Source organism: Podarcis tiliguerta (assembly GCF_965153285.1).
Source record: "Podarcis tiliguerta genome assembly, chromosome: 12".
In the NCBI taxonomy this organism is placed as follows: Eukaryota; Metazoa; Chordata; class Lepidosauria; order Squamata; family Lacertidae; genus Podarcis; species Podarcis tiliguerta.
Window position 1 is genome coordinate 51,810,551 of NC_139545.1, and position 71,551 is coordinate 51,882,101.

The window sequence follows — 71,551 nt, forward strand, 5'->3', positions numbered from 1 at the left end:
GCTTCAGGATCTGTCCTTCCAGTGAGCACTCAGGGCTGATTTCCTTCAGAATGGAGAGGTTTGATCTTCTTGCAGTCCATGGGACTCTCAAGAGTCTCCTCCAGCACCATAATTCAAAAGCATCCATTCTTCGGCGATCAGCCTTCTTTATGGTCCAGCTCTCACTTCCATACATCACTACCGGGAGAACCATAGCTTTAACCATAGCTTTAACTAAAAGTGTCTACTTGGAAGTAAATCCCATTGAGTTACACTTATGGAATGGCCTACAGAGATAAACCATAGAAATAAATTTGGATTCACACACCTGTTCACAAAGGCTGCAGTAGGGCTGGGGGTCAAGCCATTGTCTCTCCCTACACATTTCTTATCTTTCCTGATAACTCGCAGGTGGTACTGAAATTGGTCACAGTCTTATTTTGAGAAAGCTAAGATATTATCTGTTATATGTATAGCCATAAAACAACTGACAGTTAGACCAAAACCATTTCAAAGGTGCCTGAGCCAAAAACCATTAATATGGGGTGGTGTTTTAAATTAGTTTTAATATGCTCTGCAAGACATTCACTGGGGGCGCGGAGAATAAAGAAAGGACCTTCAGCATTGCATCTTCGGATTTCCTGCATTAAAGAGAATTCAGATTTGAATTCATCGCCATGTGTGAGAACTTGGAGGCCAGCCAGCCCTTCTATTAGGCTGTGCACCCACATCGTCAAAAAGACACCAAGAATGAGTAAAAGATTTACAGAGCGGGGTGCTCCTTCGAGCTGAACCCTCGGAGGATTGCTGCTAGGCTACACACTTTATGGATTCCGGAGGTCCGACAAGACAAGGGCATCTTTTGGGGTTGGACTTCAGGCTCCCCAGAGTTAGTTAATTATAGACTCTGGACTTCATACTTTTGAGGGAACTGCCATAACTCAGTGGCAGAGCAGTTGCTTTGCATGCAGAAGGTTCAATCCCTGGCATCTCTAGGTAGGTATGCGAGACCACCCTGCCTAAATTCCCAGAGAGACACTGCCGGTCAGGCTATACTAAGCTATACTAAGCTAGATGGTTTGACTCAGTAGAAAGCAGCTTCTTGTGCAAAGGGTCTTTAGAGGGCGCTGTGCATTTCTACTTCACTTCAAAACATGGTGAGCCAGCCGGAGCTGCTGTACAGGATTTGGGGAGGGGGCTGCCATGAGGACTGGAGGTGCTGGTCAGAGCAGGATGACAAGTGGGAGGGGCTTGAGGAGGTGCCAGCGGATGATCCCAGGGTGGGTTCCAGCGGGTTGTCACTCTGCTCGTCTGCGCCGTCATCCCAGCAGTGAAGAGTCCTGTGCCAACCACATACACACCTCCAAGTCCAGAGTCTGCCCCCCATCATTCCGGGTCCCGGGCTCTAAGGAAGTCAGATTATCCTCCACCAGGGCCAGGGCCTTCTCAGCGATGGCTCCAACCTGGTGGAATGCTCTGTTCCATGAGACCAGGGTCCTGCAGGATTTAACTTCCTTCTGCAGGGCCTGTAAGACAGAGCTATCCCACCTAGCTTCCAATTTGAACTTAGCCTGATCTTTTATTCCCCTTCCTTCCCTCCCCCTCCCCTTTTTATGAAGATTACCTACTCTGGATCCCACAGCATAGCTGTCAACCGTCCCTTATTTGGTGGGAAACTCCCTTATCCCAGCGCTGTTTCCTCCCCCCCCCAATAATTTTTATTACGTTTCCATTTGCCAAATTAAACATATCATACCAATTAGTCCAAATTATATCAATACACATCATAAAGTCCAAATGTTTTCCATTATTTTTTTTTGTGGGGGGTGCCCATGCTCCTCGATCATCAGGAATCGAAAGATCCAAATTCGTGCTGCTTTCCTTACTGCAATGATGTTTCCAGTCCCATCTTCTCATATTTGTCATTTATTCATTTTCCTTTTCGGTCACCTCCGAGTTTTCTCCACAAGTGGATTAAAAGGAACAGTCTTATTTTGTCTCTGTGTGGGTTTTATAATGCTCTCTCATATGTCCACAAATCCAACCATCATGTTTTCGAGCAGACACTCCGTCCTGTCATTCCGGTGAAATACAGTCTAAATGTCCACTCGTTTACTTTCCAGACCCGCTGCCTCATAATTAGTCTTCCAGGAGGATAACAGCCCTTTTCTGATTTACGATTCCAGCCTGATATCCAAGCGGCTCTTCCTCCCTAGACCAGTGTTCCCCAACCTTGGGCCTCCAGCTGTTTTTGGATTACAACTCCCATCATCCCTCGCTAGCAAGACCAGTGGTTAAGGATGATGGGAATTGTAGTCCAAAAACAGCTGGAGGCCCAAGGTTGGGGAACACTGCCCTAGACCATCCATCTTGCAGCCGAGATCTGCCTACGCAACGGAGCATTTCTTACTGCGTCACTGAGAGAGACTCACTTGTTTCCAAATCTTTCACAGACATATAATTTTTTCCACACAGTTCATTTTCACTCCCACTTGTAAATTAGTCGTCGAGACGGTTTTTTGAGGGGGAGGGTTATCAGGTACTCACATAAAAATAAAATAAAAAAGTCTCCCCCCCGCCTCGTACCGTCCACATACCAAAATGTCGGCAGTTCTCTGGTGTTATCTCTGTTCCTTCCGTCCTTCGTCCTTCCGTCTCGATCTTCTTCACTCAGTGGTAAATTTATTAGCAGATAAAAGCATTCCTGATTTCTCTTGAAGCATGTGCGTTTATTGGTCCAATTCTTTTCTTCTTTTTAGACATCGCAGCCAGGCTCGCTCCTGAAAGAAGCTGGCAGGGAGCTCCAAGCTTGCCCGAGGGCTTTCCACCTAGTGCCTCTCACCCCCTCCTTCATCCGAACTCGGGGGTGATTTATGGCAACAGCAGGTGAGGCAGCGTCTTTTCCTTCCCTGAAAAGACAAAGGTAGGCTGATGTACTCCCCATATCAGCCTCTAATTACCTCTTGCAAGCTGGACAAGATGTTATTAGCAGCCATCTTTCAAGGCGCCCCTAGTGGCCCCCCCACTGTTTCCCAGCGCTGTTTCCTGCTGCTGTCCCAGATTGATGATGTCCCTTAAATTTCCCGGGTTTCAAAGGAAGCAACTCCTCTCCCTTCCTCCCTGCCGGCCAGGGAGGAGGGAGGTTCCAACTGTGTTGCTTGGCTGTGTTGCTCACCCAATAAGGAGTCTAAGAATGACTGGGGGTGGAGCTTGCATGCCTTGTGCCAATCAAATCGGCCGCGTTGCCTGGGGACTCGCCTTTGCTCAGCACTTCCCAGCGGAGAGGTGACGGTGGTTTTCCTTGCTGCATCCTCTTTGCCGGGTTGCTGCGCTGTGGGAACCACCGCTTGAGGCTTCATTTGGCTGCTGGTTGACTAAAACCCCTTATTTTTGGCTGCGGATCCCTTATTTTCGAGGCTGCTGGTCCCTTATTTTCAAATCTGTAAGTTGACAGCTATGTCCCACAGCTAATTCTCCCCTGGTCTCCTCGCTGGCCCAAATAGGACTAACTTAGCCAGCTAGCCCTGGTGATCATCTAATGTTTATTGGATGGATTTCCCCCCTAAATTGATTTTTGAATTCTGAATTTGCTGTTATTCACATTTATGCTGTTTTTTTGTTGCATCAATTAAGTGTTTTAAATTTGTTGTTAGCCCAGTTTTCTGAACCGGGAAGGGCGGGGTATAAATAAAATATTATTATTATTATTATTATTATTATTATTATTATTATTATTATTATTATCTCCAGCTGCCCACAAAGGACACACCAGATACCCAGTTGAATTCTGAGCTGGTGTTGTAATCTCCTCCTCCACCTAGGGCACAAAGATGCCAGCACTGGCTCAACCATAGAGTCATAGACTTGAAGAGTTGGAAGGGAGCCCAAGGCTCCAAACCCCTGCAATCTCAGCTAGATCATCCATAACAGATGGCCATCCAACCTCTACTTGAAAGCCTCCAATGAAGGAGAGTCCACCACCTCCTGAGGAGACCATTCCACAGCTGAACTGCTCTTATCATCAAGAAGTTCTTCCTGATGTTTAGTCAGAATTTCCCAAGCCATTGGTTTGCGACCTATCCTCTGGAGCAGGAGAAAAACTGCCCTTTAGATATTTGAACATGGCTACCACATCACCTCCCAGTCTCCTCTTCTCCAGACTAAACAAACCCAGCTCCCTCAGCTGTCCCTCCTAAGGCTTGGTTTCCAGGTCCTTGATCATTTGGGTTGACCTCCTCTGTGCATGTTCCAGCACAAAACCAGCCCACCAGGAGTTCCCATTTGTTTCCACACACTTTTGGCCTCTGGCTCCACCTAGCAGGGCATGTGACCCGCAGCCAGAAAGAAGAAGAAGAGTTTGGATTTGATATCCCACTTTATCACTACCTGAAGGAGTCTCAAAGCGGCTAACATTCTCCTTTCCCTTCCTCCCCCACAACAAACACTGTGTGAGGTGAGTGAGGCTGAGAGACTTCAGAGAAGTGTGACTAGCCCAAGGTCACCCAGCAGCTGCAGGCGGAGGAGCGGGGACGCGAACCCGGTTCACCAGATTACGAGTCTACCGCTCTTAACCACTACACCACATTCCCCAGCTCTGCTCTCAATGGACAACTAAAGTACAGAAGTGCAGTCATACCTCGGGTTACAGACACTTCAGGTTGCATTTTTTGGGGGGTTATGGATGCACCAAAACCTGGAAGTACTGGAATGGGTTACTTCCGGGTTTTCTGCGGTCGCGCATGCGCAGAAGTGCTAAATCACGCTTTGCGCATGTGCAGAAGCACCGAATCGCAACCCGTGTGTGCGCAGACACAGCACTGCGGGTTGCGAATGCCGTGGGTTGCGAACGTGCCTCCTGCATGGATCACGTTCACAACCCGAGCGCCCACTGTACCTTGGTTTAAGAACAGTCTGGTTTACGAATGATTTCATTTACAAACTCCGCAAAACTGGAAATAGTGTCTTGGTTTGAGAACTTTACCTCAGTCTAAGAGCGGAATCCAAGCGGTGGAAGGGCACTGGCAGCGGGAGGCCTCATTAGGGAAAGTGTGCCTCAGTTTAAGAATGGTTTTGGTTTAAGAACGGACTTCCGGAACAGATGAAGTCCGTAAACCGAGGTACCACTGTATAGGGGAATGGCCAAAGGGACTTTATTCTTGCCCTGAACACCACAGATTTCACAGAAGCTTTTTGGTGCTCCTATGCAAACATGGAAGTGGTTGGAGAATTGCTCACCATCATGCTTAAATGCACCTCAGGTGTATAGGAGCCCTGAGAGCCACCAACTGGAACTGTAGAGGTTGCAGCTGAGTTGGAGGAATGTGGGTTCAGATCCGCTGCTGGTGACATCATTTGGGGGGAAAGTCTAGCTCACAGCAGAAGCCGAATCTGGATTTCATTTGGAAAACAGATTTGAGTTTTGATCTTCAGCGGACCAAAGCATTAGAACATAAATTACCAAGTTTTCATCAGATGTCCAGAACTTCTCACCGGGAGCTCGTTCTTACCATTAAAAGCAGCTGGTCAAGAGTCAAAGCTTTAAGGTAGAGGCTGAACATTCCTCTGTTCCATAAGGCCTTGGCGAAAAGCCTGGGGAGTCTGTTTGTGAGCCAACCCCTCCATTCTTGGCAAAGGCCTTCATTTCAGCACAGGATAGTCCACTGCTGTGTGTAAACATAACAGTTCGATTATGATTCTGCAGCCTGCCCTATGGCTAGGCTTGATGGAAGTTGTAGTCTGATACATCTGGAGAGATGCAGTAGTCAAGACAGTGCAAGTATGATGACGGGCAACTGTCCAAAGTAAATCCAGGAGTGATGTCAGATCTGATTATCCAATAATCAGAACAGGGAGAGTCAGAAGCAGAAGAAGAGTGCCGACTGGATGAGGACAAAGGCCTATCCAGGCCAGAATCTTGTTCTGACAGTGGCCAACGATTGTCCCTGTTAAGTTGTGGGTGAACACATCAAACGACACAGCGATTCTTCAAACAGCTCTTGTTTATTCACAGGCCAGAACAGAACTGAACTGAAGGGTTCAGCCAGCCTGCTTATACGGAGCTCCACTAGAACGCAACAGTAACCATTTTCTGTAACTATCCAATAACTGAACGTCACTTTCAATCCCTTATTTGCATATGTGGACCTGAGTGAAAACTATCTACAGTATCCCCCTGCTGGCCCAGGGTGAGAACTTCAGTACATAACAGTCTCCAGTGTTCCAGCTCAAACAGGAAGCCAGTCTTAGTGGATGGAGGAAGGCTGAAGCCTAGGGACACTACTCAAGGATCTGCACCCAGCTACAGCCCTGGTGGAGTTAGAGGATCCCCACATCTCTGAGCCCAATGACTCCTGATGTATGCTATCAGATAGAGTCAACAAGATAACCCTCCTTCTCTTTCTTTAAATATATATTTTTATTAATTTTTGCATATCATTCCCAACAGCCATATAACATAATTTCTTATATTATACAATTGTTTTGGACTTCCATCAACCAGATCTGAAGATTTTTCAGTCTTTATCACTTAATCGACATTTCTTAATTTCCTTATTACTTTTAATTGTCTTTAACTAACAATTCTCTTCATAATCTTCTCTGCAATATTTCGCATAATCCTCCTTACAGAACTTCTTGGAGTCCTACTAGCGTAATCTGTTTATTACAATTGCTTTGCAAATAGTTCAGGTATTTACTCCAGTCCTCTGAGAATCTCTGGTCCCGCAGGTTTTGGATCCTTCCTGTCATCTTATCTAGTTCTGCATTAATTTCGTCTGCCATTCTTCTTTCGTCTGCCATTCTTCTTGTTTCCATTTCTGTGCCAATAATACTCTTGCTGCCGTTGTTGCATATAAAAACAATTGACTATCCTGTCTGTTAATATCCTCCCCTACAATGCCAAGTAAAAATGCTTCTGGTTTTTTTTATAAATGTATACTTCAACATCTTTTTCATCTCATTATATATCATTTCCCTGAAGCTTTTCACTTTCTTACATTCCCACCACATGTGGCAAAAAGATCCTTCTTTTTCTTTACATTTCCAACACTTATTACTTGTTTTATACATTTTGGCTAATTTCACTTGTCAGGGAACTGCCATCGGCAGCACAAGAGGTGCCAAGGCTCTCTGAAGTAGAGAGAGACGTAACACCTGAAGAGGGAACCAGTAGGGGGCGAACAGGAATGTCAAGGGAGGGAGAGTCGGAGGAATGGCTCAGAGACGTTTCTAGCGAAAATAGTGGGGATGTTTCAGGTCCTCCTATAGGGACACCCGTTCCTCGCCGGAAACTGTCACGCAGAGAGTCCAGAAGACGTGTTTCCGTTAAGGAGCTTTTATGTTGGAAACGTTTCCGAAAGCAACCACTTTCGGATTCTGCTAGCGACTGACGCAGCCATGCTGGAGGGGCTCCGTCACAGGCAGAGGTTTGAGAAACTGTTCAAACTCTGAGGGATTTGCAGTTTACACACAAGCAGCTCTTCATCCCATCACAGCAATCCGAAAGTCACCGACAGCTAGCTTGTGCCAGGGAGAGGCATCATGAGCGAACCAGCCGGAACTGGAGGGGCAGCTGGAGGAGGTCCAAGCCTGGAGGAAAGGTACAGGGCGTTGGAAATCCAGCTTGCCTTGCAGACGGCGAGGCTGGAAGAGAGGAGGGCTCAGGATGCAGAAAGGGGGAAGGAGAAAGCCACCCCACTCAACAGAAAGATGCCAGGATTGGTGCAGAAATTTGGGGGGGACCCCAGAAATTATCATGCCTTTAGGACAGAGATGCAATACGCTCTCAATCTGCAATTTGATGACTTCCCTGATGAGGAATCGCGAGTGGCTTTTGTAATTAGCCATCTCGAATCAGGGGCGAAGGACTGGGTTAGACCCTTGATGGCAGCAAATAATGAGATCCTAAAGGACACAAGGAAGTTTTTTCGTGCCATGGACCTGATGTTTTCCAGCGACATTGAGCAGGGAGAGGTGCGAAGGCAGTTAATGGCTTGCAGACAGGGAAACAGGACTGTCCGTGAGTACTGGACTGAGTTCACTATGCTGATTCATAGATTGGGGTGGGACTTGTCTGCTGACCCCATTCAGATGCTTTTCGAAGAAGGTCTGTCTTCGTCCTTGAAAGATGAACTTTCCCGGACCCCCAGAGCGGAGTCTATGGACCAGCTGACTAAAGCCGCGCTGGCCATAGGAGCGCGCCAGGAAGCGAGAGCTTTGGAGAAGCGGGAGGGGAAAGGAGAACGTTGGAGGGAGCTCCGCATTCCAGACATTCCAGAGCAGCCTTTCCCGCCGGCAGAGCCGATGGAAGTGGGAACAGCGCGTGCGCGCGCAGTTTCAAACATCGGTGAAGGGCGGAAGAAGGAGGGAAAGGGCGGGAAGAAATGTTATCTCTGCCAACAGCCAGGACACTTTGCCAGAGTCTGTCCACGGAGAAAGGAATGGCAAGGCATGGCAGGAGCTGTTGGGGGAGAGGAGGAGGAAAGCACGGAGCAAGTAAAAGCCAACGCCTGGCTGCCGTCGGGGCACAGCAGCCAGGCTCAAAAGCAGTGAGAGTGCCCGCACCAGAACCTCCCAGACCTGCTCTAGTGATAGAGGTGTTGCTAGAGCTGCCAAACGGACATCCTCTACAGATCAAGACCCTTCTGGATTCAGGCAGCTCCTGTAATTTCATGAGTAAGGAGTTCGCAGCTGAGCACCAGATACAAACCCTCCCCTTAAGTAAACCCCTGCAGGTAACCACGATTGACGGCAGAGAGTTGTTGGGAGGAGAAGTGAACCAACAGACAGTCCCCATGACAATGAGGGTGGCAAGGCACACCGAGCGGATAGCGTTTAATGTGGCCACCTTGGGAGGAGCTCCCATAATTTTGGGGATGAGCTGGCTGGCACTACACGATCCTCTAGTGGGCTGGCACCAGAGGGTGGTCTCCTTTGGGTCAGCGCATTGCCTAGAACACTGCAAGCAGGGAAAGGATCCAGGGGGAGCCAAGCTCACCCTAGCTGGGATGGAGGTAATGAAGCAAGGGGAGGTGCCTCCGCAATATGCAGATCTGAGCAACGTATTTAGCGAAAGGGAAGCGGACAAACTGCCGCCGCATAGACCCTTTGACTGTCAAATCAACCTACTCCCTGGGGCTCAACTCCCAGTGGGCAAGCTGTACGCCATGTCAGACAGGGAGATGCAGGAGCTGAGGGAGTTCATTGACAAAAACCTGAAGAGGGGTTTCATCAGAGAGTCCCGAGCGGTGGGGGGCAGCCCAGTGTTTTTTGTGGACAAAAAAAACACAGATAAGCCGAGGCTTGTAGTGGACTTCAGGGCCCTAAATGCCGTGTCGGAACCCCTGGCTTTTCCTATGCCCCGAATTGATGACATTCTGACCAGGGTAAGGAAGGGGAAGATTTTTACAAAACTGGACCTGCGGGGGGCGTACAATCTGATACGGATAAGGAAGGGGGATGAATGGAAGACCACCATGTTCACCCCTTTGGGAGCATTTGAATACCTCGTAATGCCCTTCGGTCTCCAAGCCGGCTCCGCATGTTTTCAAAGTTTTATCAACCACGTCTTGGGACCTTTGCTCTACAAGAATTGTGTGGCCTTTTTGGATGACGTGTTGGTGTATTCGGAAGATGAAGAGCAGCATGTGAGAGACGTGAGAGAAGTGTTGGGCCGGCTGCAAGCCAATCAGCTGTGGGTGAAACTGGAGAAGTGCCAGTTTCATGCCAAGGAGGTGGAATTCCTGGGGTACCGCTTGTCAGACAAAGGATTGGCCATGGATCCAGGCAAGGTCCAGGCGGTGCTGGAATGGAAGACACCGAAGACCAAGAAGGATGTGCAAAGGTTCCTGGGGTTTGGGAACTTTTATCGGAAGTTCATCAAGAATTTTGCACACTTGACAGCGCCCATCACCGACTGCCTCAGTAGCAAGAAGAAATTTGTTTGGACGGCGGAGGCGGAGAGAGCTTTTGAAGAACTGAAAAGGGCTTTCGCTTCGGAAGAACAACTTCTGCATGTGGACCTACAGAAGCCCATGAGAGTGGAGACAGACGCGTCAGACAGAGCGGTGGGGGCGGTGCTTCTTCAGCCGGGAAGAAATACGTCGGAGTGGAGACCGTGTGCCTTTTTCTCGAGGAAGCTGAATAAGTCCGAGCGGAACTACACGGTGTATGACAGGGAACTACTCGCCATTCACGAAGCGTTCCGGAGGTGGAGACATTTATTGATTGGGGCACAACACAAGGTGCAAGTGTGCACCGACCACAAGAATTTGGAGTATTGGAGGACAGCTCGAGTACTCAACCAACGACAAGTGAGATGGGCACAGGAATTTTCCAAATTCCACTTCGAGATTTGTTATGTACCAGGCCCAGAGAACGTCAGGGCGGACGCTCTCTCACGCAAACCAGAGTACTTGGAGGGGGAGGGGGCAATCGAAGAAAGACATGTCATTCCCGAGGACCGCTGGGTGTGTGGGGCGGCGCTGGTGGGGAGACGAGAACTGGTAGAAGAAACGGAAAATGACGAATATGCCCAAAATAAGCTCAGAGGTCTCAGGGGAGAGGGTGAGAGCCCGGAGGGTTTTGAAGAAAGAAATGGGGCATTGTATTACAAAGGGGCACTGTATATACCAGAAGGTGAATTGAGAGGGAGGGTACTCAAGCAGTTGCATGATAGTCCCACGGCGGGACATTTTGGACAACACAAGACCATGTGGATGGTCGCCAGGGAATTTTGGTGGCCCAAGGTGAGGGAAGATGTAAAGGAGTATGTAAGAGGGTGTGACCAATGCCAGAGGGCCAAGGGGGAAAGAAGGGCGCCGGCAGGGTTATTAGAACCACTACCCACGCCGGAACGGCCTTGGGAGGCGGTATCAATAGATTTTATGACGGATCTGCCCAAATCCAAAGGGAAAACGGCCATCATGGTAGTAGTGGACCTGTTGACTAAGATGTGCCACTTTGTAGCATGTTCACATGCAGTCACAGCGGAAGAAACAGCGAAGTTGTTTGTAGAACACATCTTCCGGCTGCATGGCGCCCCCTTGAGGGTTATCTCAGACCGCGGGAAACAATTTACTTCCAGGTTCTGGAGGAAGCTCATGAGCTTGCTGCACGTGGAAGTCAATTTCTCGACGGCCCGGCACCCTGAAACCAACGGGCAGGCGGAAAGAGCAAATAGCATCCTCCAACAATATCTGAGGTGTTATGTCAATGACAGAGAGAATGATTGGGTTGAAAAGCTGGCGCTGGCAGAATTTGCCTACAACAATGCGGAGCATGTGTCCACAGGGATGAGCCCCTTTTTGGCCAATTACGGGTGTCACCCCAGGGCATTCCCGGGGGAGGGAGGCGAGAGATGGAGCGTCCCAGCGGCCGAACATTTTGTAGAAGAGATGGAAGCGATCCATCGTCAGCTTCAGCTCAACTTAGAAAGGGCCAAGGCACAATATAAGAAGCAGGCAGACAAGAACAGGAGGGAAGGTGAAACAGTAAGGGTGGGGGATCAGGTGTGGTTGTCCACCCAAGGGTTGCCGTTCAAAGGGGGTTGTAAGAAATTAAGACCCAAGAGATTGGGACCCTTTGAGGTCATTCAGCAGGTCAACCCAGTGGCTTTCAAACTCCGGTTACCCAACCACATGAAATTGCACCCAGTGTTCCACAGGTCGTTACTGTCACCGTACAAGGGGGGAGGTGAAGGGGAGTACAACAGGGGACCAGTCTTGGAAGAGAGGGAGAGCAGTAACCATGTAGCGGAAATCCTCGATTCCAGGTGGAAGGGCAATCAGGTGGAGTATTTAGTGGCGTGGGAAGGGGAACCGGAGTCGGAAAACACTTGGGTGACAGCAGAGGAGGTCAATGACGAGGTTTTAACAGAAACGTTCCACCAAAGATTCCCGAGGAAACCACAGCCGGCAGCAAGGTTTAGGAGGGAGTATTTCGGCACCACAGACGAGGAAGAGGAACTGGAAGGATTCGCGGAGTCGGAGTTGGAAGAAGGAACGGACTCAGACGACGAGGAGTACCGAGAGACTAGGAATCGCAACAAGTGGAGAAAGGTGTTCGAAACTTCAGACGATGAGGAAGGTTCTTTCCGGGGTTTTGCCTCCTCCCAACCCGAAGGGGAGGAGACGGGAGGGGGTGAAGGGGGCCCTGGAGGGGAGGTGGATGTCAGGGAACTGCCATCGGCAGCACAAGAGGTGCCAAGGCTCTCTGAAGTAGAGAGAGACGTAACACCTGAAGAGGGAACCAGTAGGGGGCGAACAGGAATGTCAAGGGAGGGAGAGTCGGAGGAATGGCTCAGAGACGTTTCTAGCGAAAATAGTGGGGATGTTTCAGGTCCTCCTATAGGGACACCCGTTCCTCGCCGGAAACTGTCACGCAGAGAGTCCAGAAGACGTGTTTCCGTTAAGGAGCTTTTATGTTGGAAACGTTTCCGAAAGCAACCACTTTCGGATTCTGCTAGCGACTGACGCAGCCATGCTGGAGGGGCTCCGTCACAGGCAGAGGTTTGAGAAACTGTTCAAACTCTGAGGGATTTGCAGTTTACACACAAGCAGCTCTTCATCCCATCACAGCAATCCGAAAGTCACCGACAGCTAGCTTGTGCCAGGGAGAGGCATCATGAGCGAACCAGCCGGAACTGGAGGGGCAGCTGGAGGAGGTCCAAGCCTGGAGGAAAGGTACAGGGCGTTGGAAATCCAGCTTGCCTTGCAGACGGCGAGGCTGGAAGAGAGGAGGGCTCAGGATGCAGAAAGGGGGAAGGAGAAAGCCACCCCACTCAACAGAAAGATGCCAGGATTGGTGCAGAAATTTGGGGGGGACCCCAGAAATTATCATGCCTTTAGGACAGAGATGCAATACGCTCTCAATCTGCAATTTGATGACTTCCCTGATGAGGAATCGCGAGTGGCTTTTGTAATTAGCCATCTCGAATCAGGGGCGAAGGACTGGGTTAGACCCTTGATGGCAGCAAATAATGAGATCCTAAAGGACACAAGGAAGTTTTTTCGTGCCATGGACCTGATGTTTTCCAGCGACATTGAGCAGGGAGAGGTGCGAAGGCAGTTAATGGCTTGCAGACAGGGAAACAGGACTGTCCGTGAGTACTGGACTGAGTTCACTATGCTGATTCATAGATTGGGGTGGGACTTGTCTGCTGACCCCATTCAGATGCTTTTCGAAGAAGGTCTGTCTTCGTCCTTGAAAGATGAACTTTCCCGGACCCCCAGAGCGGAGTCTATGGACCAGCTGACTAAAGCCGCGCTGGCCATAGGAGCGCGCCAGGAAGCGAGAGCTTTGGAGAAGCGGGAGGGGAAAGGAGAACGTTGGAGGGAGCTCCGCATTCCAGACATTCCAGAGCAGCCTTTCCCGCCGGCAGAGCCGATGGAAGTGGGAACAGCGCGTGCGCGCGCAGTTTCAAACATCGGTGAAGGGCGGAAGAAGGAGGGAAAGGGCGGGAAGAAATGTTATCTCTGCCAACAGCCAGGACACTTTGCCAGAGTCTGTCCACGGAGAAAGGAATGGCAAGGCATGGCAGGAGCTGTTGGGGGAGAGGAGGAGGAAAGCACGGAGCAAGTAAAAGCCAACGCCTGGCTGCCGTCGGGGCACAGCAGCCAGGCTCAAAAGCAGTGAGAGTGCCCGCACCAGAACCTCCCAGACCTGCTCTAGTGATAGAGGTGTTGCTAGAGCTGCCAAACGGACATCCTCTACAGATCAAGACCCTTCTGGATTCAGGCAGCTCCTGTAATTTCATGAGTAAGGAGTTCGCAGCTGAGCACCAGATACAAACCCTCCCCTTAAGTAAACCCCTGCAGGTAACCACGATTGACGGCAGAGAGTTGTTGGGAGGAGAAGTGAACCAACAGACAGTCCCCATGACAATGAGGGTGGCAAGGCACACCGAGCGGATAGCGTTTAATGTGGCCACCTTGGGAGGAGCTCCCATAATTTTGGGGATGAGCTGGCTGGCACTACACGATCCTCTAGTGGGCTGGCACCAGAGGGTGGTCTCCTTTGGGTCAGCGCATTGCCTAGAACACTGCAAGCAGGGAAAGGATCCAGGGGGAGCCAAGCTCACCCTAGCTGGGATGGAGGTAATGAAGCAAGGGGAGGTGCCTCCGCAATATGCAGATCTGAGCAACGTATTTAGCGAAAGGGAAGCGGACAAACTGCCGCCGCATAGACCCTTTGACTGTCAAATCAACCTACTCCCTGGGGCTCAACTCCCAGTGGGCAAGCTGTACGCCATGTCAGACAGGGAGATGCAGGAGCTGAGGGAGTTCATTGACAAAAACCTGAAGAGGGGTTTCATCAGAGAGTCCCGAGCGGTGGGGGGCAGCCCAGTGTTTTTTGTGGACAAAAAAAACACAGATAAGCCGAGGCTTGTAGTGGACTTCAGGGCCCTAAATGCCGTGTCGGAACCCCTGGCTTTTCCTATGCCCCGAATTGATGACATTCTGACCAGGGTAAGGAAGGGGAAGATTTTTACAAAACTGGACCTGCGGGGGGCGTACAATCTGATACGGATAAGGAAGGGGGATGAATGGAAGACCACCATGTTCACCCCTTTGGGAGCATTTGAATACCTCGTAATGCCCTTCGGTCTCCAAGCCGGCTCCGCATGTTTTCAAAGTTTTATCAACCACGTCTTGGGACCTTTGCTCTACAAGAATTGTGTGGCCTTTTTGGATGACGTGTTGGTGTATTCGGAAGATGAAGAGCAGCATGTGAGAGACGTGAGAGAAGTGTTGGGCCGGCTGCAAGCCAATCAGCTGTGGGTGAAACTGGAGAAGTGCCAGTTTCATGCCAAGGAGGTGGAATTCCTGGGGTACCGCTTGTCAGACAAAGGATTGGCCATGGATCCAGGCAAGGTCCAGGCGGTGCTGGAATGGAAGACACCGAAGACCAAGAAGGATGTGCAAAGGTTCCTGGGGTTTGGGAACTTTTATCGGAAGTTCATCAAGAATTTTGCACACTTGACAGCGCCCATCACCGACTGCCTCAGTAGCAAGAAGAAATTTGTTTGGACGGCGGAGGCGGAGAGAGCTTTTGAAGAACTGAAAAGGGCTTTCGCTTCGGAAGAACAACTTCTGCATGTGGACCTACAGAAGCCCATGAGAGTGGAGACAGACGCGTCAGACAGAGCGGTGGGGGCGGTGCTTCTTCAGCCGGGAAGAAATACGTCGGAGTGGAGACCGTGTGCCTTTTTCTCGAGGAAGCTGAATAAGTCCGAGCGGAACTACACGGTGTATGACAGGGAACTACTCGCCATTCACGAAGCGTTCCGGAGGTGGAGACATTTATTGATTGGGGCACAACACAAGGTGCAAGTGTGCACCGACCACAAGAATTTGGAGTATTGGAGGACAGCTCGAGTACTCAACCAACGACAAGTGAGATGGGCACAGGAATTTTCCAAATTCCACTTCGAGATTTGTTATGTACCAGGCCCAGAGAACGTCAGGGCGGACGCTCTCTCACGCAAACCAGAGTACTTGGAGGGGGAGGGGGCAATCGAAGAAAGACATGTCATTCCCGAGGACCGCTGGGTGTGTGGGGCGGCGCTGGTGGGGAGACGAGAACTGGTAGAAGAAACGGAAAATGACGAATATGCCCAAAATAAGCTCAGAGGTCTCAGGGGAGAGGGTGAGAGCCCGGAGGGTTTTGAAGAAAGAAATGGGGCATTGTATTACAAAGGGGCACTGTATATACCAGAAGGTGAATTGAGAGGGAGGGTACTCAAGCAGTTGCATGATAGTCCCACGGCGGGACATTTTGGACAACACAAGACCATGTGGATGGTCGCCAGGGAATTTTGGTGGCCCAAGGTGAGGGAAGATGTAAAGGAGTATGTAAGAGGGTGTGACCAATGCCAGAGGGCCAAGGGGGAAAGAAGGGCGCCGGCAGGGTTATTAGAACCACTACCCACGCCGGAACGGCCTTGGGAGGCGGTATCAATAGATTTTATGACGGATCTGCCCAAATCCAAAGGGAAAACGGCCATCATGGTAGTAGTGGACCTGTTGACTAAGATGTGCCACTTTGTAGCATGTTCACATGCAGTCACAGCGGAAGAAACAGCGAAGTTGTTTGTAGAACACATCTTCCGGCTGCATGGCGCCCCCTTGAGGGTTATCTCAGACCGCGGGAAACAATTTACTTCCAGGTTCTGGAGGAAGCTCATGAGCTTGCTGCACGTGGAAGTCAATTTCTCGACGGCCCGGCACCCTGAAACCAACGGGCAGGCGGAAAGAGCAAATAGCATCCTCCAACAATATCTGAGGTGTTATGTCAATGACAGAGAGAATGATTGGGTTGAAAAGCTGGCGCTGGCAGAATTTGCCTACAACAATGCGGAGCATGTGTCCACAGGGATGAGCCCCTTTTTGGCCAATTACGGGTGTCACCCCAGGGCATTCCCGGGGGAGGGAGGCGAGAGATGGAGCGTCCCAGCGGCCGAACATTTTGTAGAAGAGATGGAAGCGATCCATCGTCAGCTTCAGCTCAACTTAGAAAGGGCCAAGGCACAATATAAGAAGCAGGCAGACAAGAACAGGAGGGAAGGTGAAACAGTAAGGGTGGGGGATCAGGTGTGGTTGTCCACCCAAGGGTTGCCGTTCAAAGGGGGTTGTAAGAAATTAAGACCCAAGAGATTGGGACCCTTTGAGGTCATTCAGCAGGTCAACCCAGTGGCTTTCAAACTCCGGTTACCCAACCACATGAAATTGCACCCAGTGTTCCACAGGTCGTTACTGTCACCGTACAAGGGGGGAGGTGAAGGGGAGTACAACAGGGGACCAGTCTTGGAAGAGAGGGAGAGCAGTAACCATGTAGCGGAAATCCTCGATTCCAGGTGGAAGGGCAATCAGGTGGAGTATTTAGTGGCGTGGGAAGGGGAACCGGAGTCGGAAAACACTTGGGTGACAGCAGAGGAGGTCAATGACGAGGTTTTAACAGAAACGTTCCACCAAAGATTCCCGAGGAAACCACAGCCGGCAGCAAGGTTTAGGAGGGAGTATTTCGGCACCACAGACGAGGAAGAGGAACTGGAAGGATTCGCGGAGTCGGAGTTGGAAGAAGGAACGGACTCAGACGACGAGGAGTACCGAGAGACTAGGAATCGCAACAAGTGGAGAAAGGTGTTCGAAACTTCAGACGATGAGGAAGGTTCTTTCCGGGGTTTTGCCTCCTCCCAACCCGAAGGGGAGGAGACGGGAGGGGGTGAAGGGGGCCCTGGAGGGGAGGTGGATGTCAGGGAACTGCCATCGGCAGCACAAGAGGTGCCAAGGCTCTCTGAAGTAGAGAGAGACGTAACACCTGAAGAGGGAACCAGTAGGGGGCGAACAGGAATGTCAAGGGAGGGAGAGTCGGAGGAATGGCTCAGAGACGTTTCTAGCGAAAATAGTGGGGATGTTTCAGGTCCTCCTATAGGGACACCCGTTCCTCGCCGGAAACTGTCACGCAGAGAGTCCAGAAGACGTGTTTCCGTTAAGGAGCTTTTATGTTGGAAACGTTTCCGAAAGCAACCACTTTCGGATTCTGCTAGCGACTGATGCAGCCATGCTGGAGGGGCTCCGTCACAGGCAGAGGTTTGAGAAACTGTTCAAACTCTGAGGGATTTGCAGTTTACACACAAGCAGCTCTTCATCCCATCACATCACTGGTGTAATATACATCATTTTCATCACATTTTCTTTCAAAGCATTGCATGCTGTAAATTTTAATCCTTTTTTCCACAGTTTTCCCCAATCTTTTAACTGTACATGTCAGGGAACTGCCATCGGAGGAGGAGGAGGAGCTGAGAAGGCTCCAGGATGATGGCAGAGAAGCTTCCAGCAGAAGGAGGGGTAGCCCGCAAGCTGGGGAAGGAAATCAGCGTAGCACCAGTGGAGAAGGGGAGGAGATAGAGGAAGCGGAGAGGTGGCTCCAAGACTCTGCGCAAGAGACAAGCGGAGAAGGAACCAGTACTCCCTTGCCAGCTCCCACATTGCGAAGGAAGTTGTCACGTAGGGAGAGAGGGAGGAGACTGGGAGTAAAGGAGTTCTTATGTTGGAGAAGGTTTAAGAAACGCCCACTGACGGATTCTGCCAGCGACTGAGGCAGCCATGGGGTAGAGGCTGCTCTGTCAGAAAGGGGTTCAGCCATGCCAGACCACCAGGAGTGAAGGCAATTTAAGCACAAGCAATCCCCAGAACCATAACAGTACATTATACCCAAAATCTTTGGAAGATAACCCTCCTTCTCATAGTCACTCCTGCTGCCTGCTCTTGGCTTACTGTCTGACCTTGATTCCTGCACACAATCTTTTGATATCCATAGGCAACGCTTGACACCCAACAAATGACACATAGGGTGAATATCTGCACGCCCAGAGGGCAACTGGAGAATTCTCATCCTCAAGACTGAGTGAGGGCATCTTGGGGTCAAATCAGTTCTTTCTTTCAGTCTACTGATTTCCTTCTCTTCGCCATACTTACTATAAATGCCCCTTTCTTACTTTTAAAGCCATGGCCTGCCCAAGACATTTTGCTGCCCGAGGCAAAAGTCAAGGCGGTGGCTTCGCCAACCTACATAGAAAAGCCAACCAGACTGGCAACTGAATTGTACTGGTGATGATGGGTTGGCATCCACTGCACTTGGCAGACAGCTCTGTCTGCTCCCCAACCCCTTGAATCTGCCGCCTAAGGCAGCATCCTCACTCTCCCTAACGGTAGAGCCGGCCTTGTTGAAAGCTTGACGTCACGCTCCTTCCTTTCACTCCTCTTCCATTTTTTTGTTCAAGTGCCCTCTTGTTCCCTTCTCTCTGCTCCATCTAATATTCAATTAGGCCTTCAATTTCTGTGTCTTTGACCTCTCCCTGTGAACACTGTTCTCTGCCTCTTAATAAAAGTCTTACCTTTTCGAAAGCTCCTTCAAGCCCTCTTCTTTGGTTCTGAGTTTCCTTCTAGAAACCCTTATGCAGTACAGAACATATTCTTCTCCTTGGTTCCTTGCCTCCTCCCACTCCCTTACTTCCCCTATTGTGTTGGTTGGTGATAAATCGCTGGCCTACAAGGAGGAAATAATATTTTTCAAAAACCTGCATTGCCTGAGAATTCCAGCAAGATCCACTAATAGTGTTGGGTGCCTGAAATACCAACGCATTCATTATGACATAAGCCAGGGGTTATTTTAGGGGACCGCTGACCATTAGGTCCAGTGTGACCGACTCTGGGGTTGCGGCGCTCATCTCGCTTTATTGGCCGAGGGAGCCGGCGTACAGCTTCTGGGTCATGTGGCCAGCATGACTAAGCCGCTTCTGGCGAACCAGAGCAGCGCACGGAAACGCCGTTTACCTTCCCGCCGGAGCGGTACCTATTTATCCACTTGCACTTTTGGCGTCCTTTCGAACTGCTAGGTTGGCAGGAGCAGGGACTGAGCAATGGGAGCTCAGCCTGTTGTGAGGATTCGAACTGTCAACCTTCTGATCGGCAAGTCCTAGGCTCTGTGGTTTAACCCACAGCACCACCCGCGTCCCTGCGAGGGGTTATATGGGACTGATAACCCCACACAGGATTCACAGCCCCCATCAGCCACAAAGCTCACTAGGTGTCCTTGGGCTGGTCACTGCCTCTCAGCCTAACCCGTCAGGAGCTGAGCCTACACTCAAGTAGGACCCTGGCAGAGAGACATGCCTGACTGGCATGTTCTCTCCCTCCTGGTCGACCGTTCGGGAGCTTCAAAAGCTTTCTTCAGCCCGAACATCACAGCGACCGATGCCAACAGACACCGGCACACTTAGGGATCCGCAGAGTTTGCGCAACTTGCGTAATGGACCTCAGCAACTCAGCATTTTGGCTAATCTACTTTATTTACATATAAACACACACAGAGCACTGCAACATGACTCCCTCTCTCTATAGACAGCAAAGAGGAAAAAAACAAAGGACAATAGTCCTACTTCATGGAACACAGTAACACAAACATCCTGTCTCCGTCACTTCCCACTCTGTGGAGTCAAAACATATACCGTCATGTGATAGACAACAATCCCATGACTACAATCATGGAGCAGGAATTCTAACATAACCTACCTTACAGGGTCCTTGTGAGGGGTTGAGTGAGGACGGGGAGAACCATGTATGCTGCTTGAGCGCATTAAAGGGGAAAAAAGATGGGATATAAAGGCAATAGATGAATAAAATTAAACACTGCTGAGAGTTGCTAGGAGGACCCCATTCCCCACCGAGAGCTACAATTCCCAGCATGGTTAAACTATCAATCTCTCCTCGCAGGGAGCTCTGGGAATTGTAGCTCTGGGAGGAGGATTTGGGGGCACTGTGCAAAATCAGTGTCCTGAAAAAACAACTTGGGGGGTGCTGTGATCTTGCATGGGTTACGTGTCTCTATGCAGAAATGCAGCCCTGGAAGATGGTGTTGTGGTTTTGGGCCACTTCATCTTAGAATGGGGTCTCCTAGCAACTCCAGTATGCTTAGCAAACTACAGTTCCCAGAATCCTTCAGGGGGCGGGAAGCCATGACTGTTTAAAGTGGTATCGTAGTGCTTTTAAATATATGGTGTTAGTGTGATCCCAATGCTATGTATGCAAAACCACACGAATTCCCCACCCTTCCAAAAACGAAGAAGTGGAAATAGGGGGCGGCGAGGCATCCAAAGTACTTTCCAAGAACTGCCGCAATCCATTTTGGATGCATATGGGGTGTTTTCTGTTGCAAGGGCCACTCCTCCTGTGAGGCACCCCAGCGTGGAAACTTGGGTGTGTGCTGTAGATTCTGTGCAAAGTTGGGGTGGGGAGCAAAACCAAGCCAGATGAAATTTCAAAACCCAAAGAGGCCTCATTAAAGGGGGAGCGGAGTTTGTGTGTATGGTTTGTGTGTGAGGGAAAAGGGAGAGGGGGAAAAATACATCTGAAAAAGAAAGAGGGAAGGTGGAGGCCTGCCATCTAGCGGCCTCGACTAGCTGCTTCACATCAACAGTTACATAACCCCTCTTCGGTAAGGGATTATTTTTAATGCAAATCAAGCGAGGGAGTTGAAACACAAAGGAATTTTCCTACATTGTGCGGAACGACAAGTTCTTTCCATTTTTAATTTCCCCCCCCCTCCCAGCTGTTTTCACGGTTAGGAAGCAGCAGTCGCACAAGCGCTTCGAAGCAGGACAAGCTGTGGTCTCAAAACCCTTAGAAAACAAACAAATTTCAGAGTTGCGCAGTACGGGAGAGTTATTTCGGCAGGACGGTGGGGGGGGGCAGGTACTGGTCCACAGGAAATTCAAGACTTCAGCATTGTTTTGGGATTCTCCTGATGGCAACAGTTTGTTGCGGACTGAGGACTCTGCCCATTGTGGAATGTGGCCTTGTTATTGTCTACCATAGCAGTCAACAACGAGGGGCCATGTGGCCGAATCTGTCCCACCTGAAGAGTACCAGTTGGCCAACCAGTATCTCATGCTCCAGTTCTCATGAACCTGAACATCGGAGGGGAAGATACTGGAGACCTCTGGAGGGTCCCAGTATGGAGCAGGACCCCATAAGTAGACCTCCTGGAGACTACAGTTCCCACCATCCCTGACCATGGGGCCATGCTGGCTGGGGATGATGGGAGTTGGGAGTCCAATGAGTTCTGGAGGTCTGCAGGTCACCCATTCCTGAGCTAGGATTTGTTGTGTGGGTCCTAGACCAGGCTTCTTCAACCTCGGCCCTCCAGATGTTTTGAGACTACAATAACCCACCATTCCTGACCACTGGTCCTGCTAGCTAGGGATCATGGCAGTTGTAGGCCAAAAACATCTGGAGGGCCGAGGTTGAGGAAGCCTGCCCTAGACCTTCCCAAATCAGAAACCCTTGAGGAACTACCGTGTTTTTCGCTCTATAAGACGCACCAGACCACAAGACGCACCTAGTTTTTGGAGGAGGAAAACAAGAAAAAAAATATTCTGAATCTCAGAAGCCAGAACAGCAAGAGAGATCGCTGTGCAGTGAAAGCAGCAATCCCTCCTTCTGTTCTGGCTTCTGGGATAGCTGCACAGCCTGCATTCGCTCCATAAGACGCACACACATTTCCCCTTACTTTTTAGGAGGGAAAAAGTGAGTCTTATAGAGCAAAAAATACGGTAACTGTGCGGTTCAGGAACGCTTCATAAAACGGGGGCAACATTCACACCTCTGGGAAGAGCATTGCTGCTTTGCTGTGTAATAGTTGGCATGTCTGATCTAAACACTGTGCCAGGTAACACGTGGGGTAGCCCTAAAAGAACACATCCTCCAACATTTCACAGGTGAAACACAGATCTTGTTGTATACAGAAACGGGGGGCCATCACAAAAAAGTCCCTGCCATGGCTCAACACCAGCTGGGCAGCCCCCAGTGGCAGCGTTACCATTTATTTATTTATTTAATTAAATTGTAAATCTCAGATTGTAAATTACAATATAAAAAACACAAATTTTTTATATTTTTATTTTTTAAATCCCCTCTCCCACAACACATTTAAAAGGGCAACCCAAAGCCTGGTTGAAGATGAATGTTGTTGTCTGGTTCCTAAAGTTGTATAATGAAGGTGCCAGCAAGCCTCCCTGGGGAGAGCATTCCATAGAGGGGGAGCCACTGCAGAAAAGGCCCCGTTCTTGTGTTGCCCCCCCCCCCTCCAGACCTCTCATGGAGGAGGCATATGAAGAAAGACCTCAGAGGATGATCTCAGGGTCCAGGTAGGTTCGTATGTAGAGAGGCAGTCCTGGAGGCTTCACCTGCCAATCATAGTTTCCAAGATGGTTGATTTTAGGAAAGACTCTTTTAGGAGAAAAGCACCTCTTCAAATTACAAAACAGGGACAGTGATTTATCAGGGTCAGGAGCCAAAAAACAGATTGTGCCGGGTAAATTTTGGATGCAGCAAAAAGCAACAGCAAGTGTGATGGAGATTCCTGATTTGCAACTTGCCGTGGGACTAAAGGCCGCTATTTCCCGGAACAGTCTCCCCCACCCTGGTGCACTCTAGTTTTTGGACTTCAAATCCCATCAGCCCCAGCCAGCATAGCCAATGATCGGGAATGATGGAGGTTGGATTCCAGCACCATCTAGGATGCAGCAGATTGGAGGATGCCGTCCTGGAAAGACATGTAACCTTCTTACCAGTATCATAATATCTGCTTGTTTCCTCTGCCACTTCAGGTTTGTAACGTACAGTGGGGATGATTTATGGCTTCACAGCAAGGTGCCCTCAGGTCTTGCTGTGATGGATATGACAGATGGATCCTGCACCAAAAAGTGGCATTTGTAATTGGGGATGCTGGAGAATATGCCAGGATTGCTGCTTGCATTAAGACTGCTGGTTTGTTTAATGCCGCCTCTCTCTCCTGAACATCCCCCTTACAGCATTTGTTGATCAGCCGTATGTTTCCAGTCTGCAATGAGCAGATGGAGACAACAGTGTTCCCTTACAATGCCTCTTCTGGTGTGTGTTTGTCCAGGAATCAAAAACACCTGGTGGTGATGATGTATGTTCTTCTTCCTCACAATTCGTAGGGACACTTTCCAGTAGTTGTTGTTTAGTCGTTTAGTCATGTCCGACTCTTCGTGACCCCATGGACCAGAGCACGCCAGGCACTCCTGTCTTCCACTGCCTCCCGCAGTTTGGTCAAACTCATGCTGGTAGCTTCAAGAACACTGTCCAATCATCTCGTCCTCTGTCGTCCCCTTCTCCTTGTGCCCTCCATCTTTCCCAACATCGGGGTCTTTTCCAGGGAGTCTTCTCTTCTCATGAGGTGGCCAAAGTATTGGAGCCTTAGGTTCACAATCTGTCCTTCCAGTGAGCACTCAGGGCTGATTTCCTTCAGAATGGATAGGTTTGATCTTCTTGCAGTCCATGGGACTTTCAAGAGTCTCCTCCAGCACCATAGTTCAAAAGCATAAATTCTTCGGCAATCAGCCTTCTTTATGGTCCAGCTCTCACTTCCATACATCACTACTGGGAAAACCATAGCTTTAACTTTACGGACACTTTCCAGTATTTTCCTTCAAATACATTTGTGGTTAAATATTGTACTCTTCAATTTTGCACAACAAATGTTGCTGCTGCCTTAAATTTTGCATTTCCCAAAGAGCACTTATCTCTACTTTTGTACAAGCCAAGTAATCCGTACCCAGTGGTTGCATATCCCAAACGAGGAAAACTCTAGCTTTGGCAAATCCCACTGCTCCCCAATAAATGAGATTTTCTTTACTGACTTTCTGAAACTGTTCTTACTTTCTGTTTTGGTCACTTATCTGTACATTGTCAGGGAATCTTAAGCTACATACTCTGATAAAATTTGTCCCAGTGCTGAATTGCTTGAGCTACCGTAGCAATATGCCAAAAGAGGAAAGTTACTTTTGAACCTCAGGAAGAGGCAGGATAGAAGCTTATAAAACTCTTTGTGATGAGAGTGAAATTTATCTCCATCACTTATAATTCAAGAACCCATTGGCAGCACAGTCAGGGAGACAAAAGCAAAGTACTTCTTTGTACAATGCGTAATTTACTTATGTAATTTGCTGCAAGGCACAGAAATTTTTGACAGCTCCTTGCTTAGATGCCTTCAAAAGAAGATCACACAAATTCAAGGATAGTAAGTCTACCGGCTGGATTTGATTGTCACCAGACGATCAGCACTGAACTGTATTCGTGTCACATGGAGATACCACATGGAGGACTCCTTGGTGGCAAGCAAGGTCTGTCTCGGGTTAAGGAGGGCCCTTAGCACAAAGGAGAAAGAGAGACCTCAAATCAACAGTGCCATCAACTCTCAGGCATGTGGGAAAGACCCAGGACAGGCCAAAATCCTGACAGAAGTGCAGAAATTCCTTCAATTCCTCCCTCATGCCACACCTCCACGGCCTCCTCTTACGGCGCTGAGAACAAGGATCTGTGCCACAACACAATTTTTTGATTGACTTGCCTAAGATCCAGAAGAAAGCGCCGCCTTTCAGAAATCCCCCCCAGACGTCAATTCTGCCTTTGAAATCCCGCTAATGTATGGGAAAATCCAGACATATGACAGCTCTAGTACATCACTTTCATAGACCTGTCGAAGGCCTTTGACCTTGTGAGTCGAAAAGGACCCTTCACACTGCTCAAGAAGATAGGATGCCCACCTAAACTTCACAAGATGATTGTGTTCCTCCACAAGAACGTGCCCAGCACTTTCTAGTATGGTGGCTCATCTTCAGATGCCTTTCCTACAAAGAGCCATGTAAAACAGGGCTGTTTTCTTGCCCCAACTCTCTTTGGCACATTCTTCTTGATGGTGCTTTCAGATACCTTCAGCTTGACTGAAGGTGTCAGGAATGTGTACAGGAGCCAGGCCCTGTGGCCGGTAGGGCTTCGCAGGACTGGGGCTTTCCTAAGTTTGTTCTCCAAGAGGCAAAGTGCAGCCACACAGGTGAGGCCGATTGGTAACTCACAGCACCTGGGGGCAAGAGCCCGGAAGGGATATAAGGGCAGCATTTCCCTTTAGCTCTTTGCCACAGCAACACACTTCCTGCGTTTGGCTTCTTGATGCCTTGCTTCCTGATCCTCGGACCCTTGGCTTCTTGACTCCCGGCTCTCTGACCTCTGGCTTCCTGACTCCTGGACTCTTGTTCCTGCTCCTACCCCGCCATTTTGGCCCCGGTTTTGATGTCCTCCGCCAGGACTTCAACCACCCGTAAACCAGACCATGACAGAAGGTGGTCCATACTTCCATTCAAGGAGTGATGGGGGTCTGTTCAACCTGGCAAGTCTCCATACCAACACAAAAGTGTGGTGGGTCCTTACCTGAGAGATGTTGTTTGCAGATGACGCTCTCGAAGCTCTCCAGAGACTCATTAGCTGTTTTGCTCAAGCCTGCAGGGAGCTCGGCCATACCATCAGCCTCATGAAGACCAACAACCTGGGCCAGGACGTCGCTGGCACTCCACACATCAGCACTGACGACCATATGCTTGAGGTGGAAGGCCCTTTTGTCTACCTGGGTTCCACCATAACCAGCAACCTCTCCATCGACTCTGAGCTGGACAAGCCTCTCCGAAAGGGTATGGGAGAATGAGATGCCCAACAACAAAATGAAGGTCTGCCAGTCTTGTGTGATGAGCACGCTGCTTTATGGAAGTGAGTCATGGGCAACTTAAAACTTCCAGGATTTGTGCCACCGCATAGATCGGATGGTGGTTAAGAATGAGGGGAAACTGAACCGTGGTTGCACGCACGTGTTGAATACGTGCATTTGAGCGCCTTTGCCCTGCAACATGGACTTTGTAGTGTTTAAGAAGGAGACCAGAGGTGTTGGTAGCAGCCAGTGGGAAGGGCTGCTGTCATGCGCCTGACCTCCCAGGAGTGGAGTCTCTGCAGTTTTCCGAGAGGGAGATGGGGAGTGACGAAGCACCAAAGACTTTGGCATTGTGCGGCTGCCAGTTTTGCATGCTTCTTTATTGACAAAAATATTTGAGCGAGGCTGCACTGCAGCATGGGATCTGTAGTCTTCGAAATGTGCTTGATGAATTCTTAAATCTGGGACTCATTCAGACTAGGGTTTCTTGCATTGGGTGAACATATGTGGTACAAGGTCATGTATCTCCTCTGTGGTGTTTACTCCTGTCCTCCTGCAGTGTTTTTCGCCGGTCATCGGTGTTTCTCAAACTTGGCTCCCCTGCTGTTCTGAAGACTACAACTCCCATCATCCCTAGCTACTAGGGCCCGTGATCAGTGATGCTGGGAGTTGTAGTCCAACAACCTCTGGGGACCTAAGTCTGAGAAAGGCTGAACGAGGCCTGGCTTCAAAAAACAACACTCCACCCCATAATATTTCCCCCTCCTCCCCAACATATTTCCAGGTAGCAAGTGATACTGCTTCCTCGCCAAACCCTCCATTTATTTTTATTTTATTCCGTTCCCTCGGCCTCGCAGCACCCCGACGCGGCCTCTGAGGCGGCGGGAGGCCTGGCCGTTGCCTTAGCAACCGGCGCGGCCTACTCCGGCCCAGGGGAAAGGCGAGGCCTGCGTGGATTAGATCCCGCCCGCTGGCCCGTGTCGAATCTGCGCCTGCCACTCCGCGGCCGGGGCGGGGCAGAGAAGGAGCGAAAGTGCCGCGGCGGAGCGGGGGCCGCGTCCGCCTGGTTCGAGGCGGGGCGAGCGGAGAGGGCGGCCTCGCCGGCCGGGGATTTCATCATGCTGGGGGCCGGGCCTCGCCGCCTCCGCCGCCGCCCTCCTGCGCTCCATGCCGTGGCCCCTTAGCGTCCTCCGCGCCGCCTCGCTCGGCCGCCTCACAAGCAGCAGCAGCAGCACCCGCAGCCTCCTCCTCAGCCCCCTCGCCTCCCTCGGCCTCCAGCCCAGCCCCGCCAGCCGGACCCTGGTCACCAGGCGCCCCGGGTCCCCCTCCGCCGTCCCTGCCTCCTCCTCTTTCTCGCCCTCCCAGCGGACCAGCAACCCCGGCGCCGGCATGGACGGGCCCGCCGCCGAGGCGCTGCTCGCCCCGCTCAGGCAGGCGGTGCGGCAGCAGGTGAGGCTGGACGGGGGGCTTGTTTGGAGGGGGGGGTCCTTTGTCCATCAGTTGGGGGGGTGGCTGCCTGTGTTAGAAAGAGGAGGGGGGACTCCGCATACTCTGGGTCGGGGGCTTCTCTCCTTTTCATCCTAGGATCTTTTCCCCCACCCCGCCCCCCCAATCTGGATGAGGGTCTCTAGAATCTGTATTTCTCTCTCTCTCTCTCTCTCTCTCCCCCCCCCCCGTGTGTGTGTATGTGTATATATATATATACACACACACACACGCACACCGTGTATATATATGTGTGTCTATACACACACACATAGAGTGGTACCTCGGGGTTAGACACTTCAGGTTACAGATGCTTCAGGTTACAGACTCGGCTAACCCAGAAATAGTACCTCGGGTTAAGAACTTTGCCCCAGGATGAGAACAGAAATTGTGCGGCGGTGGTGCAGCGGCAGCAGGAGACCCCATTAGCTAAAGTGGTGCTTCAGGTTAAGAACAGTTTCAGGTTAAGAACAGACCTCCGGAACGAATTAAGTACTTAATTCGAGGTACCACTGTACACACATATAAACATAATACACAGATATACACACATACTTATATACCCATACATACGCGCACGCATATATATCTATATCTATATATATGCACATAACACATAGGGATAAATAGATGCACATACATATAAATAGGGATGCACACATATATCTGGAAACACACACACACACAGACATATATAGTTAGACACACAGGGATATGTCTATAGGGGACTTATCTTTCACCCCTTTCAATAGGCTTCCCCTTGCAGTCTGGATCTGTGTAGTGGGAAAGAGGTGAATAATCACACATGACAGCAATACTGTCAGGCTGCAAAGACGCTTTACACAGGTGTAAGGCCCCGCTGGGTGCAGTGGGGCTCGATTCTGAACAACCACACGTATAGGATTGTCCTGGGAGCCTTCTGATCTGAGGATACCCCGTGACAAGATGCAGCTGCCCCTGGTTGTCCTTTACGCTTGGAACTCTGCTTGGGATTCTGGATCCTGGGTGTTTTCGGGGGATCCTAACCAACCCTTGATTTGCGTGTGTCGTGATGTGGCGTCCTTTCAAAACTTGACTTAGGACAGGTGCTTCCTCTGGCTCCTTCCTTTGTTTGAAGCTTTCTCATCCTAGTCATCTTCCTCTGTTCCGACTTGCATGTCACTCTTCCCCCTATTCACGGTGTAGCTGTAGAATTAAGAGATACATACAAATGCTTAATTCCTGGTTATTCTCCAAGGCTTTCCACTGTAGCTTTGAGGTGTGTAGGAAGTCACCATTGCTTTAGAATAACCCCCCTTTAGTTACTGATCTGTATCTACCTAAAGTTGGATTCATACAGACATCCCTTAATTCTGTTTGAGGAAAGTCCTCATGTGCATTTGAATTAAAGTGCTGTGTCTTTTTGCAGCATTCCTGTTCTCATAGAGAGCCAGTTGTGTGTATGGCAGTGGGTCCTTTCCCCAGGTTCCTGAGATTTGTCTGGTGTTACAGCTAATTTCTCTGCTGCATTTTCTTTCACATAACTAGGTTCCTATATTCCGTTTGGGTGGGTGAGATTTACCTGAACATAGATCTGGGTCTTCTGTGAGATGCCTGCCTTCCTCTTTATAAACTCACATGCTTCTCTGCAGTTCCTCTCCCACTGTGATAAGCTGAGCTGAGAACAAGATAGATACGAACTCTTTCCCCCTGCTGTCCCATATACTGTGGATGGTCTTTCCTCTCATTTTCTTCAGCTGGATTGCTCCAGCTGTTTACTCTCTAGAGGAATGTGTTTAAGGTCCCCTTTCCCCCCTACAGTGTGAAATGATAATTCAAACCCATTTTTAGCAGAGTGGAGTCCACACAGAGCATCGTTTTCTTCTCCCGCATGTCTTACACAGCACAATGCTCTATACATATCTATTAAGAAGTAAGCCCCATTGGGTTCAGTGGTCCTAGGTAAGTGGGGGATTGCAGCTTTAGCTTTCTACAGAGTTGTTTCACTTGGAATGCATTATTCCTAACGAACCTTTACCCTGCCCCTTATGACACTCCTTTTGTAGACAGATGTGATACCTTGCAGTAAAGAATTGAATCTCTGCGCTCTCCGATTCAAAGATCTGTAGCCACTTTTGTTCATTTCAAAAGAAGCAAATTAAGCATTTTCTCATGGTCTTTTGGGAAAGGTCAAGCATAATATATGTTCTCACCAGTTTAATAGGCTGTTCACTGCTTTGGGGGCCTTTAGGCTGAAAAGCAGTTTATATAAACAAATTGTAGTCGTAATAATACAATGGTTGTAAGGATTTGGGGATATATTTAGACTCCCACTAGGGATGAATGCCTATTGATACAGTTCTGCTTTAAAGCATTGTACTGTTAAATTTCCTTAACTTTTTGTGTGGGGGATTTCACATGGTGGAGATGAGCTTTGCTTCCCCACATACCATCTGACTTTCAGATCTGCTTGGTTCTTGCAATACTCTTTTATATCTTTGCATCCTGGAGGGTGTATGTCTATATATTCCAGTCTAATGCAAAATTAGATCTGTTTGGTTGTTTCACAAGGCCCTGCATACTCAGATTATTTATATACCTGATCTTTAGATACATGGTTATTTCTGTGTAAATTCCCCATTATGCCACTAAGTTCACAGTCTATTCTTGCTTAGCTAGTCATGTAAGATGGACTCAGATGGGTGTCTTTACATAACTGGATGGGTAGCATCGTAATTAGTGTATGCTTCGGCTTTGTTTTTCTTGTGAATCATCATACACCATCCCAAATTACCCGGTTCTAAGGAGATCTTGCTGAATCAGGTTCTGGTGGCTTGATGCAAGAGTCGGAGGTTATCCTTTTAAAAGGAATCTCAGTAGCTGACACACAAGCACAGTACGTTTTCTTAAACAGGAATCTTCCTGCTTTCTCATATTTGCAATAAGGAAATGCTGAAAGTAAAGCTTGGTGTGAGAAGGGACTTTTGCCAGGCACAGAGAGTGTGATGTGAAATTAGCCTGGCAGAGATTAAGATCTGGTGAATGAAGAGGAGGTTGTATGGACTGTTGGCTTGTCCCCGTCATTAGGGAAGGAAGAAACACTTTAATTACACCTCTGGACAGATCTCCTTGAGTGAGAAATCAGTCCTGGGCTGGGTTAATGTTTTCCTCCTGCAGCAGTGCCTGATGCAATAGGCTTCTGTGTTAGAGGGGTGGATCCCTTTCCCTGCCATAAGGGACAAAGCTGCAGTGAAATCTGCCACATCAGTCTAGCTCCGTTGCACTTTCTTTGGGTTGGGCAGGTTCTCTCAAATAAATTGTATCCTGTCGGCATTTCTTTCCTCTCCCTGCCTCCCCCCACCTCAATTTCTGCCTTTTTCCTGTGTGCTCCGGACTTTCTCTTTCTTGACATGTGAAACTGCAAATGCTGCTGGCTTTTTAAAAATGCATGCTCTCCCCCCCCCCTCTTCATTCCTGGTGACTGCAGATTTCAAATGTCTTTTTAATATTGCTTTCCTGAGGTTTTATCTCTCAGCCGACCCTCTCTTCCTCCCTTCTTCTCCTTCCCTTCTTTTCTAGCTTAGAAAAAACAACCTTCAGTTCCCTCCCTTCTGCCACGTTAGCCTGCAACTGCAGTGACTTTGAGTCAAACTTTCACATTCAGAATCAAGCTCGTTGTTAGTCTGGCTGCAGCAATGGACGCTGTCGGGTTTCTCTTTCGCTTCTTTCCTGATGAGTTTGTGGTCTGTCATGCTTGGCATGCCTGCCTCTTCTTTGATTAATCTCATAAGGATGGAGATTTCTTTCCACATCTGAAGCTCTTTCCCTCCTGCTCATATTTTCCTTTGCCCTCGACTTCTGCTCTTCCTGCCAGCTGCTTGTCGGTGGAGCGAACGGTTTACCAGTGTAGAAAGAACTTATTATAAAAAATGCGGTCCCATTTGAGACCTTCAATAAGGGAAATCTATTTAGGGGGAAGATTGATGCTAAACTGTGATGTGTGAAACTAGGAAGGTGATGGAGTTTATAGTCTTTTTTTAAAAAAATGAATCTAATCCTTAAGGCATTCTGCTAGTCCGGTGCCCTCCAGATGTTTTGGACAACAACTGCCACCATCTGGCTGGGGCTGATGGGAGTTATAGTTCAAAACATCTGGAGGGCACTAGGTTGGCAAAGGCTGTTGTGGGATATATCCAGCTAAGCCCTTGCGTTGGTTTGTCCAGCTCCATACAATCTCACCTGCTGGGAGCAGTCAAGACAGTAGACTTATTGAGTGTCGACTTTTGTGTATGCCCCTCCCCATATATGCACTTACCCACACCCCAAATCTGGGGAACTGTGATTGTGACTCACTAGGGTTTGTACCCTTTGTGTATATATTCACTGCAAGACTCCAGATGCATAATTTGTGACAAACTACTTGGGAATTCTGAGTCGGCGTTCCAAGGTTCTACGCAGACTCTATGGATGGAACCTGGGACTTTCGGAGTTCTGTCCACCTAAGTTTCACAGTAATGTTGCCCTGCCCTGTTTTCCATGTAAGGAAAAACTAGTATTGAATTTTGTGTGAAAATTGAAGTGTGTGATAGAAGACCTATGGTGGTTCTCAGCTATGGGACCCAGTAGATACAGCGTGGAAGGGAAATTTGTCATAGCCTATCCTCCCAGGACTGTTGTGAATGTGAGATAAGAAATCCCTAGTAAGAATGACTTTTCCTAACCTACATTCTTATCAACCCACGGTGAAACCATCCTTAAGCCTTTATCAAGATGTCTGCAGTCAGTTGCATTGCTATCTTTCAAAATCGTACGGCTTTTATTGAAATGCCGTAATAACTTGCTTCTGTCAATTTGTTTTTGTTTACTGTCACATCTTTCAGAAAATCAATGATACCGAAGTGCTGGACACACTTCCTAGAAAGTAAATTGCATTCACACAGTGGGACTTGACTTCTTGGTAAAAGTACATAGACTGTGACGCACCACACTCTGTGCATTTCTTTGTGAGAGCTCACCTCCCCACCGCCTTCAAAAGGCAATTGTACTGGTTTAAACATCATTGTGGGTCGGGTATCGCTTGTCCCTCAAATCCATGTGTATGTTGTGAGTTTAAGTGGTAGAAAAGTGCTGTTGTTGCTGGCAATTCCTCGCCCCCCCCCCTATGTTCATGGGATTTCTTCCAGAACTGACTGTTTGCAATTCTTTTTCTAGGGCGAACTTGTTCGAAAGTTGAAGGAAGAGAAGGCTCCCCAGGTGGATGTAGACAAAGCAGTAGCTGAACTCAAGGCTCGCAAAAGAATCCTCGAAGCAAAGGTGAGCCTTGGGGGTCATTTTTTTTGTTGGCTTTTGGTTCCCCGCCCACCCACCCCTTATGCCAGAGTAAATGACCAAGGTTTAGGGTTGCACTGACAAGTTACAATGAACTTGAGACTTTTGTGCTTCCCCTCCCCTTTTCTTCCTCCATTGTGTCTTCAAGGAGGTGGCTGGAAGTTTCGGTGTCCATTTCCAGATTAACCATAGTTCAGCATTTCCTGCAAATGCCAAACTATGGTTCTTCTTGATTATGGTTAGTGATGGCATGCCAGATTCAAAGTGTTGGTACTGACCTTTAAAGTCCTAAATGGCTTCGGCCCAGTATACCTGAAGGAACATCTCCACCCCCATCGTTCAACCCAGACACTGAGGTCCAGCTCCGAGGGCATTCTGGTGGTTCCCTCCCTGCAAGAAGTGAGGTTACAGGGAACCAGGCAGACGGCCTTTTTGGTAGTGGCGCCCACCGTGTGGAACACCCTCCCATCAGATGTCAAGGAAATAAACAACTATCTGATTTTTAGAAGGCATCTGAAGGCAGCCCTGTTTAGGGAAGTTGTTAATGTTTGATGTTTTATTGTGTTTTTAATATTTTGAGGGAAGCCAACCAGAGCGGCTGGGGAGGCCCAGCCAGATGAGCAGGGTATAAATAAATAAATCATTATTATTATTATTATTATTAGTAGTAGTAGTAGTAGTAAACTTAGTTGTACGTGGGGTGGCTTTCCTCATCTGTCGTCGAGGCTAATGTCATGCTTCTAAACTGCTCCTGGCTGCACTGGGTGGGGGTTGACTGGCCTATCTTTGTAATGCTCAACCACGGTTTAGACCAGCCTTTGCCAACTCGCATCAGTCCAACTTGTATTTAGGCCAGGCATAGGCAAACTCATCAGCCCTGGGTAGTGCACCTGTGTTGGGTGGGACTGATGGTCTTGTAGTCCAAAACATCTGGCAAGCACCAGGTTGTGAGAAGCTTCCCTAAAACACTTAACTGAGGACTTCAGCTACTTTTCTGGAGGTTTTTCCATCACTGGCTCCTTGTCATGTGCGCTTCAGAGTCCTGCCTCCGATGCAGCTGAAAGCAGCATGCCCTATGATGGTGTTTAAAAATAGCTTTTACAGATGTTGGGCAGCTTCAGATACAATCAGAAGATGTCCAGCACTATTCTGCTTTATGCAGGGCAATGTATCTCTAAAGATGGAGGCGTGTGTGCTATTGAGAGAGAGAGAGGGGAGAATAATCAGATCAGGGAAGATCTGTTTTAGTTGAAATCTATCATTCTTTTTTTACAGGAGCTGGCTTTGCAGCCAAAGGATGATATCGTGGACAGAGCTAAAATGGAAGATACTCTGAAGCGAAGGTTTTTCTATGACCAGGCTTTTTCTATTTATGGAGGTACACAGTTTATAATTGTAATTGTGGGCTCTTTAGAGCATGATTTCCTGTGTTCTTCACCATTTATTTATTTTTGCAGTCTTAAAGGTAAAGGTACCCCTGCCCGTACGGGCCAGTCTTGCCAGACTCTAGGGTTGTGCGCTCATCTCACTCTATAGGCCGGGAGCCAGCGCTGTCCGCAGACACATCCGGGTCACGTGGCGAGCGTGACAAGCTGCATCTGGCGAGCCAGCGCAGCACACGGAACGCCGTTTACCTTCCTGCTGGTAAGCGGTCCCTATTTATCTACTTGCACCCGGGGGTGCTTTCGAACTGCTAGGTTGGCAGGCGCTGGGACCGAACGACGGGAGCGCACCCCACCGCGGGGATTCGAACCACCGACCATGCGATTGGCAAGTCCTAGGCGCTGAGGCTTTTACCCACAGCGCCACCCGCGTCCCTTTTGCAGTCTTAGGCCATGATAAAATGCACAATACAGGATGTAATGGTCAGTTTTAAACATAAGGCAAGCAGTAACATAGAAATCAGATTTAACAATAAAAATAATGAAAGATGTCAGAGATCTAGCTTACCATCTGCATTAAGCTGAATGGTGCTAAAAATCTTAGGTGGGTGTATGATACTGTCAGGGGATTCAGGTGGCGCTGTGGTCTAAACCACTGAGCCTCTTGGGCTTGCCAATCAGAAGGTCAGCGGTTTGAATCCCCATGACGGGGTGAGCTCCCGTTGCTCGGTCCCAGCACCTGCCAACCTAGCAGTTCGAAAGCACACCAAAAAGTGCAAGTAGACAAATAGGTACCGCTCCGACGGGAAGGTAAACGGCGCTGCTCTGGTTTAGGTGTTCCGTTGAGCCAGAAGCGGCTTAGTCATGCTAGCCACATGACCTGGAAAAACTGTCTGAGGACAAATGCCGGCTTCCTCGGCTTGTAAAGCGAGATGAGTGCCACAACCCCAGAGTCATTTGCAACTGGACTTAACTGTCAGGGGTACTTTACCTTTTGTCATTCAGTGCAATTTATTGCTTGGATCTAGTTCTAACACTGCTCCATAGTACATCATGAGCAAATTCTTTTTATGAGTTTAAACTTCATAGGATTCTTTTAGGAATTTGTAAATTCCCTTTGAGGAGAGCCTTTGCTTTACTTAAATCTGTACAAATGTTATATCTGGTTTTTGTAGGTTATTTTAGACAGGTATTACTGTAACGGGACGCGGGTGGTGCTGTGGGTTAAACCACAGAGCCTAGGACTTGCCGATCAGAAGGTCGGAGGTTCGAATCCCTGCGACAGAGTGAGCTCCCATTGCTTAGTCCCTGCTCCTGCCAGCCTAGCAGTTCGAAAGCATGTCAAAGTGCAAGTAGATAAATCGGTACCGCTTCAGCGGGAAAGTGAAAGGCGTTTCCGTGCACGGCTGTGGTTCGCCAGAAGCAGCTTAGTCATGCTGGCCACATGACCCGGAAGCTGCACGCTGGCTCCCTCGGCCAATAAAACAAGATGAGCGCCGCAACCCCAGAGTCGGTCACGACTGGACCTGATGGTCAGGGGTCCCTTTACCTTCACCTTTATTACTGTAACAGACCTTTTAATCTCCACTAGTGGAGCAAAATACTTTCTATGCACACTTACATGGAGTGTGTCTCACTGATCTTGAGCTCAGTGGTGCTTGCATCCTAGTAAAAATTGCCAGGAGATGCTTCTCTCAATGTCAAAAGGAAGTTTCTCATGGTTATTGGTAGGATGAGTTAATTGCCTTAATCTGCAAAAATTGAACTGTGTAATTGCCAGCAGTAGTAAGGAGATAACAATTAATTATTTTCTATATTATGGCAATGATAATATGTTGCAAAACTTTTTATAATTCTCAAGTTGTACAGACAGGAATTCTGTTTTTTTTACTTATTTATTTGGAATGGTGTATGTGTGTGTGTTCACAGCTTGTCTCTCTTGCAGGTGTGAGTGGCCTGTATGATTTTGGTCCTGTGGGTTGTGCTTTGAAGAACAACGTAGTTCATGCCTGGAGGCAGCACTTCATCCAAGAAGAGCAGATTCTTGAGATAGACTGCACCATGCTCACGCCAGAGCCTGTTCTGAAGTAAGTAGCATGTCACCCTACTGTTGTTATTATTATTATTATTACTGAAGTTTTTTCAGTTCTACAAAATAAAGTGAAAAAAAGTGTTATATATGGTATCTCGGTTTACGAACTTAATCCGTTCTGGAAGTCCGTTCTTAAACCGAATCTGTTCTTAAACCAAGGCGCACTTTCCCTAATGAGGCCTCCCGTCGCCAGTGCTATTCCACCATTCGGTTTCCGTTTGTAGACTGAGGTAAAGTTTGCAAATCGGAACACTACTTCTGGTTTTGTAGGGTTCGTAAACTGAATCGTTCGTAAACAGGACTGTTCTTAAATTGAGGTATTTCTCTCTGTGTGTGTATATGCATGCACTTGCTCTTATATAAGTTTTGCTTCGGCGAGAAGGTAGATGGCTGCTCAGGATGTTTCCTGAAGTATAGCTCTGCCATTTTGCGGAATGTGAATTCTACCACAGTTGTATCGCTTTTGGTTTACTGAAAACAATCCATTAAGTCTGTGATATATATCTTTTTAATCACACACTGTTTGGGTAGCATTGCATTGTGAATCGGTTTATAAATCTGCCAATGAATAAAAGAAATCTTGACGCCACGCGCGATGACGTTACTCTTGACCATTGCAGGACCTCCGGCCACGTAGACAAATTTGCAGACTTCATGGTGAAGGATGTGAAAAATGGGGAGTGTTTTCGAGCTGATCATCTCCTGAAAGGTATGCTGTGCTGCGAGAGCAGGACTGGTTTGCGTGTTCCCCGCCCCCCCCCTTGCCTCAGCATTGATCTAACAAATGTTTTTAGATTGAAAGTTTTAATCTCTCTCCTCTCCCAAGCGAAAGCCAAGTTAGCATAAGCCATGTATTATGCTGGGCTGGCATATCTTCAGCACCACATTTTCAATATCCTCCTTCCTTTCTCTGCAGCTGTCAGGACTGCAAACAGAATGCCGTCTTAAGAGTGACTTAGACGGTTTCTAATCCTTTTTTTTAAACCATCCAGGTTGGTTGCCATTCCCTGCCTCTTGTGGGAGTGAATGCCACAGTTTAACTGTGCTGTGAAAAGACGGTACTTCTTCACACAGCTCATAAACTCTAGAATTTGCTCCCACAAGAAGTAGTGACTGTCATCATGATGGTCACCAACTTGGGTGGCTTTCAAAGAGGATGAGACAAATTCATGGAGAGTAAGGCAATCAGTGGCTACTAGCCATGACAGCTATGCTCTTACGATCACTGTACAGTGGTATTCGGGTTACATACGCTTCAGGTTGCATATGCTTCAGGTTACAGACTCTGCTAACCCAGAAATAGTACCTCGGGTTAAGAACTTTGCTTCGGGATGAGAACAGAAATCGCACTCCGGCAGTGGGAGGCCCCATTAGCTAAAGTGGTACCTCAGGTTAAGAACAGTTTCAGGTTAAGAACGGACCTCCAGAATGAATTAAGTACTTAACCCGAGGTACCACTGTATGCCTCACAATACCAGCTGCTGGAAATTGCAGGTTTGGTAAATTTCTGTTGCATCTGGTTGGCTCCTGTGAAAACAGGATGCCGGACTACATGGGCCTTTGGCCCAAACCCAGCAGCTTCTATTTTTTGTTCTTATTCTGTGAAAATGATACTAGAAACATTAAATTGTGCCAGCTCTGGGAGGGCCGAGGATCTTCTCTCCCTGAACATGTTGGGAGAAAGGGCAGAGCCAAATTGGTTTCCCTGATTTGGTTTCTTTCATACATTTATCTTCAAAAACTCTTTCTACATTGACACTTGAGTTGATGAACCCTCTATGCACTATAGTAGGGACGCGGGTGGCGCTGTGGGTAAAACCTCAGCGCCTAGGACTTGCCGATCGTATGGTCGGCGGTTCGAATCCCCGCGGCGGGGTGAGCTGCTGTTGCTAGGTCCCAGCGCCTGCCAACCTAGCAGTTCGAAAGCACCCCTGGGTGCAAGTAGATAAATAGGGACCGCTTACCAGCGGGAAGGTAAACAGTGTTTCCGTGTGCTGCGCTGGCTCGCCAGAAGTGGCTTGTCACACTGGCCACATGACCCGGAAGTGTCTGTGGACAGCGCTGGCTCCCGGCCTATAGAGTGAGATGAGTGCACAACCCTAGAGTCTGGCAAGCCTGGCCCGAACGGGCAGGGGTACCTTTACCTATGCACTATAGAGAAGCCTGGAGGGTTTTTGAGCACAAGTCAGACCGGTTGGGCCTCAGGCTCACCTTGAACTGGGAGCATGGGACTCTCTCCTATAGCTGTGCTTTGCAGAAGGAGGTCACTAATGATGGATATGATAGACATGTTTCTCTGAGAAACCTATCATTACTGATCTCCGCTTTGGGGATCTTGGGGGCTCCTCAGAGACCTATTTTTGGAAACTGCCCATCTAGTTCTTAGAATCTGCATTCTGGTGAGCTTTGTGGTAGGCCACGGACGCTTCTTTCTGCCTTCTCTTGCAGCTCACTTACAGAAGCTGATGTCGGACAAGAAATGTACAGCTGAGAAGAAGGCTGAAATGGAGAATGTTCTGACACAGGTCAGTATGTGGCTGTGCAAACGGAACGGAGGCGCAAGCTTTCAATTACTTACTTTGGGTTCCCTGGGAAGAATTAAGACACCGGACGAACTTGGAAGTTAACATCTCACAAATGAGTTTTCTGCAGGTCATAGATCAGTGGCGAATTTGTTTGGTGGGGCAGCTGTTTGCTTTGCGTAGATTGTAAAGGTTTGTTCCACATACCTGCTGGGAATCTATTACAATTGCACAGTGGTGGGCAATTGGTTCCCTGGTTCCGTTACAGGCAAATTCAGAGCTCCACATGTAGCGTGAAGCCTATCAAGTAAGAAACTTCCTCCTCCCCTATTTCTGGCCTTTGAATAATTTCTAGTCCTGCTTGTCCAAATCTGTGCAGCTGGCATTTGTGAAACTTGCTTCTCCGTAGATAGAACAAAGCTGAAAGGGAGCTCTTAGCTGATCCATGCCTATATATCTGTTTCCTTTTGCTTTGGATAAAACAAGGTGGATGCTGGGATAATAACAACCACCTGGTGGGGGAACTGGGATTTGGCAAGCTGTAGCTGTGACACCTGCCTGTGCTGAGGGTGGCCCAAGATGCAGTCGGCTTGTGGCCCTGGCTCACTTGGCGGGAGTTGGCTTATTCATTTTTCATTGACCCAATGTGAGTAAGAAGAGGAAGGAATGGAAATAAGCAGCTGGAGCCCCTGCAGCCATGTCTGCTTCCCCGAAGAGAACTCCCCATTTGTCAAAGCAGGTGCAAGAGGTGTATGTGGCAGAAACACACACTTGATAGCTGCAGTGTAGGCAGTCAACGCTTGCACTGCTGTCACCCATCCTCTCCCGACTGGGTCCTCCTGTAGAAGTAGCTGTTGGCCAGAGAAAGGGAAAGACATAATAATAATAATAATAATAATTTATTATTTGTACCCCGCCCATCTGGCTGGGTTTCCCCAGCCACTCTGGGCGGCTTCCAACAAAGATGAAAAATACACTAAAATGTCACATATTAAAAACTTCCCTGAACAGGGCTGCCTTCAGATGTCTTCTGAATGTCAGGTAGTTGTTTATTGCTTTGACATCTGATGGGAGGGCGTTCCACAGAGCGGGCGCCACTACCGAGAAGGCCCTCTGCCTGGTTCCCTGTAACTTGGCCTCTTGGAACCGCCAGAAGGCCTTCGGAGCTGGACCTCAGTGTCCGGGCAGAACAATGGGGGTGGAGACGCTCCTTCAGATATACAGGACCGAGGCCGTTTTGGGCTTTAAAGTTCAGCACCAACACTTTGAATTGTGCTCGGAAATGTACTGGGAGCCAATGTAGGTCTTTCAAGACCGGTGTTATATGGTCTCGGCGGCCACTCCCAGTCACCAGTCTAGCTTCCTAGGAGGCATTTGCAGCAGTTCATAACCTCACAAGAGAAGTAAAAGGGCTTGTTCCTCCTTGTACCCATTGTGCACTTATCTCAACGTCCTTCAACTTGTAGATTTGGTTTCCTGATCCTCACAAACAGCTGACATTGGGCTGGGGCATGAAAATATAGGAGGATTGTGGGCTTTTTAATTTACTTTCTGAAGTAGGGAGAGGGGGAACCTGTGGCCCTCAAGATCTGGTTGGCCTTCACTCCCATTAGGCAACATGGTCAGCAGTGAAGGATGATGGGAGTTGTAGTCTGGCAGCATCCGAAGGGCCACAGCTTCCCCAGCCTGGCTCTTTCCCTGCCAGCCCTCTTCATAGCACGCTTTGGGAAACACGTGACAGTGTTTCTGTTTGTCTGTGTTGCTCTGGCCCTTTATCCCATCACCAGATGCCCTTGTAAGAGGCTGCGCTGGCAAATCCATGCTTGTTGCGTCCCCCAATAAAATGCCAGTATTAATCCTGGCATTCTCATAAGGGTCTGGTGTCTTTTTAAAGAGGAGACAGGGTGGATAGAGTTAAGTCTTTGCTGCAGTTTCCTGTGTTAAATGGATCTGCCTTTCATGTTTTGCTCCTAGTTGGACAACTACGGCCAGGAAGAGCTTGCGGATCTGTTTGTGAACTACAACGTGAAGTCTCCCATTACTGGAAATGACCTCAGTCCTCCGGTGTCCTTCAATCTTATGTTCAAGACCTCTATCGGGCCTGGAGGAAACATGCCAGGGTAAATTAAGCATGGACGTTGACATATTTCTTGTGACCTACTGGGCTTGGCGAGGGTGACTGGCTTGTACTACAGCTGAATACATTCCATTTTGTTCTGCTTATAGTCAACTAACCCTCCTTGGGAGGAGGTCTTGGGGATCTTCAATTTGTTTGGGGTGGTGTGTGTGTGTTGCTGAACCTACCAGTGATGGAGGAGGGATTGGGGTAGTAATGTATAAAGCAATTAAGACTGCTCCCCGCACCCCAAACCCACAAATGCTCAAGCGTAGTGGTTTTTCCCCACATGCGATTTGGGAATTCTGGGGTGGGAAGGTTTAGCGAGGGCTAGGAGTCATGGAGCTAGGAATGAGCTAAATTCAAAAAGCCGCTTGGGACTCGATCCTGAGCCTTCGACAGGAAATATTTGCACCAGACCCTGGTAGTCAACTCGGCTCAGTGTGGGGTGTTTTTGTTCTTATCCTAATATAACATAAAGGTGACCAAATTTACTGCTGTGTGGGTTATTTGCAGCAGATTATCTCTCTTTGACTAGACCAGCCTTGCAATCTTTAATTTTATAAGCTTAGAAAAGTATCAGAGTTGGAAGGGGTTCTGAGGGTCATCTAGTCCAACCCCCTTCAATGCAGGATTTTCAGCTAAAGCATCCATGAGAGATGACCATCCAACCTTTGCTTAAAAACCTCCAAGGAAGGAGAGTCCACCACCTCCCAAGGGAATCCATTCCACTGTTGAACAGCTCTTGCTGTTAGAAAGGTCTTCCTGGTGTTTAATTATGTGGCCATAAGATGGATAAGCAGCAATGATGCCTCAGAATGTCAACTGCTTGTATCATAGGGTGCGGTAAAGCAATAAAGTGAAAATTGGTTTAAAATCAAACCGTATTTAGTGTTCCTGTTCCTAGAAAAACAAGCACAGGAGCAGGAAGACACTGAGACTATGGAACCAGATGCAAGCCTTGATAATAAATTTGGGAGCGGGTCAGGGGGAATTATTGAGGCTCAGAACCTTTTCCCCTCACCCCAGCCAAGCAAGCCAGGAAAGGGAGTCTAAGCAGCCAGGGGAAAAGATGCTGGTTGTACTTTTTGATTGCAAGACAATTTGCTCCAGATAAAAAGTTGGGGAACCAGGCCCATCTCAGGAGAGTTATTTTCCTGCTTCTCAGTTGCTTTCATTGTTGGATTTCATTTGTGTGTTTTTTTAAAGCTACCTGAGACCGGAAACTGCGCAGGGGATCTTCCTGAACTTTAAACGCCTCTTGGAATTCAACCAAGGCAAACTTCCTTTTGCTGCTGCTCAGATTGGGAACTCCTTCCGGAATGAGATCTCTCCTCGCTCAGGCCTCATTAGAGTCAGGTACTCTAAGCATTCTTCTGTGAAAGAGAGTTTGTGAACACTACACACAGACTTTCTCTCTTTCTCTCAACTTATAAGGGAATGGAACCATGGGTGTGTCTTCCTAAAATGATCCCCATGCAGTCACCTCTCTACATGTTGATTTCACAAAAGGCCCTGTTGCATAACCTTTGGAAATATTGACGGCACTGTCTGTGGCATATCATATATTTGTGAATATTTGCCATTTTTACTTTGCTTTACCGCATTGACTTTAACTGGATCCCCAGAAGTAGAAAATTCCACAATGCAGATATTTGGTGTGGGTTTTTTGCGAGGGAGGGGAAATGGTTTTAGGTAGACCGGTTACTGTTGCAACTGTCTTGAGATTTTTACTGCACTTATTTGTTCTTTAGGTGGCTAAAAAGTGGTGGACCTTTTATATATTCTCTGTTCTCTGTTTGTTCTCTTTACAATTGAAATATATATATATATATGGTGCCAAACGCTCACAGCTTTCGCATGAACTTTGCCCTTGGATTCCCTATCCCAGTGTCCACTGGGTGACTCCAGCTCTCTGAGTCTGGGACGCCACGAGACGTTCAGATGGCTTGACCTGTGTATGTGGTGTTGTGCAGAGCTTGTGGGTTATCTCACCTTTATGGGAAATGCTATAGTGGCTCTCAAACAGAATAGCTACTAAACCGAGGGCATGCCTTTGTCTTTTAGAGAATTCACAATGGCAGAAATTGAGCATTTTGTGGATCCCAGTGAGAAGCATCACCCTAAGTTCCAGAATGTAGCAGACCTTCACATCCTCTTGTACTCTTCCAAAGCCCAGACCAGTGGGCAGTCGGCTCATTCCATGCGTCTGGGGGATGCTGTTGAGCAGGTACTGAAAGTGTGTTTTGCAGCAGAAGCATGTGAAGGAAATGTGGAAGAGAACACTAGATGAATTCTGCTAGATACTCACCTGTGTGGAGAATTAGATGAGGTCTGCATATTGCAATTTCTGAACAAGAAGCAACACAGATTAATTCTGTATTCACTTTACAAGTTTAGCCTTAATTATGATGGAAAGTATCTGAAGAAGTGTGCATGCACACGAAAGCTCATACCAATAACAAACTTAAGGTAAAGGGACCCCTGACCATTAGGTCCAGTGGTCGCCGACTCTAGGGTTACGGCGCTCATCTCACTTTATTGGCCGAGGGAGCCGGCGTACAGTTGGTCTTGTGGCCAGCATGACTAAGCCGCTTCTGGCGAACCAGAGCAGCGCACGGAAACGCCGTTTACCTTCCCGCTGGAGCTGTACCTATTTATCTACTTGCACTTTGACGTGCTTTTGAACTGCTAGGTTGGCAGGAGCAGGGACCGAGCAACGGGAGCTCACCCCGCCACAGGGATTTGAACCGCCAACCTTCTGATCAGCAAGTCTTAGGCTCTAGGCTCTTAGAGACAAACTTAGTTGGTTTCTAAGGTGCTACTGGAAGGATTTTTTAAAAAAATTTTTTTGACTATGGTAGACCAACACGGCTACCTACCTATAACTTTGGTGGAAATTCTCAGCACCTTTCAAGAACTAAAATCCTGATTTTCCAAGACACAGACATGTTGGGTTTGCTGTTACTACATGTAGGAATCTTCATCACGTTGACAAAAAATTGAGCTTCTGATAACCATTGTTGAGATTTGGTTGTGGGCCCCACTGCTCAGCTGTGAACAAGCCCTTAAAACACCTTGGCATCAAAATCCTGTGGAATTGATAAAAAGATTGGTCCTAACTTAACTTTCCTTATTCAATACATGGAGGATGCAGTTGAAATTTCATGGGAAAGGGCCCGGTATTTTATACCACAACTCAAGCAGTGTTTGAAACTCCCTTGGCACCAGGCACGGTTTGCGACTGGCACAGGTCCAGTTGCGACCATGTGGAGATCTCTGGTTGGTGACCGGGGAAAGCAAAATGCCACTCAGAGGAGAATCTGAAATATTGTCCTTGAAGCTTGAATTTGTTTTATTCTGGATCGTTCGATTTGAAGTTTGAATGTGTTATATACCGCTTTGAGATTTATAAATATAAAATATAAAGCGGTATAGGAATGAAATGAATAACAGCCACACTAACAACTGCAATAGAAAAAACTCTATTGTAAAAAAAGAGGCACCTAGACATTCCATTGTGGCAACCGCAAACTAGGTTTAAGGTGCCATTTGGCGATTAGCTTATACAGTATATCTAAGCTTCTAACACTGAACACAAGGTGTGCAGCACTGTTGTTGTTTAGTCGTTTAGTCGTGTCCAACTCCTCTGACCCCATGGACCAGAGCATGCCAGGCACTCCTGTCTTCCACTGCCTCCCGCAGTTTGGTCAGACTCATGCTGGTAGCTTCGAGAACACTGTCCAACCACCTCGCCCTCTGTCGTCCCCTTCTCCTTGTGCCCTCCATCTTTCCCAACATCAGGGTCTTTTCCAGGGAGTCTTCTCTTCTCCTGAGGTGGCCAAAGTATTGGAGCCTCAGCTTCAGGATCTGTCCTTCCAGTGAGCCCTCAGGGCTGATTTCCTTCAGAGTGGAGAGGTTTGATCTTCTTGCAGTCCATTGGACTCTCAAGAGTCTCCTCCAGCACCATAATTCAAAAGCATCAATTCTTCAGTGCATATTTACTTGAGGAAGCAGTTTTTGGCTTTGGGCATCCCACCTCTCTCTCTCCTTTCAGGGTGTAATCAATAACTCGGTGCTCGGTTACTTCATTGGCCGCATCTACCTCTACCTTGTCAAAGTCGGCATCTCTCCAAACAAGCTGCGCTTCCGACAACACATGGAGAACGAAATGGCCCACTATGCCTGCGACTGCTGGGATGCAGAGTCCAAAACATCCTACGTAAGTGATCTGAGAGCTGCAGAGGCTTCTGTATTAATCAAGGGGAGGCGGGGAGAGGAGAGAGTTTGGCTAATTCACGCGGCGGTGTGTTGAACAGAGGCAAATCCTTTTTTCCCCGGTCTTCTTTCAGGGGTGGATTGAAATTGTTGGGTGTGCTGACCGCTCTTGCTACGACCTCTCTTGCCACGCCAGAGCCACCAAAGTTCCTCTTGTAGCTGAAAAGCCTCTGAAGGAACCCATATCCTTTCAGAAATAAAACAGTTCTAACTGACGGGGAATCGGGCTGGAAGGATGTGCGGGTTCACCTAATGGATTTCCGTTTGTGAGGCTGCTGGGAGTAAATTCAGGACGCTCTCTTGAAGCCAGGATGGGTAAAAATCAATGATATTTTACATACACACACAACACACACACAGATGATTCTGTTTATTTAAAACAGATTTTTTTTTTTTTAAATTTAAATCGGATTTTAAAATAAAATGCTTTTGGGGGAAACATCTTTCTAAAGATACTGTATTTTTCGCTCTATAAGATGCACCAGACCACAAGACGCACCTAGTTTTTGGCGAAGGAAACCATTTTTTTTTCTGAATCTCAGAAGCCAGAACAGCAAGAGGCATCGTTGTGCAGTGGAAGCAGCAATCCCTCTTGCTGTTCTGGCTTCTGGGATAGCGGCGCAGCCTGCACTCGCTCCATAAGACACACACACATTTCCCCTTACTTTTTAGGAGGGGAAAAGTGAGTCTTATATAGCAAAAAATACGCTAGTTTTCTATTTCAGTTACATTAGAGTCCAAAGCCTATTCATCTGGAAATAAGGATTTGTTTTAAGTTTTTCATGTTCCTCCTTGGGATTCCTTAACGTAACCTGCACAAAACGGCCAACGTCGTTCAGTTCGAAGCAAATAAGGGAGCCATTGGCAAGGCTTACAAAAAGGACGCCAAACTGGTGCTGGAATACCTTTCCATCTGCGATGAGTGCTACATCAATGAGATGGAGAAATTGTTGAATGAAAAAGGGTAAGTGTGTGAGCCTGAGGGAGGTGAATCACCCACCAATTTGTGCCGCGATGCTCAGATTGGAGCACAAATAACTTGTGACTGAATTGTCACCCAGAGAGTGCTTTGGTTCTGGGGCTTCGCTTTCTGATCTCAGACTATCTCTGGTTTTGTTGACGATGCGGCTGGCAAACTGTCATTTGTGTCAACTCTATAGTATGTTTGCAGAAATCTTTGCTTTTCGTTGATGAAATTTGCTCTTGGATCACAAGAACCAGTAGCACATAGATCCTCTTCCAGCACACTCAAGAGCTTTGGCAAGGGCGAAAGAGCTTGTGAAAGATCTGAAAAAGCCTGAGCAATTTTTACTTAAAAATTGGGATTAGAAGATGAAAGGAGACTGAATCGGCCGCCAGTCAGCAAAGGCTCCCAATTGACACTCCTTTTCCTTCATTAAAAATAAATAAATCCCCAAATCCACAGAAGTATCAGGAAATGCTCATTTGCCAAGGGGTCAGCAAACTTTTTAAGCAGGGGGCTGGTCCACTGCCCCATAGACCTTGTGGGGGGCCAGACTTTATTTTGAAAAAAAATAATAAAAATGATGCAAGAGCACCACGAGCCCTGGTGGCTGCTTACCTGTGTCCTGCGAGTGGCAGGGGCTGGCGGTGGTGGTGGAGGGATGGTGAGCAGTGCGTGAAAGGGCTCTGGAGAGGGGCTGCTTAAAATGGCGGCTTCTCGAGCCATGCCGCTGCTTGCTCCAACAAAGCCCAGCCTCTTTCCTGCTCTAGGCAGGGCAGGGAGAAGCTGGAAGGGAGGAGGCGCTGCCGCGGCCGCGGCGGTGTCGGCTTGGTGAGGGAGAGGGAAAGAACGCGCGTGCTGATGATCCACGCGGTAATTGCTGGACCATCCGCGGGCCGGATCCAGAAGGCAAATGGGCCTGATCTGGCCCGCGGTCCTTAGTTTGCCTACCTATGGCATACATCCACAATAGAGCAATACCTTTATTAGGCTAATCAGTATGTTGCAAAATTGATTTGACTGAGTCATTCCCCCTCTATGTTCTCCATCTGCAATACTTTCCTCCAATTTCCATAATCCCCTTCATTTCATGGATTGCATTTCCCTATTAGTGCCTTTTAAAAAAGGAGCAAATTTCTCCCCAAGCACTCTCAGAACAAAAGGGAGAAATAATTTGATTTGGCCTTGGCTCTGTGTTTTATGAGACGTTAATGATTCTATTGTACACCACCGTAATATTTTGAGTTGGAGGTTTATATTAATTCCTATAGATAAATACGTAACCACCATTTTTGTTAGCATTTGCAATATTTACTTAATTTCTATAATCCCTAATCTCAAGATGCAGTATTCTAAACTTCCTGAGCATAGTGATTGTAGAGGTTAGGAGATGTTGGACTGTCTAAATCCATTGAATGAAGATTGCAGTGAAGGATTACCTGCTCTTCCTCAGCTGTTTACTTTCAAGAAGTATAAACCTAGTCAGGTTGTTGTTAGGAATCCTTGAGCTGACCTGGTTGTTCATTCATAACTATTTTTTGGAATTTTGGAATACTTTTGATGACCTTCAACTTCTCCTGGCATCTGCTGAACCTGCTTTTTGAAGTAGAATGGCACTGCTGTTGCTGTTTTCCTTTAACTCCACAGCGTCCTCTGGAAGGAAAAGAGCCTGATATTGATTCTTGGTGTAGTGGTTGAGAGCAGTATTCTTGTAATCTGGGGAACCGGGTTCGCGTCTCCGCTCCTCCACATGCAGCTGCTGGGTGACCTTGGGCCAGTCACACTTCATTGAAGTCTCTCAGCCCCACTCACCTCACAGAGTGTTTGTTGTGGGGGAGGAAGGGAAAGGAGAATGTTAGCCGCTTTGAGACTCCTTAAAGGGAGTGAAAGGCGGGATATCAAATCCAAACTCTTTCTTTCTTTCTTTCCCTTTTCTTCTTTTCAGGGAATTTACCTTTGAAACGGAAGGGAAAACTTTTCAACTAACAAAGGACATGGTCGGCGTGAAGAGGTTCCAGAAAACCTTACACGGTAGGTCTCCCTGTACCTGCTGCTATAAAATAGTAAAGATCATAGCCAGAAGACTGTCCCCTGCCCCAAATCAGTGGGAGACTTCCTTCCCATTCACTGTAGCACATATAATTGCAGCCCAATGCAGTGTTTCTCAAACTTGGGTCCCCTGCTGTAGTTGGACTACAACTCCCATCTTCCCTAGCTACCAGGACCCCACCGGTTAGGGATGATGGGAGTTGTAGCCCATCAACAGCAGGAGACCCAAGTTTGAGAAACGCTGGAATGGCTGTTTTTCATTGGCAGCGTGACAAGCACTGAAATGGCTTCCTTATGGTCAGGGGCGCAAACCACCATTATAAATGTGATCAGACGCCATTCACTTGGTTTGTCTGGGATGCACAGCTCCTAGGCAGTGCCTTACCTCTGCCGTTCACTAGCATTGATACAATTCAGGCTTCCTCAGCCTTGGCCCTCCAGATGTTTTGAGACTACAGTCCCCATCATCCCTGGCCACTGGTCCTGCTAGCAAGAGATCATGGGAATTGTAGGCCAAAAACATCTGGAGGGCCGAGTTTGAGGAAGCCTGATATAATTGCTCCGTACGGTCAAATTGAGAGATAAATGTTTGTGGGCATTACAGTGGCAACCTTTGAGCCCTGTTGCTGTTGGGCAGAATTGTTATGAACGTGAAAAGCTTCCACGCCTTCCAACCTGAGTTGGCCTAGCAAAACATACCCTCTTTTTTTTGCCTATCTGTTTTCTAGTGGAAGAGATTGTGCCCAATGTGATTGAGCCTTCGTTTGGTATCGGAAGAATCATGTACACGATATTTGAGCACACGTTCCGCATCCGGGAGGGAGATGAGCAACGGACGGTAGGATTTCCCCCCTGTGACTTTGGCTTGGTTTCAGAGTTGATGTATGTCTGCGGCTTCCTATGAGACGCTCCGCGGATTTTGTAGCCCCAGCATTGTATGCTGGATTTGGGCATTGCAGACTTGGTTTAGAGCCCTGCTCAGCCCCCAACGGCCTTGAGTCATAGCTCTTTCTCTTTGCTCCCTTTCTCCGCCTGTAAAATGGGAGTAACAGTACCCTCATAGGCAAGCAGCTACCTGACACAATTGACTTCCTGCACGCAACTCATTTCCAGGTATGCAATTCATGTTTCTTGTAGTGTGTGGAGTGTGCAAACAAGTGTGGGCAGCTGATATATGCACTGACTACCTAATCAGTTTGCTTGGGCCATATGAAGCACTTGCACCCCAACGCCACACTCCACATGTCATGATAAGCATTTTCCTACTCAGAATATTTCTCTGTAGGAAATCTGAAATGTATGAAATAGCTCTCTTAACTCCGGAGTGTGTGTGTGTGTGTTGTAAAAAGAGTTAGGCTTCCAGCCTTACTTTTGAAGGTAGAAAACATATACAGTGGTGCCTCACAAGACGAAATTAATTCGTTCTGCGAGCCTCTTCGTCTAGCGGTTTTTTCGTCTTGCGAAGCAACCCTATTAGCAGCTTAGCGGATTAGCGCTATTAGCGGTTTAGCGGCTATTAGCGGCTATTAAAGGCTTAAGGGATTAGCGGATTAGCTGCTAAAAGGCTATTAGCGGTTTAGCGCCTTAGAAAAAGGGGGTGGGGAGCGGAAAAAAATCTCAAGACTCGCAAGACATTTTCGTCTTGCGAAGCAAGCCCATAGCAAATTCATTTTGCGAAGCACCTCCAAAACGGAAAACCCTTTCGTCTCGCGGGTTTTCCGTCTTGCGAGGCATTCGTCTTGCGGGGTACCACTAATTCATTGTCTGTATCACTGTAATTCATCATGGTCATATGTTTCTATGCACATATCCAATATTTGTATATATGGAAAGAACAATTTGGTCACCTGGAGTGGATTGTATGACCACAAACATAGGTTCTAGCTTTCTGTATTTAAGTCCCCCCGATCCTTGGTAGCTTCCACTCTGCCTATTTTTCTGTGCCCTTTGCCCCTCTTAAGATTGAGGTTCAGCTTTTCCTTTCCTATTTGGGTGGGTGGAGGAATCTGGACTTGGCAAAAAAGAAGGAAAAGCAAAGCATCCACAGACGAAGGTCCAAATTGCAAGATCAAAATGAATGTTCTTTTCACTACTTAATCGGAGCACAAAATCAGAGTCTTCTAGTCACATAATTCATAGCATGTGTAGAGCAGAGTTGGGGGGGACCTTCCAATTTACCCCTAATTCCCATCTAATCCAGATGAAGACTCTTCCACTCTGGATCTGTCAGCTTCCCCTGCCTGATCACCTGTCTCGCTTTTCTCTCTCCACCAGTACTTCAGTTTCCCTGCTGTGGTGGCGCCGTTCAAGTGCTCTGTCCTTCCCCTGAGCCAAAACCAGGAATTCATTCCGTTTGTGAAGGAACTATGTGAGTAGCTCCCGATGCTTCCGGGCTGCCCTGTGTTAACAAAGCTGCGATTGCATCGATGAATTGGGGGTGTTCAGCAGGAAAGGGGATTGACCAGGTTTTTTTACACAGTTTGTTTCACTGATGCGACTTCATTGTGCTAGAGCAGAGGTGGGGAACCTCAGGGGTGGGGTCTGAATGCAACCCTTTGGGACTCTTATCTGGCTCTCAGGACCCTTCACCCCAGACCTTGCTCCTCATTGGCTTTGCCTTTCAGCTTTGTCCTTTCAGCTGACTAGCAGGCATGCTTGAACTGTGATCATGCCTCTTGCTTGCTGGATGGAGAGATGTGTGGATGCAGAAACCACCGACACATGTGTGGAATGTAGCCTGCAGTTGCACCTATTGCTCTGCTTGCTTTTGCCTCAGGCTGCATCTATCTGCAGGGACTCGGGTGGCGCTGTGGGTTAAACCACAGAGCCTAGGACATGCTGATCAGAAGGTTGGTGGTTCGAATCCCTGCGACGGGGTGAGCTCCCATTGCTCGGTCCCTGCTCCTGCCAACCTAGCAGTTCGAAAGCACATCAAAGTGCAAGTAGATAAATAGGTACCGCTCCGGCGGGAAGGTAAACGGCGTTTCTGTGCGCTGCTTTGGTTCACCAGGAGCGGCTTAGTCATGCTGGCCAAATGAACCGGAAGCTGTATGCCGGCTCCCACGGCCAATAAAGCGAGATGAGCGCGGCAACCCGAGTCGTCCGCGACTGACGACTGGTCAGGGGTACCTTTACCCTTTACCCTTTACCTTTTACCCTTTACCCTTTACCCTTTACCTTTTACCCTTTACCTTTTACCTTTTACCCTTTACCTTTTACCCTTTACCTTTTACCCTTTACCTTTTACCCTTTACCTTTTACCCTTTACCTTTTACCTTTACCTTACATCCATTTGCTGGCATGTGGCCCTCAAGAGGTTAACCCAGAGAGAATGTGGCCCTCGGGGTGGAAAGGGTTCCCCACGTCTGTGGTTGAGCATTCCCCGACAGGAAAAAAACCACAACTGGCCGTGGAAACTGGTTCATATTTAGGATATACGCTTCTCTTTTGGCTTCGGGTGCCCTTTGCTCAGTTATTAGAGGTAAAGGTAAAGGTAAAGGTACCCCTGCCCGTATGGGCCAGTCTTGACAGACTCTAGGGTTGTGCGCCCATCTCACTCAAAGAGGCCAAGGGCCAGCGCTGTCCAGAGACACTTCCGGGTCACGTGGCCAGCGTGGCGAAGCTGCATCTGGCGAGCCAGAGCCGCACACGGAAACGCCGTTTACCTTCCCGCTAGTAAGCGGTCCCTATTTATCTACTTGCACCCGAGAGTGCTTTCGAACTGCTAGGTTGGCAGGCGCTGGGACCGAACAATGGGAGTGCACCCCGCCGCGGGGATTCGAACCTCCGACCTTTCGATCGGCAAGCCCTAGGCGCTGAGGCTTTAACCCACAGCGCCACCCGTGTCCATGTTATTAGAGGACGAGGCTCCTAATCTCAGGGGTTGTGGGTTCGAGTCCCACATTGGGCAAACAATTCCTGCATTGTAGGACCAGATGAGCCTCGGAGTCCCTTCCAGCTCTACAATTCTATGATTTTTCCTTTTGGCAGTAGGGAAGGCATCATGTATCCAAAGGGCTTCGTGGTCTCATATATTGTCCGCTGCAGTACAGTGGTACCTTGGTTTGCAAACAGTCTGGTTTGCATACGTTTTGGATTACAACCATGTCAAACCCGGAAGTGTGTGTCCCGGTTTGCAAACTTTTATTGTATTACAACCCCCCCTTTTTTTTTTGATTACGGACAAATTTTTTGGGGAGGCCCCATTGGCGAACGCGCGCCTTGGGTTACAACCTGTTTTGGTTTACAAATGGGCCTCTGGAACAGATGGTTGTAAACCAAGGTACCACTGTATTCTAGTTCATGGCAACATTGCTGAATTTAGTTTGCAGTTGCAGCTCTCTCTCTTTCTGTGTATATGTGGTTTAAATTAGACATTCCACCCCATTCTCAAGTGCTGCACAAATATCCAACCCTTTAAATAAAACAAACTTGGGCTTGACTTGGATCAGCTGAGGTTTCCAGTCATCCTTCAGGCAATCTTTGGGGGACGCTCATTTCTTCTCTGCGCCCATTTAAATTCTCTATAAAGCCGGCCGACTCAATAAAATGATGCGCACCTTTGTTTCCTCTCGCAGCCGAAGCCCTCACAAGAAACGGGGTCTCCCACAAGGTGGACGACTCTTCCGGATCCATCGGCCGGCGCTACGCCAGGACGGATGAGATCGGTGTGGCTTTTGGGATCACGATTGACTTTGACACGGTCAACCGGTCGCCGCACACGGCCACCTTGCGAGACCGCGACTCCATGCGCCAGATACGAGCCGAGGTAGGCTGTGCCCTTTGCGTTGGGGCGGGGGGCAAGTTGGAGGTTCGACGCAAGCAACCGGAAGAGAAAGGGCACAGGTAGAAGCAGAAGGAGCTAAAAACAGACCATGTTGAATGGAGAGAATAAGACAAGTCCCCTCTTACAACCAGTGGTGGTTGGGAGACAGTATAAGGCAGCTATCCTGTCTTCTTAAAGTCAGGTCATTAGTCCATCTAGTCCAGTATTGCTTACACTGGCTGGCAGCAGCTCTCTAGGGTTTCTGCTTGCGTCCATTTCTGGGCCAGCCTGGAAATACTTCTGCATGCACAGTGTCTGGAGGTGGTTGGAGGATGGATGGCAGCTAACAGATTGAGGTTGAATCCTGACAAGACAGAAGTACTGTTTTGGGGGGACAGGGGGCGGGTATGGAGGATTCCCTGGTCCTGAATGGGGTAACAGTGCCCCGAAGAACCAGGTGCGGAGCCTGGGAGTCATTTTGGACTCACAGCTGTCCATGGAGGCGCAGGTCATTTCTGTGTGCAAGGCAGCTGTCTGCCAGCTCCATCTGGTACGCAGGCTGAGACCCTACCTGCTTGCAAACTGCCCCATCAGAGTGGTGCATGCTCTGGTTATCTCCTGCTTGGACTACTGCAATGTGCTGTACGTGAGGCTACCTTTGCAGGAGACTCAGAACTGCAACTAATCCAGAATGCGGCAACTAGACTGGTGACTGGGAGTGGCTGCCGAGACCATATCATACCTGTCCTGAAAGACCTACATTGGCTCCTAGTACGTTTCCGAGCACAATTCAAAGTGTTGGTGTTGACCTAAATGGCCTTGGTCCAGTATACCTGAAGGAGCGTCTCCACCCCCATTGTTCAGCCCCGACACTGAGATCCAGCTCCGAGGGCCTTCTGGAGGTTCCCTCTGTGAGAAGTGAGGTTGTAGGGAACCAGGCAAAGGGCCTTCTTGGTAGTGGCGCCCACCCTGTGGAACGCCCTCCCATCGGATGTTAAGGAAATAAACTACTACCTGACTTTTAGAAGACATCTGAAAGCAGCCCTGTTTAGGGTAGTTTTTAATGTTTGATGTTTTATTGTGTTTATTCTGTAGAGAGCTGTTTAGAGTGGCTGGGGAAACCCAGCCAGATGGGTAGAGTATTATTATTATTATTATTATTATTATTATTATTATTAATCTCTGAACCATGGACCCTTCTCTGTGTTCATGGGGGAACAAGCACCAGCTGCAACATGCCTGTAACTTGAGCCTCAACAGATACCTTTATTTCAAGGGTAAAGATAGGATTTTCCTGGGGTCATTATAATCCAGAAATATTCTGGGAAAAAGGAAACAGTGCCCACGCAGTGAGGGTGATGAGAGTTGTGCCTAGTGAAGTAGAGAATGCACACAAGAAACCTGTGGTCTGGTGTGTGTTTATCCTGTCCAGTGCGCCTTTGAAAGGCATAGCTCAGTCGGTAGAGCACGAGATTCTTAATCTCAGGGTGGTGGGTTAAAGCCCCACATTAGGCAAGATTCCTGCATTTCAGGGGGTTGGACTAGATGACCCTCGTGATCCCTTCCAACTTTACAGTTCTAAGAAGGAGCTCACCTATAGCTGGGTACAACTGGCTGCCTACATTCTGCAACGGTGCCGTCTCAAGGGGACTGAGCCCCGCGGTTCTTCTGAGAAAGTTGATTAGCTCCGTGTTGATCCTAGAGTCTGAAAGTGCCCTTTCTTCTTCCTGCTTCCAGATCTCTGAGCTTCCCACCATAGTTCGGGACCTTGCAAACGGCAACATAACCTGGGCTGACGTGGAGGCCAAGTATCCACTCTTCGAGGGACAAGAGACTGGCAAAAAGGAGACAATAGAGGAATGAAACAAACTCCCCGGAAACTTAACAAGAAGTCGACTTTTTACTGTTCATGTTAATATGAAATTTATCATGTGTATTATTCAAAACAGGGACTGTCTGGTTATCTCTCCCTTCACTTCCAATTGCTGCCTAATTTTAACTCCCAGCTCCAATAAACACAGTTAAAAGACTAAAAACACTGCCGCATTAAGCTTGCTTTCTCTGTCTCCTTACTCCTTGGTGCTGTCACCATCAGATATTCAGTGGCCTGGTTTGCAGATAATATTAAACCATGGTTTATATTACTTTATAGTGGGACGCGGGTGGCGCTGTGGGTAAAACCTGAGCTCCTAGGACTTGCCGATCGCATGGTCGGCGGTTCGAATCCCCGCGGCGGGGTGCACTCCCGTCGCTCGGTCCCAGCGCCTGCCAACCTAGCAGTTCGAAAGCACCCTTAAGTGCAAGTAGATAAATAGGGACCGCTTACTAGCGGGAAGGTAAACGGCGTTCCGTGTGCTGCGCTGGCTCGCCAGATGCAGCTTGTCACACTGGCCATGTGACCTGGGAGTGTCTGTGGACAGCGCTGCCTCCCGGCCTATAGAGTGAGATGAGCGCACAACCCTAGAGTCTGGCAAGACTGGCCCGTACGGGCAGGGGTACCTTTACCTATATTACTTTATGGTTCATTAAACCGTGGCTTACCATGATGAATGAGCCCTGGTTAGCAGCTCAGCTATGGTTTGTTTACTGCCAACAATCCATGGTCTGAAGCTGTGGTTTGTTACTGGCTCGCAAAACCTTGGTTTGTTGTAACAAAGGCTTGACATGACGTGTGAACCCATGGTTTATTTGGTCACTCCACCCCAGAACTTGACCAAGCTACAAAGGCAGAAGGTAAGAGCAGATGGGGGAAAACCCAAGCTTTGGAGAAGCTATGCTTTGTTCATCTGTGGGAGAATTCCGTGGTTAACTCGTGACTTGTTAAACCAACCATAGCCGTGGAAAAAACCCAGTGGCATAGTGCTATGTGCTAACCAGGCCAGTCTGGTTTGGGATGGTTTTCTCTGAACTATAATGAATTGGGAGCAATACAGTGGTGCCTCGCAAGACGAAAAGAATCCGTTCCGTGAGTCTTTTCGTCTAGCGTTTTTTTCGTCTTGCGAAGCAAGCCCATTAGCGGATTAGCGCTATTAGCGGTTTAGCGGCTATTAGCGGCTATTAAAGGCTTAAGGGATTAGCGGATTAGCTGCTAAAAGGCTATTAGCAGCTTAGTGCCTTAGAAAAAGGGGGTGGGGAGCGGAAAAAAACCCCCAGGAATCGCAAGACATTTTCGTCTTGCGAAGCAAGCCCATAGAGAAATTCGTCCTGCGAAGCACCTCCAAAACGGAAAACCCTTTCGTCTAGCGGGTTTTCCGTCTTGCGAGGCATTCGTCTTGCGGGGCACCACTGTAATGTGTGCTCCTTTGCTCAACCATCCCTTTACCCAGTCTTATGGAAACATCCATTTAATTATTTTACAGATAGGATACCCAAAATAGAGCTCATCTCATTACCTCACAGGGTCACTGGTTGAACTGATGTGTAAATCTAGGGTTTGTTGTGTTTATGCTGTGTACTGGGGTCAGTGCATTTATCATTTAAATGTAAAGGGACCTCTGACCATTAGGTCCATTCGTGACCGACTCTGGGGTTGCGGCGCTCATCTCGCTTTATTGGCCGAGGGAGCCGGCATACAGCTTCGGGTCATGTGGCCAGCATGACTAAGCCGCTTCTGGCGAACCAGAGCAGCGCACGGAAACGCCATTTACCTTCCCGCCGGAGCGGTCCCTATTTATCTACTTGCACTTTGAGGTGCTTTCGAACTGCTAGGTTGGCAGGAGCAGGGACTGAGCAACGGGAGCTCACCCCGTCACGGGGATTCGAACCGCCAACCTTCTGATCAAGTCCTAGGCTCTGGTTTAACCCACAGCGCCACCCGCTGTCCCAAACTCTTTAACACACTTTCTGAAGCCAGTACCATGGTTACTGTATTTTATTCATAGTTTCTGATTCCTCTGTTCTCCTTTCCTTTCTAAACACATCACACCCTCCACACTGATTCTTTCTGCTCAGGAAGCCGAAATGACTGTTGCCAGATGTGCAGATGTAGCAGATAATAGAGGGCTATATTCTTCAGTTTCCAGTGGTTCACTGAAACTGGAATGGATCTTAACACATATGGACTTAAATTGAGTTTTGAGCATGTCAAACTGTAAAAAGAACACCAGTTTCAATGCAAAGATCCTTCAAATTCAAACTCGCACTAGAGCTTTGATAGGTCTTGAGTTTGCACCTCGTGATTTCGAGATGGGTTTCAAGCAGCTAAATGCCATAATTTGGGGGAGATTTTCCTTCCTTCTTGGGAGTGACACCAGCTACAGATTAAAACATGGGTCTCAATCCACCTTCAAGGAGATTGACTAGATGGCACAAACCTCGAACCTCTCAATAGCTTAGTCCTCATTCTGGTGATTTCACACTCAGGTTTGTTCTTGTCCTAGTCCAGGGGTCAGCAAACTTTTTCAGCCGTGGGCTGGTCCACCGTTCCTCAGACCATGTGGGGGGCCAGACTATATTTAGAAAAATATATATGAACAAATTCCTATGCCCCACAAATAACCCAGAGGTGCATTTTAAATAAAAGGACACATGCTACTCATGTAAAAACATGCTGATTCCTGGACCGTCCATGGGCCGGATTGAGAAGGCGATTGGGCTGCAACCAGCCCCTGGGCCTTAGGTTGCCTACCCATCCCAGTCCATTAATGGGGCAAAATAATAGATTGTGTGCAGTTCTGAGTTGCAATTGGCTAACAGGCTGCTTTTGGGAAAGACTCTCCTCCCCGGAGGGGAGGGGAGTGGTTGTGGGCGGGAGCCCGAGCCCAGCCCCAGCAGGGGCGACAACCCCTGCCCTTCTCGTTCACCTGGCCGGTGCTCTACGCCCATAGGGCGGCTCCTTACCTGGGACCACCCCGTGGGGGGGCATGTTCAATTATCTATATCTTCCGGCGCCGGCCCTCCCCTTGGCCTCTTTCTTCATCACCTCTTCGAGAGTCACCCACCCCCCACTCCCTTTTAGCTCAGGGTCTAATCCTCTATTGGCCTTGCTATGGACCTTAGGTTGGTCGCCCGGTTTGTTTGGGGGCCTGGTAGGAATTTTTCCTTTTGGCATTAGGCCTTTTGGTTTTTTCGCCTACCTTGTAGCAATCGTCACAACTTTCGTGGTATTGGTGGGCAGGTTAGGCATTGGATTTATTTGTTGTGGTGTGTTGGAAGGCTAGGTGTGGCCATCGCCTATGCCTTCAATTTTGGGTATTCCGTTAAAGGAATCTGGCGGTCATGTACTCTGTCCGATGCCTGCTTGGCGGGAGGCCATGGCACGACCCCCGGTGGCATCAGGGGAGAGCCTATAGTTGGATCGGCATCAACAGGCTCCACCTACTGGTGAATCAACCCCTTCGCGGTGATCATCCAATGCCAAAGCCAATACCTTTTCATTGCTGTAACCAATAAAGTTGTGGCCTTTTTCTGCCCATAAACCATATATCTTGTGTCCTCGTGTATTCATTTCCACCTCCCGGGGGTCGGGTCCTCGAACCACAAATGTAAGTTCTGGACGTAATCATGCAATTTAACTTGATTACTTACAGTACATTCTTCAACAACAGTTTCTCATTTATCCCAGCAGTCAGCCCAATGCCTATGTTATTATCTATTTTATTCATTTCATAAAATTTATACACTGCTTGGCTGTAAAAACAGGCAAACATTCAAGTGGCTCATAAAAAACGATAAAATGATCGATAAGAAAAATATCAATGAGAAAAATTAACAATCTAACAGAAAGTTTGAATAGCAATGGACTAAAAGCAGATAAAAACTTTCATTGACTTTCTAAATATCTGGGTAGGCTGGTCTAAACAAAAATGTTTTAGGTGCCTGGTAGCAATAGGCAGGGTGTTCCCAAATGCAAGTGCTGACACAAACTCCGAAACAGGAATTTGCCAAAAACTCAACCTCATCAGCCTCTTAGTTCAGCAAAATCGTGAAACAGAGCCTTTCACTTACCGTATTTTTCGCTCTATAAGATGCACCAGACCACAAGACGCACCTAGTTTTTGGAGGAGGAAAACAAGAAAAAAAAAATTCTGAATCCCAGAAGCCAGAACAGCAAGAAGGATCGCTGCGCAGTGAAAGCAGCAATCCCTCTTGCTGTTCCGGCTTCTGGGATAGCTGTGCAGCCTGCACTCGCTCCATGAGACGCACACACATTTCCCCTTACTTTTTAGGAGGGAAAAAGTGAGTCTTATAGAGCAAAAAATACGGTATGTGCCAACATCAACATCAATTATATGCCAACTTCCCCCCTTTCTGGGAGGAATTCTGTGCTCCTCTGCTCTCTGGTAACACTGCAATACAGTGGTACCTCGGGTTAAGTACTTAATTCGTTCCGGAGGTCCATACTTAACCTGAAACTGTTCTTAACCTGAAGCACCACTTTAGCTAATGGGGCCTCCTGCTGCTGCCGCGCGGCCGGAGCACGATTTCTGTTCTCATCTTGAAGCAAAGTTCTTAACCTGAAGCACTATTTCTGGGTTAGCAGAAAATGTAACCTGAAGCATATGTAACCTGAAGCGTAAGTAACCCCAGGTAAAAGGTAAAGGTACCCCTACCCATACGGGCCAGTCTTGACAGACTCTAGGGTTGTGCACCCATCTCACTCAAAGAGGCCGGGGGCCAGCGCTGTCCGGAGACACTTCCGGGTCACGTGGCCAGCGTGACATGGCTGCTCTGGCGAGCCAGAGCTGCACACGGAAATGCCGTTTACCTTCCCGCTAGTAAGCAGTCCCTATTTATCTACTTGCACCCGGGAGTGCTTTCGAACTGCTAGGTTGGCAGGCGCTGGGACCGAACAACGGGAGCGCGCCCCACCGCGGGGATTCGAACCGCCGACCTTTCGATCAGCAGTTCCAGGTACCACTGTACAATTTCCACTGATGAACTGTTTTTCTGAAAAGTGAATTTCAAGTATATGCACAAACACAAAAATTAAAGACAGCCGACCAAACAAACAACAGTTGCAGAAAGTAAAGCAGCGCCCAGCATATATGAAGGAAAATCTCTATTTGTTTAGCATGCATAATTATTTTTTTAAGAAGCAGCACACTCTGAAAAAAACAAGGCCAAGCTAATAAACCCTATCAGTAATAACTAGTAATATAAACTACTTGATTTTAAAAGGTGACCCGGGATTTTTTTTTTTTAAACCCCTCAAAATGTTCAATTGACAAAGCAAGCAAATTAATTGTCTTCAAAGTTTCCATCCTAATTGACAAAGGATGCCTGAAGTTGAGAAGTGTATTAAATCTATATTTCCAGCAGAGGGAGCTGCAGACCTAAATGTATAATACTAAGCAATAAAAGAAACATTACAGGAGTCCTGAATTTTGAATTTGAGAACATATACCTGAAGGCTGGACTTCCCATGGGGATTAAATCCTTAGCTCTTGGGTCCTTGCCCTGCACTGCATAAGCCGGTCAGGGCTCAATATTAAACATGTGCCAGTAACAAATATATAAGTCTCTGAGCAGAGATGGCACATGCTGACAAGGTCTCACTCCTGTTAGGAACCATGCTGTGCCATTTTGCACTAACTGCAGTTTCCAGGAAGCCCCACGTAAAGACTATATTGCATTAACCCTGTCTTGAAACCACCAGTACCCGAACTACTGTAGTCAAGCTATCTCCGCCGAGCAATCAAAAGATAGACTGGGAGATGCTCTGGAAAACAGATCTGAAATTTACGGCATGTTTTTTACTGAAAGAAAAGTATATGAAAATGATGTACCCCAGTTAAATGAGCAGAAATGTGTAGAACATGTACAAATATATACTGGAAATGCAAAGAAAAATAAGGTACCTTTTATCGTATGTGGTGGACCTGTAAAGGAATTAAAAAATTCTGGGAAATGATATACAATGAAATGAAAAAAAATGTTCAAAATAACTTTTGCTAAAAAAAAACACCCAGAAGCGTTTTTTATTAGGAATTATAGGTATCGAGATCCCAAAGGACCAGAAAAAACTGTTTATGTTCGCGACAACAGCTGCACAGAGGCTACTAGCCCAGAGAGGGAACCATGACTAGACAAGAATGGCAAACCAAGTTGATGGACTATGCTGAAATTAAATGGGAAACTGAGGAACCAAGAAGACAAGAACTTTAAAAAAGAATGGGGAAAGTTTATAATTTATATACAAGATCATTGCAAGCAGATTAAAACATTGGCAGGATTTTTAACGCACTTGTAACGGAATGTACGGATATTTTAGAAAGATTAAAAATTGCAGAAGTATTGATATGCAGTGGAAAACAGTATCAATAGGACCCATGGAAGCGATGGGGGGAAGTAAGGAGATTCAGAGTAATCTCGATATTTGGATTCAGAATTGATTTTGTTATATAGATTTCAGTTTCTTGGGATCCATGATCACTGTTTTCATGGCAGGGATACTGGAGTGGCTTGCCGGTGGATCACGTTTAGTCAAAACTCCCCACTATGACCTGTCCGTCTTGGGTGGCCCTACATGGCATAGCTCATAGCTTCTCTGAGTTATTCAAGCCCCTTTGCCACGGCAAGGCAGTGATCCAGGAAGGGGAATGAAAGAACCTCTTAATGAAGGTGAAAGAAGAGAGTGCAAAATATGGTCTGAAACTCAACATCAAAAAAATGAAGATCATGGCCACTGGTCCCATCACCTCCTGGCAAATAGAAGGGGAAGAAATGGAGGCAGTGAGAGATTTTACTTTCTTGGGCTCCATGATCACTGCAGATGGTGACAGCAGCCACGAAATTAAAAGACACCTGCTTCTTGTGAGAAAAGTGATGACAAACCTAGACAGCATCTTAAAAAGCAGAGACATCACCTTGCCAACAAAGGTCCGTATAATTAAAGCTATGGTTTTCCCAGTAGTGATGTATGGAAGTGAGAGCTGGACCATAAAGAAGGCTGATCGCCAAAGAATGGATGCTTTGAATTATGGTGCTGGAGGAGACTCTTGAGAGTCCCGTGGACTGCAAGAAGATCAAACCTCTCCATTCTGAAGGAAATCAGCCCTGAGTGCTCACTGGAAGGACAGATCCTGAAGCTGAGGCTCCAATACTTTGGCCACCTCATGAGAAGAGAAGACTCCCTGGAAAAGACCCTGATGTTGGGAAAGATGTTGGGCACAAGGAGAAGGGGACGACAGAGGACGAGATGGTTGGACAGTGTTCTCGAAGCTACCAGCATGAGTTTGACCAAACTGTGGGAGGCAGTAGAAGACAGGAGTGCCTGGCGTGCTCTGGTCCAGGGGGTCACGAAGAGTCAGACACGACTAAACGACTTAAACAACATTCTTGTAAATCAAAAATTTATTTCAAAAGAAGGAAAGCCCCTCCAGAAAGGCAGGGGACCCCCATGAGTGGCATCTAATGCTCTCCCAGGCCATTGCAGAAGGAAATGAGCACCGACAATGTCCTGATGTGCTTGGCAGCGCATAAGAACCATGCATTCCCGGGAAAGCGATAAGAGGCGAAGGCGGTGTATTTCTTGGTCCGGGGAGCATCGTTGGAGCCAAGGGATCAAATGCTACCGATCTCAAAGGGGAACATCGCAAAACAGGCAGCTGTACCTTGGAAATCCAGGTTTGCTCAACCGTAATCCCTTTTCAATTCCTTTATTTGCTCAGCCTGCTCCTGTCCCCGCTCAGGGGAGGGATGAACTCTTCTATATGCATAAGAGGCTCAAGACGGTGCAGTGCACTCCTGCCAATGCGCTCCTTCTTTATTCATGCGCTGGGCGACTGTGTATCATGTCTGCTGTCTGCTTTAATCCGCAGCTGGCTTCCCCTCGGAGTGCGTGCAACCGCGCCTGTTCAGTCCTCACTTCCTTCTTTTCGGAGAAAGCCACAGAAGGATTAAATGTTTCAAAAAAGGACAGGCGCTCCTCCGAAAACAGGAGTGTGCTGCTCAGAAGGAGATGGCGAGGCCGAGTCAGGCAGCAGCCCATCTGTGTTAGGAAGCCTCAGTTGGCCTGTAGCAGCTCTTGGTGCTGGCTGTTGCTGCTCCACCCAGCAATCTTCAGTCTCTGTCACCAGCACCGGCATCCACACACGTTTCCTTCACAACAAGGTGGCATTTATGGAAGCAAAGAGGAATAAAAGAGGCCCAGAGGCAAAAGCTTGGGGGCGGGGGGGCATGTCACTTGTGTGACGTGTTGTCCCATTGTTGCATGCATGACATCAAGATGTTAGGAGGAGCCGAATGTGGTGACCACGTGCAAGGCCAGATTTAGGTTTGATGAGAAATGGGGCCCTTTCTATGTCCAGCTGTCCTTTGTCAACAACAAATTGTCGCTGTTTTTTTGTGTTGAATATATGCTATATGGCCATTTATGGACCTAATAGGTATCTAAAGCCATTTGCACATAACAAAATATGTATGTTATCAAAGTAATTGATTGCACTGAAATACAATTAAGAAGTATATTAACAGTGAAATACAATTAAGAAGAAGTATATTAATACAGTGGTACCTCTGGTTAAGGACTTAATTCGTTCCAGAGGTCCGTTCTTAACCTGAAACTGTTCTTAACCTGAGGTACCACTTTAGCTAATGGGGCCTCCCGCTGCTGCCGCACGATTTCTGTTCTCATCCTGAAGCAAAGTTCTTAACCCAAGGGACTACTTCTGGGTTAGCGGAGTCTGGAACCTGAAGCGCCTGTAACCCGAGGTACCACTGTAGTGAGATCATTATTAAGCTCTAGCCTAGAATGTAGGCACCCTATATAGAGAAATGAGCAAACCAGTGATGTTTTAAGGAGCAGGCTAGCAGGTGGGGCTGATCATTTACATCATAGGAGCCAACACAACACAAAACACATGCTGTATGTAGGTTTTATTTTATTTGTTTTCTATCTTATATTTTGGAAATGTACATCCAATGTTTTTTTCTCCTTTAATTTTCTGGGGGCTCCCAAGAGAGTGGGAACCTAAGCTATAGCTTGTTTAGCTTATATGTAAAACTGGCACTAGCCACATGTCACTGGCCAGAGGCTCCTCCTCTTCCTGGTGCTGCTACCGGCAGACTGTTCCTTCCATCCTTCTTCCCCTCAGGGGAAGGAGGAGGAGGAGAAAAAGCCGACCCCTGGAGCCACCCAGCCTCCTCCACCCCCTCAACAATGGAAGCGCATGGCCCCCTCTCAAAAGATATCAAGGGGGCCCAAAACACCTCAGCTCCCAGAAGCTGGTACCCCTGGGGAGCCATAATTTGTTTGCTCTGCTTGGTTGCAAGAGACCAGGTACTTCCTGAGGGAGTGGAAGGCATCAGGCATTGTTAAGAGAGACAGAAGATGGATGTATAGATAGCAGGCAGCAGCAGCTACAGGCACTTGGAGGCTTCTGATTGTGTCCACCAACTTCTGTGTGACCAGCTCTAAAATGTGGCGCCTATCATAGAAATTTGGTTCACAGGCACCTTGTCTTTTATTTTTAAGAGATCAACCTGGGGACGCGGGTGGCACTGTGGGTTAAACCACAGAGCCTAGGACTTGCCAATCAGAAGGTCAGCGGTTCAAATCCCCGCGACGGGGTGAGCTCCCGTTGCTCGGTCCCTGCTCCTGCCAACCTAGCAGTTCGAAAGCACCTCAAAGTGCAAGTAGATAAATAGGTACCGCTCCGGCGGGAAGGTAAACAGCATTTCCGTGCGCTGCTCTGGTTCTCCAGAAGCAGCTTAGTCATGCTGGCCACATGACCTGGAAGCTGTATGCTGGCTCCCTTGGCCAATAAAGTGGGATGAGCGCTGCAACCCCAGAGTCGGTCACGACTGGACCTAATGGTCAGGGGTCCCTTTACCTTTACCTTTAAGAGGTCAACCCAAGTTGCTTTCTGTTCCCCCCACCTTATGGATGTGCAATCTCTCCCACTCTGGTGGCCACTAGACATCATGAACTATAACTCCCAACAGAGTCGATTACAATTATCTACATGTTACTCAAATGCAGGATGTAGATAATTGTAATCAACTCTGTTGGGAGTGATAGTTCACAATAGTTCTACATGCTACTCAAATGCAGTGGGGCTGGAGGAGACTCTTGAGAGTCCCATGGACTGCAAGAAGATCAGACCTCTCCATTCTTAAGGAAATCAGTCCTGAGTGCTCACTGGAAGGACAGATCCTGAAGCTGAGGCTCCAAGACTTTGGCCACCTCGTGAGAAGAGAAGACTCCCTGGAAAAGACCCTGATGTTGGGAAAGATGGAGGGCACAAGGAGAAGGGGACGGCAGAGGACGAGATGGTTGGACAGTGTTCTCGAAGCTACAAGCATGAGTTGACCAAACTGCAGGAGGCAGTGGAAGACAGGAGTGCCTGGCGTGCTCTGGTCCATGGGGCCATGAAGAGTCGGACACGACTAAAGAACAACAACTCAAATGCAGACTGCTAATATGGATTTATTCCACTTTATCTGCACAACGACCTTTCCAGATGTTGTTGGGACTCCCAGCTGCCATCAGCCTGAACGTTCAGGGCCAATAATGATGAAATATGGGAGCTGTAGTTGTCCAACCTCTGGAGAAGCTCTCCATCCTTGATTTCATCAAACACCCTAGTTAATATGTGAAAGTTTGTAGTCCTACTCAAACCGCAAAGTGACTGTGGCTCTAGGAAACTTGCAGGGAAAGCCAGCAAGATGTATTTGCTGTAGTAAAATATGACTAAATTCCAAATTGACAAGCGCCAAGGAAATAAGAGTTTTCTCTCTTCCTAGATGATGGATTATGATGTTCCCAACGTTAATCTAATGTTAATCTTGTCCAACATTCGTGCTCAGAGGACAAAATGTTTCCGAACAGTTTTGTCCTCTGCGTTATCTATAGAACATGATTGAAGTTACATAAAGGCAACCTTTATTTTCAAACATGAGACTGTTTCCGTAAGCAAAGGAGCCAGAATGGGACAGAGCACGTCGCTCATCGAATATTCTCGGTTAGGAGGGATTACACAACTCATCTGCTGGCATTAGCGATCCTGGGTTTTCACCCTCCATATTTATTTGCTTGATATCTGACTGCTTGCACCGCTCGCCACAACCTGCTGCGCAGCCGATTTATTTTGCAAATCAGATGGGGAATTAGCAGACGAGATTCTCTCGACCCCCTTTGATTGAACAAGTCATCCATTTGCTGTGTTTTGGATGCTAATTAGTTCTCCCTGGGCCTTTTGCTAAACTATGCACAATCTTTATATTCACAAACTGAACGCGCCCTTGAGGGATGAGTCAAACTTTTGCATAAGAACATTTTGGAAAGTGAAAAATGAAGTGCTTTTTTTTGGGGGGGGAAGGAATTATATTCACATTTTTTGCAACCAGGGTGAGATTTGTGCTGGGACTTATTTTGAGTTGGATTGTTTCTTCTTCTTCTTAAGTAACGGAAATGCCGTTTACCTTCCCGTCAGAGTGGTACCTATTTATCTACTTGCACTTTGATGTGCTTTTGAACTGCTAGGTTGGCAGGAGCAGAGACCAAGCAATTGGAGCTCACCCCGTTGCGGGGATTCGAACCGCCGACTTTCTGATCAGCAAGTCCTAGGCTCTGTGGTTTAACCCACAGCGCCACCCGCGTCCCTTAAATGAAATTTACTGCCACACTGTAAATGTAAGACACTTTCCAGGTTTTTCAACTGACGCTGGTTCCCAACAAAGAAACCTTGGGAACTATAGTTTTATGAAGGGACTAGGAATCCACGGCAGCCTTGCACAAGGGGTGCTTTGGAGAGGTTCTTCATCTTTGTAAACATTTCCTAGAGGCGTTGTCTGTTGAAGCTCAAAGAATGGCCCTGTGGCCTTAAAGACATACACATGTATTAGGGCACAAGATATTGTGGACTAGAGTCCTTTCCAGAGTCTATAATAATAAACCTGTTAAGTCTTGAAGGCGCAACAAGGTTTCTTGCTGTTCAAATATACCTTGGTTCTCAAATGCCTTGGTACTCAAACAATTTGGAACCCAAACGCTACAAACCTGGAAGTGTTCCAGTTTGCAAACTTTTTTCAGAAGCGAAACGTGCCCCGTTCTGAGTGTTACACTTCTGATTTGAGTGCCATGCTTCTGTTTTGAGTGTTACACATCCAATTTGAGTGTTGCGCTTCTGTTTTGAGTGGCACTTTTGTTTTGAGTGCCACACTTCCATTTGGAGTGTTACACTGAGATCTGTCTGTTTTTGCTATTTATTTTGTGTTTTTGTTTTTGTGGCTCTTTGGGTTTTGTTTTTGTGTGGAACCCAGTTCAGCTACTGATTGATTGTGTGACTGAGGTACATTGTTTATTGCTTTCATTTTATGGATCAATGGTCTCGTTAGATAGTAATATTCATGTTCAATTGCTGTTTTAGGGGTTGTTTTTAAGTCTGGAACAGATTAATCCAGTTTGCATTACTTTCTATGGGAAAGCATGCCTTGGTTTTGGAACGCTTTGGTTTTGGAACAGACTTCCGGAACGGATTAAGTTTGAAAACCAAGGTACCACTGTATATCACATTGGTGAACCTTTAGCTGGCTAAACAGAAGCATAAGGGTTCTCAGTATAAAGAGTCAGAGATGCGTCTCCCATGGTGGAAGCATGAATGACATTGAAAGCCTTTCCCCTTTTCAGTCTAGGGCCTCCTTTGCACTTTACAGTGGTACCTCAGTTTTCAAACTTAATCTGTTCCGGTTTTCAGAAGATTTGAAAACCGAAAACTCAATAGCCAGCAGCTAAGCCTCAGGATCTTGCACTCAGCAGAAGTCACGTGGCATGTTCGACTTCTGAGGCGTGTTTGAAAACCGAAGCATTTACATCCATGTATACAGCATTCGTCAATGGAGACGTTCAAAAACTGAGCTACCGCTGTACCTTTAAAGCACCACGATACCACTTTAAACAGTCATGGCGTTCCCCTGGGACGTGTAGTTTGTTAAGGGTCCTGAGAGATGTTTAGGAGACCCTGTTTCCCTCACAAAGATGACGACAACAAGAATAATAATTTTATTATTTATATGCCGGCCATCTGACTGGGTTGGCCAAGGCCCCTTGGGCGGCTCCCAACAAAATATTAAAAAACACAATGAAGCATCAGACATTAAAAATTTCCCTGTACAGGTCTGCCTTCAGATGTCTTCTAAAAGTCATTGAGTTATTTATCTGTTTGACATCTGGTCCTTTAGGGGCACAATTACCCCATTCAGGACCAGGGAGTAGGACCACCCCCCTGCCTACTCCCCCAGAAACAGTAATTCTGTATTGTTGGGATTCAACGTCAATCCATTAAGCTACAATTCCGAGTTTGCTGGGAAGTGCAATTGACGGTTAAACCACTATGGAAATTGTTGCACTGGGAGCGGAATGGTTATTTTTATTATATCTTTATTTTTAGACTCCTGGCTTTCTTCCTTAGCTTTGAGTCTCTGGCACGGATCCTGGCTCACCCGGACAGCTACCTGCAGCTCAGCCTTGGCACTGAATATTGCTGTCAATGGTCGAGGACCATTTTGCATTGAGGCAAACGAAATCCTCTTTGCCCCTTTAGCAGGACAGCGCAGGCAACCAGCTTCCCAAGCGGTTAGCACCATAGATACCACTTGGTAAATGGGCAGCAATGTTTGTGTATGCAGTAGTTCATCAATTTTTTTTTAAAAAAAAATGTAAATGCTGCATCTGTGCCATCCAAAGTGCGTGCCAAGAAAAATCAAATTCTGGCCAATCCTGTATAAATTATGCAAACGGGGCCAATTTGTATAAAACATCAACAGTTTTGCATAATCTATTCCGTTCTTGCTAGCCATGGGGGGGAAGAGTTAAGGAGTTATGCAAGAGGGTGAAGACACAGGTCCCCTAGCTGATGAAAGTCTAATACAGTTGTTTGTTGTTTAGTCGTGTCCGACTCTTCGTGACCCCCTGGACCAGAGCACGCCAGGCACTTCTGTCTTCCACTGCCTCCTGCAGTTTGGTCAAACTCATGCTGGTAGCTTCGAGAACACTGTCCCACCATCTCGTCCTCCGTCGTCCCCTTTTCCTTGGGCCCTCCATCTTTCCCAACATCAGGGTCTTTCCCAGGGAGTCTTCTCTTCTCATTAAGAGTATTAGAGCCTCAGCTTCACGATCTGTCCTTCCAGTGAGCACTCAGGGCTGATTTCCTTCAGAATGGATATGTGTGTGTGTGTTTGTGTGTGTGTGTGTGTCTTTGAAGCAGAAAAGCATCTTTGAGATCCGGAGCCCGTTTCAGAATTTTGTTTTATTAGGCAACGACAAAAGTGGCGTCTCTCCACGCTGATAAAAAAATAAAAACATTAAGAGTCAAAATCCTTAATCCAATAAGAGTCTGCAAACCTCAAGTCGTACATTTGTAGGGGTTGTTTGTAATTTTTAAAAAATGAATTTAATGCCGCTTTTAATCAAATAAGCAACTAACCATGTCTATTGCGGGTTTTATTGGATTTTGGAAATAGACTTAATGCATTTAAAAACAAAACATGCAAGTCAGTTATTGTTGCCTTTTTAATTTGTTTCTGTTAGGGATTAACGATCCATGTTACAGAAATGTCTCTTTGATCTTGTGTTACCTAATTTTTGATTTAAAAATGGTTCGCAGAGGTGATAGGAAGAGTTTGCGAGAGGGGGAAATTGTATCAATAAGTTTGATATTGAAAGTGTGTAGTAAAGGTAAAGGTAAAGGGACCCCTGACCATTAAGTCCAGTCGTGACCGACTCTGGGGTTGCGGTGTTTATCTTGCTTTATTGGCCGAGGGAGCTGGCGTACAGCCCCCAGGTCATGTGGCCAGGCGAACCAGAGCAGAGCACGGAAACACCTTTTACCTTCCCGCCGGAGCGGTACCTATTTATCTACTTGCACTTTGACGTGCTTTCGAACTACTAGGTTGGCAGGAGCAGGGACCAAGCAACGGGAGCTCACCCCGTCGCAGGGATTCGAACCACCGACCTTCTGATTGGCAAGTCCTAGGCTCTGTGGTTTAACCCACTGAAAGTGTGTAGTAGGATTGACTTATTTACAACAAATCACTGTTAAAGCATTTACCAACAAGACTGGCAATGGTAAAAGCAGAAATCTCTGACGCAGGGAAGGTACACGTAGAATCCTTTCCCCTCCCAAACTCCTGGACCATGAATATCACTATTTTGTGTACATCTACTCAGAAGTAAGTGCCATTTATTCAGTAGAACTTACTCCAAGAAAAGTGCATGTTGGATTGTCACTTACGAGATGCATGAACATAAAGCAATCCTTTTGCTGTGGGATGCTGTTAAAAGGCGGTAGACAGAAAGGAACTTTATAGGACCAAAAAGTGTTTCAAAGACTTGAGGTTGAATCCTGACAAGACAGAAGTACTGTTTTTTGGGGGCAGATGGCAGGCAGGTGTGGGGGACACCTTGTTCCTGAATGGGGTAACTGTGCCCCTGGAGGACCAGGTGCGCAGCCTGGGAGTCATTTTGGACTCACAGCTGTCCATGGAGGCTCAGGTTAATTCTGTATCCAGGGCGGCTGTCTACCAGCTCCATCTGGTACGCAGGCTGAGACCCTACCTGCCTGCAGACTGTCTGGGAGCAGGAGACACATTTGTAGGGTTTCCTTACAGAATGACAGGGCCTGCTTTGGCTCCTACCTTGGCTTGCCATGCAGATGGGTCCTGTTTGCTGCTTCATTTCAGGCAACGGAATGTCTGAGGTCCTGCTTTTCGGAGGCAGGGGCCATCGTCATTTGGTGGCCACTGTCACCGGAGGGGCTGGGATTTTTGCTCTAATCCCACGAGGCCCATTTCTTCTATTTATATGTCCTTGGGTAAATACGAAAATAATATTTCTCCAGGGCAGCTTTGTGGTCACTGCATGGATTTGGGAGTACTTACGACTTCAAAGCAGCTTTTGATCTCCCAGAAGATGGGGCACCGAGGAGCTTTCATCATCCTTAGGGGGACATCCTCAAAGCATGGGGAAATGGTGCCCAAATCTGACTAATTTAAGGACATGAAAGGGTTGGTTCTTTCCCAACCTCCTGCTGCATAAAAGTAATCTTTTCTCAGTTCCCAAGTGACAGCCTTGCTAATATTCTGAGATTTGCTCCCAGTATGAACCATATATGCAGACAGACTGCAAAGAGGCTATAATCTACCCCACTGAGCCATCCATCCCAAATTCACTTTGTCAAGCTACATTAAAAAAACAACAACCATATTTTTCCATGTATAAGACGACCCCAATTTTTTTGAACCCAAAATTAGAAACCAACGTTTTAAACATCAAACAGAACAACTTTGAGCTTTTAGGGGGGAGGTCACCCAAAGTCATTGAGCTTTATTGAGGGAAGTTGACCAAAGTTGAGCCTTTATTTTTATTTTTTGCAGAGGTCGCCCAGAGTTGGGGTTACCATATCTCAAGAGCATTCACCATCCCTGTATAAGCCAACCACCAATGTTTTGTTGTTGTTGTTTAGTCGTGTCCGACTCTTCATGACCCCCTGGACCAGAGCACACCAGGCACTCCTGTCTTCCACTGCCTCCCGCAGTTTGGTCAAACTCATGCTGGTAGCTTCGAGAACACTGTCCCACCATCTCGTCCTCTGCCGTCCCCTTCTCCTTGT

General features: G+C 47.7%; 1 protein-coding gene across 1 annotated transcript; it reads left to right on the top strand.

Annotated features, from left to right (window-relative positions):
* The first annotated feature begins 26,956 nt into the window (after positions 1-26,956).
* GARS1 (glycyl-tRNA synthetase 1) lies at positions 26,957-55,036 on the top strand. Its single transcript, XM_083406320.1, has 17 exons — positions 26,957-27,489; positions 32,716-32,817; positions 34,108-34,210; positions 36,160-36,301; positions 36,927-37,015; positions 38,755-38,831; positions 40,803-40,948; positions 42,154-42,303; positions 43,012-43,174; positions 45,002-45,166; positions 45,297-45,404; positions 46,041-46,186; positions 48,132-48,217; positions 48,964-49,073; positions 50,510-50,603; positions 52,813-53,003; positions 54,738-55,036. Exons 1-17 carry the CDS (start codon positions 27,208-27,210, stop codon positions 54,861-54,863), a joined length of 2,280 nt encoding a protein of 759 aa, XP_083262446.1. The 5' UTR covers positions 26,957-27,207; the 3' UTR covers positions 54,864-55,036.
* The last annotated feature ends 16,515 nt before the right edge of the window (positions 55,037-71,551 follow it).

Bases quoted from the DNA above. Each gene is read 5' to 3' on its own strand.
- GARS1 (XM_083406320.1), top strand. From the start codon at position 27,208: ATGCCGTGGCCCCTTAGCGTCCTCCGCGCCGCCTCGCTCGGCCGCCTC. The intron at 27,490-32,715 runs GTGAGGCTGGAC...TTCTTTTTCTAG, and splicing joins GGCAGGCGGTGCGGCAGCAG to GGCGAACTTGTTCGAAAGTT. The intron at 49,074-50,509 runs GTAGGATTTCCC...TCTCTCCACCAG, and splicing joins AGGGAGATGAGCAACGGACG to TACTTCAGTTTCCCTGCTGT.